The 72,089-nt window shown below is 37.8% G+C and overlaps 1 protein-coding gene across 1 annotated transcript; it reads right to left on the bottom strand.

The window, feature by feature from the left end:
* Positions 1–35,456: 35,456 nt before the first annotated feature.
* HPGD (15-hydroxyprostaglandin dehydrogenase) lies at positions 35,457–64,169 on the bottom strand. Its single transcript, XM_032855759.1, has 7 exons — positions 63,917–64,169; positions 63,512–63,635; positions 60,062–60,168; positions 52,004–52,100; positions 39,825–39,901; positions 37,341–37,504; positions 35,457–36,338 (listed from the first exon to the last, which is right to left on the bottom strand). Exons 1-7 carry the CDS (start codon positions 64,007–64,009, stop codon positions 36,200–36,202), a joined length of 801 nt encoding a protein of 266 aa, XP_032711650.1. The 5' UTR covers positions 64,010–64,169; the 3' UTR covers positions 35,457–36,199.
* Positions 64,170–72,089: the final 7,920 nt, after the last annotated feature.

Raw genomic sequence — 72,089 nt, 5'->3', positions numbered from 1 at the left:
AGGCAGTAATTTCAGATTCCACGAAAGAGACAAACTTAGAATTCATATAGGGTGAGGGCTTCAATTTATGTGTGCAAGGCACTAGTGAAGAAACAGAAAAAAGGCTACAGAATCTCGCATGTCAGTCCCCTTGAGCCTGTTGCTGAATCCTAAGCTATGCATAAATAGGATGAAACTCCCAAGAGGCCAGGCAAAGGACTCTCAAGGAGCTGATACATTTCTACAACTGACAGAGCAGAGTAGAGTAGAAAGAGTAAAGTAGAGTAGAAAGAGTAAAGTAGAGTAGAAAGACTGCATTAAGAAGATCAAGAGAGAGAAGGCACGAATTGCTAATATCAAGAATAAAAGAGAACTTATCACTCTAAGTCTTATTAACATTTTATTTATTTATTTATTTATTTATTTATTTATTTATTTATGAGAGAGAGTGCAAAAGCACAGGGTTAGGAGCAGAGGGAGAGGGAGAGAGAGAATCTTAAGCAGGCTATAGTCCTAGTGTGGAGTAGCCCAATGTGGGATTCAGTCTCACAACTCTGAGATCATGACCTGAGTCAAAGTCAAGTCAGATGCTCAACCAACTGAGCCAGGCAGACACCTTTAAGTCCTAGGAACAATGTGATACCAATACATATGGTAACTTTGATTCAATGGGCAAATTCCTTGAATGGAACAAACTACTGTCAACCAAGATAGAAGGTAAAGTGGGAAAAGAATAAGGATCTTTACTTGTGGTCTCAGAATTATAATTCAGGAAGCACAAATCCTAGCAGAAATCAGAAAAGTGTTTTGCCTGTGGGGTGAGAGCATGGGATTTTTATGAGAAAGACGGTGGGGGGGGCAGTTATATAACATGGATTAAAAAAGAAAAATAATTGTCAATTGGTACTAAGAGGCTGAACTGCTTTTGGTCACACATTGATTGACTATTCTATTGGTGTTAACAAATGAAAACTGTTCCTGGTATGCATTAGTTAACTATTCTGTCTTCAGGAAGTCCACAACTGATAGTCTTATGTAAATTAGGATGCCTGCTTTCCTGTTGACTTTTTACAGATAATTGCTTATAATACAGTTGTCACTTCAGGCCCAGCCAATGATTTTTTGCCCAGTTCAAGTTTATTAGCTCTTTTCTTTAAAAAGGAAAAGTGGAGCTTTTTTCAAAATGGAGTGTCTCAGGTCCACAAGGTTTATACAATTTCACATGACTAAAACTGACACCAGAGGAAGTAGAAAATCTGAATAGCTATAAAGCTACCCCATCTTGAGATGGCACTTCAGGCTTTCTATTCTTCCTGGTGTGGGATGTTTTGACCTAAGGTAGGATGGCTTTCCTTAACAAAGCTCAATGTAAAGACCATAGCAATTTATTCAGAAATATATAAAACAGAGTGTCTAGACATGAAGACACCAAGGTAGAGAATACGGAGAGATATTAATGCAAACAAAATCCCCTCAGAAATCTGTTAGTGAAGAATCAAAATGGTAAAGTAAATCTTGTGGGGGAGACTCTTCAGAGAACCTAAAACTGGTGTAGTGTCATAGCTTAGAATCAAGCCATTGGGAGGAATTCACTTGAGATTCAGGAGATGTTTCATCAGATAAAGATGGAGAAGAGTCAGGTGAAAATGAGATTCTCAGGACAGGTAAAATGGTTAGTTTTGAAAATAAGAGCAGGGTATTCCTTTGTGACACAGTCAAGTGGATAGGAGGAAATAAGGTAAATTTGTCAGATAAGAAAATAAGGAAGTCAATAAAATTTACTGTTAACGCCTTATATCTTTTCAGTGAAATATCCTCTGGGTTTGAGTGTAGGGTGTAGGATTCCACAAGAAGAATGTGGCAATTATTTAATCTGGCTTCTAGAGTAAATAGAAGAAAAAAGTTGCTAATTAGTTCAAACCTAGTTGGATTTACTTAGCATGCCCTTTGAATGAGAACAATCAGCAGTAGGTGGTATGAGAATAATGGAAACCATAGCATTAGCCCAGGATAAGGCACTTCCCTTGCTTGTAACACAAAATGTTAGGGGAACAAAGGATTCTAAGTTGATCTATGGACATCACTGAAATGACTTACCATAAAGTCTAGGCTGGGACAGTAAGAATAGCACTGAAATACAAAAGGACTTAAGAGCTTAGAGAGAAAGTTCTCTGAGATATACTACCTTCTCTCCCTGACAGAAGATGTTCTGGTTTAACTTCTTGTGCTATCATTTAATGTATGTTCCAGACATATAATCTTGTTGTTTTTAACTAAAAATGGACATTTGTTACTTTAGAATATTCTGTTGCCACACAAAAATATTTAGTCATGCTTAATACCTTCAAGAAAGTTAGCCAATTAAAGTAATTAAGATCCCTCATTCTCAGAGAGATACTCCTTATTGTAAATGTAAATTTTATAGGTACTTTATCTTAAAGGCTGAGCCCAAGTTTTTATTTAATGTTCTCAATGGACAGTTTGTGTAGAAGAGACCAATATTTCTCCTTTGGTGCATGTAGGATTTACTATGATAGATAGTAGAGAAATATGTAGTATAATAAAAAGGCCTACCAGTTGTTCAATCAATACTCAGCTTTCACTTTACCAAGATTAGTTATGTGGCTACAGCCACATAAAGGTTTTTAATACTCTCCTAACAATTTATTAAGTTGAATCATATGAAACTGCCATTTTTATAGGTCATAAATGGTTATGCATTCAGTTTCATCTGCTTCAAACTAGTACTTCAAATTTTATTTCTTTAACTTTGAAAATACTAGAAATCAATAGGGTCTGGATATTAGTGAGTGAAGAATTACAGTTTGCATGTGCCATAAAGTATTTCTGATATGAATTATTTTTCAATATTAAACTTTTAATAGCAGTATAATACTAGCATTACTGACTTTATTTTTATTTTATTTATATATTAATTAATTTATTTAACAGGGAGATAGAGCCAGAGAGCACAAGCAGGGGGAATGCAGAGGGAGAAGGAGAAGTGGACTCCCTGCTGAGTAGGGAGCCTGATGCAGGGCTCCATCCCAGGACCCTGGGATCATGACCTAAGCCAAAGGCAGATGCTTATTTGACTGAGCCACCCAGGTACTCCTGTGAATCAACTTTAAGATCAACTTTTCAAATCCTTTAAAATAATTAGTGTTTTCTTCCTTTTTTATCATGTAACATGTTTCTCTAATATCTTTCACAACAAATCTGAGGTGCATTACAGAAAAACAATTTTCTTTTCTCTTTTATATTGACTTTGTATTTATAAATCATGCTCTCAAGCATCATTTATGCCAGTGAAGTCAAAGACCATTTGGATTTCTTTTTGTTTATTTCCTATCTAATGTTAACTTATGAATGTGCAGTTATAGTTCCCTATTTCTGTTGTTAATTTTTCTACCTGTTTTTTTTTTTTGGAACAAATTTTTTTTTATGTTGAATAAAAATGATAGGTGAGCTCAGCTAAATTTTACTGATAACCTTCTGAGTACTTAGTAACTTATACGATCCCTTTCTATAATAAAGATGTCATTTGAAACATCAATTATAAAATTAATAAGGTTTCCCAGTTTAACAACATTTTATATCACTTGCTTTTGCATAGGTGGATAAAACAGAAAAGACATTAATTTTACACTTTTTTTGTATAGAAGGGATGAGTTTCTAATTTTTAATTTAGAATTAAATATCTTTAAGAATTTGATTTGTACAACTGATATTTGTCATTTTGATTTGCCATGTATATAATTCAATCATCTGGATATTGTGCAAACATCTCCAAAACTTGGCAAGAAAGCACTACTTTCCATATCCAACATGTTAGCCAAGTCCCTGAATTAGTCTTGTTTAGAAATATCTGTCTTCCCGAGACAACTTTAAAATAAAGTGTTTTGTGGTGAACAATTTTCCAAGCTTTAAGGCATCTGTGCACCCTGTTTGGTTCATCAAAAACAGTGACTCCAAGGATTTGGTGCTAGGGAAATGATTGTAAAACATCTAATTCATGCACTAAAACTTTTTTATTTTGAAGCAGCTACAGAAATGGCAGTTATCTCTGTGAGTGAACACTGAGTCTATTCCACCTGCCAAAGATATAAATATTTACCTCTTTGGAAATGGAAGAATGTGTAGGTTAAATAAATTTTAAATTATTCTTTATCTTGTAAGATCACTCACATAGCCCTGGGGAGGGTCTTCTCTTAAAGATGTTCTTGGGTTGTCTCTCACTATTTCCCTTGCTAGGTGACGAATCTCTCTCTGGTGTTTCCTGGATTTTCATTCTTCTGTGCCTCTACCTGGATGTTTAGATCTTGTCTCAGTCTTAAGGATGTGGGATGTATGTGTGTGTTGGGGAGTGGGGGTGGTAAAAATTCCAGTGGCAATCTTGTTTTGCAAATTGAATGCAATTGTCAATTCTATTGGGCTAAATATCTCTGAAATGTTATGATGACAAGTTACAGTTTCCTAAGAAACAAATTGATTTTATTCCACTAATTTTCTTAGGGAGTAATTAAATCTCTGCTGCTCAAGTTTTATATTATCATTCTTGGGGCGCATGGGTGGCTCAGTGGATTAAGCCGCTGCCTTTGGCTCAGGTCATGATCTCAGGGTTCTGGTATCGAGCCCCACATCGCGCTCTCTCCTCAGCAGGGAGCCTGCTTCCCCCTCTCTCTCTGCCTGACTCTGCCTGCTTGTGATCTCGCTCTCTGTCAAATAAATAAATAAATAATCTTTAAGTTTTATATGATCATTCCATGGAAAATTTGGCTTCTTTTTTCCAGTTGAAAATAAGAAATACTATGTTCCACTTAATTAAATCAGGTCATAATGGGAGAAGTGGAGATGTCCACCCTCAGCAAGGAATGGGGTGACCAGAAGTTGAGCAGATAGAGAGCTAAAATGATTTTTCCAGCTTTCTGACTCAGATCTCTATGGTCTACTTTTATTACTTTGAAATTCAAATTCTCAGAATGCCAGACACACCCATATTCCAATGAAAGTACAAAAACAAAATTAGGAGCCAACCGCAGTTGAGTTTTTCATTGTCTATCACTTTGATTGGTCTTGTTCCTTCCACCGCTCTTTCCACCCCAACCAACCTGAATAATCAAAAGTTGTCCCTGGTAAATAGGAAAAATTCCTGTCCTAAGAGACTAATTCACACAAAGAACTTTCTTCTGTAAACAGATACTCAATTGACCATGTGTAAGCCCCTTCCTCTTCTTGATGCTCTGAAAACTACCAGATATTATTGATGTGCTGTTGCTTGGTGGTATCGCTGACCTTTACTGGGAAATGTAATACAGAGAAGGACTTCCATATCCAGCCCCTATTGCTGTTGGGCCTGCTTTCGCTTCTCACACAAGATTAAGGGGTAGGCTTACTTGAGAGTCTATGTTCTGGCAAGCCTTGTTGCTGAACTTGGCAGGGGTATTAAAATATCTTTATTAGAAACCATGAATCAAGTTCCATCACAGAATTCATAACCTTCCAGACTTGGCTGCCTTCTTTTGTCAAACCTCACTGAAAGGTGTGGCTTAAAATAAAGTTTATTTTAAGGTGCAAAGATCCAATGATAATGGTAGATTTTCCTCTATTGCAAATATAGAAAATCTTCATTTAAAGTAAATGACATCAACTTGTGATTTTAAAATGTGCTACAGAGTTTTCAAATATAATCCAGAGAATTTTGCCAATAGAGAGGTCAGCTATAAAGAAATAATGATGAGTTTTGAAAAACACTAGTATTTTCTTTGAGCCTGATGAAAATCCATTGGCTTTGATACTTCGAAGATGTATATTGAAATCATTTATAATAGGAAATTGTTAGTACTTTCTTAAAGCAAAAGTATGAAATTGCTCTCTTAAAATTGCTTCCAAGTTCTGGAAGTCCAGTTTGAAGGAGTCTAAACTCTCAGAAATCTACAAGACTTAACCTGCCTGTCAGGCATTAGCCCATGATCAGGAAAAGCTATACATAATGAGAAAAGTTTTAAAATACTGGTGAGAGAAGAAAGGTTAGCCTGTGTATAGGCTCTCATAAATCTGAGTCTTTTTTTTTTCCCAGTATGAACTGCAGCCTGGAGGTCCCTCACCAGTGACAGGTGACATACAATAGACAAATCTGCAGAATGGGCCATAGGGAATCCCAAACACATCTTCAATCCAAGAAATAGTTGTTGGGGAAGGGCAAAGAAGAAGCCAGTCTCTTTACCAAGGTGGGAAAAGTTAGAACATCAGTCTACAGAGATTAATAAATGTAAGTTTGCATCTTTAAGAATTGCTTTGGTATGCCTGAAACTAATAATACCCTATTTAACTAACTTAAATTCAAATTAAAGAAAACAGAATTGCTTTGGTGTGTACTATCATTCTGTACGAGTGACAGGGGATAGACTAAAATAAACTATTTTTAAAGGTTTATTTGTTTGAGAAAGAGAGACAGCATAAGTGGGAGGGGCAGAGGGAGAGGGAGAGAGAATTTCAAGCAGACCTCATGCTGAGAATGGAGCCCAACACAGGGTTTGATCCCAGGATCTGAACTGAAACCAAGAGTTGGATGCTTAACCGGCTGAGCCACCCCTATAACCCTAGAATAAAAATTCTGAGTCAACTGTGTGAATAATAGAATTGTCCAGATTAATAGGGTTTAATGGCAGTTTAGGACTATTAAGTAGCTAAATCATTGTCTATGTATGCTACAGGTGTGGATGTGAATGCTTTCTTGACCTAGTGCTTTGGATAAAGTAAAACTATGATGTTTTATAAATTTTTAAATGTTGGGAGTTGGAGGCATTAGCTTTGTATCAAAAATGCTGTTTTTTAAAAATTTTTATGTGACGATTTCATAGAGAATAATTCTGTGTTAGAATAGAGAAGGAAAGGTGCTTCCTGTTGTAGTTCCTATTACTAATTCCTTGATACTTTGATAATTGAGCTGTGGATTTAGTGGACTAAACAATTAATGTATATTATGTCCCTTTAAGTCTCAGATTATCCAAGAATGCCTTTTTTTTTTTTTTCAGCTGTGTAATAGCAGCTGACTGAAGCTGGTTAGATCCTATTGTCTTCCCAGTGTCTATCCTACCACTTTTAATTGTTCAGAAGCATTATACCAGGGTGGGCCTCTGTTATTTTGAGAGGTTAAATTAGGAAATGGAATACCTTAGCTCTACTTGAATGCATTTTACGGGCTCCCTGGCCCATCTCACAGTCACTGTATGTTGTAAGTACTCCTTGTTTGTGAAGCCTTACAATACATAATTGACTGAATGGCTTTGGAAAGAACACACCACTGTTTTCCCTCTCAGTCGCCATCTGTGAAGAACATTTTGGCTTGGAAGCTTATGCTTCACTTCCTATGTATCTGGAGGCTCTGTCAAAAATTAAATGGAATTTGAGCAAATTTTCAAAGATCTGGGAGGTATTTGATGAAACTCTGGATGTTTTGTTTTGTTTGTTTTGTTTTGTTTTGTTGTTTTTTGTTTTTTGAGGTAATTGCTATGCCCTTCCTCCCTGCTACAGGCTGTCCTTCACAGAACTCCCCATAAATTAAACTTCTTTCCATGAGGTAGAGAGCTGGGGAAAGAATGCCTCTGTTTTAGTTTCCTCCATAGAATAATGCATATTTGCTTTATATCATGAGAAGTTGACAGCTTTAGAATCTGCTTCCAGATGTCCAGATGGTTTAATAAAGAAAAGGATAATAATACATGACATTTTCTTTCTCTGATCCAGAAAGAAACAGCTTCATGTCAAAATAACTTGGAAGTTTTAAGTTGAAGGAAACTGCTATGTAAATAAAGAAGACTGATAAAACAGAAGAAAACAGGGCAAGTAAAGACGCCCTGCCCAGGAAAAAACCAACAAGGCATATTATAAAAATTACTTTTTTAAACAAAGACTGAAATGTTTATCTGATTTATCCCAGTCTGAGTTATATGTAGCTCTAGCTCCTGAGGTAATCTTAAGTCCAATATATTTGCAAACAACCATGTCCTAAAGTCTTTACTGTACAATACAATAAAACCATGTTTCAAGTTAAAACTAAAATAAAAAAGAAACTATGAATAAGCAAGTTAAGACTATGAAAGCTTACCTAAGGCAGACATTCATCAACATCCAAACATGTGACTATTTGGAATAAACTTGACTTATATGTTTAAATATTAAACTCTACAACCCTTAAAAATTAAAACTTCTCTTTCCTATATGAAGTTTAGTATTTTTAAAGCCTCTTGACTTTATCTTTTCACAGAGGTATGGTTATGCAGTTCATAGAGTTGCTTTTTTGTTTTACAGTATTTACTTTAAGCAAGGTAGATTGAAAGAATTCTTAGTTAAAGATTTTGCAATTCCCTCTTGGCTGTATCAACAACTTAAAAATAACAAACCAGTATTTTGAGAAAAAAAAATGGAATGGAAAACTATTAAAGATATGGATTGTGGGGACACCTGGGTGGCTCAGTGGGTTAAAGCCTCAGCCTTCAGCTCAGGTCATGATCCCAGGGTCCTGGGATCGAGCCCCGCATAGGGCTCTCTGCTCAGTGGGAGCCTGCTTCCCCCTCTCTCTCTGCCAGCTGCTCTGCCTACTTGTGATCTCTCTGTGTCAAGTAAATAAATAAAATCTTAAAAAAAAAGATATGGATTGTGGAAGGAGGACTAAAAAGTTTATTATCATACACTGTACCTGTGTGTGAAGCCATATTTAGAACTGAAATACTGAAAGGAAATCCAGTTAACCCTTGGGAAAATGTCTTTCCTTTTATGATCATCTTCTGAGTGCAGTAATTTAAACACATTCATTATATATTATTACTGAACATTCTTAAAACTTGACAATTTAATTTAATTTATTTATTTGACAGAGATCACAAGTAGACAGAGAGGCAGGCAGAAAGAGAGGAAGGGAAGCAGGCTCCCTGTTGAGTAGAGAGCCCGATGTGGGGCTCGATCTCAGGACTCTGGAATCATGACCTGAGCCAAAGGCAGAGGCTTTAACCCAGTGAGCCACCCAGGCACCCCAAAACTTGACAATTTAATACATGAAGCTGTATTCCACATCTTTCACTGAATGTATGTACATATATATTATATACACATATTATTGATACATATATAATACATATGGCCATACATATGAATATATACATATATATTTACATAATGTTTAAACATCAGGAAATATTCTGAAAATCCAACTGAAAATTTTATAAGTGAGTTTTACAAAGTTTATATACACTTAAGGTTAAGGAATGACCAGGCTATTCAAATATTTTCAGCTTTGAGTAAATGTACTAAGATGATCAAAGTAATTCTGCTAAATATTCCTAATCATTTTTTGGGAAGGCTGAGATGGAGGTGAGACTAGAGGCCTATCCAGGCTGTCCTAGGGACTTGACTGGTGCTTATAGCTGGTTGATGTTTCTGAGCTCAACATCAGATGTGTTGGGACTATCGCTAATAGAGTATAGATAAAAATAAAATGCTACAAACTGAAAAAAAGAAGAATAGAGTATTTATGAAACACACACATTGTTCTATATGCAACACAAATACAGTTATGGGTAATATATTGTGTATATATATTATATATAATTATTATATATGTTATATTATGAACATGTGTAAGTTCTCTTTAAAACTCACAGCAATCCTGTGAAGTAGTTGCTCTTTTATTTTCCCAATTTATTAATTTATTAATGTATTGCCCCAGTTAAGAAGTACATTACTTATTGTCCCTGGAAATGCATGTATTCACCGTTATCCAGATCTGGCTTCCTGACTGCGATTTTGATAAGGTTCTCTCACGTGGCAGGCTCAGAGGCCATGAAGGCAAATGACTGGACCTAAATTTAAACTCAAAGGCAGCTCAGACAGTTCCTTCCTTAGGTAATTATTCTGCTGGAAAAAGCCAGGAGCTGATTTTAAAAATCAAAATTAGCTCTATCACAAAGCAACAGAGTTCACACACAGAGGAAAAGTAACTTTGATTGGTGTGACCCTCTGCTGTTATTCAGAGACCTTTAGCTCTGTTATTTAGATGGGTACCTCATGAATTGGTCAATACATAACCTAGTGGAATGAACTTTAGACGTGTGCGTGGAAGGCTTAGGTTCTAGTCTGAGATCTACCTATGAGTCAAGTGGTTTTAAGTATGTCAAGGGAACACTGGATAATGTATTAACAATAAAAACAAAAGCAATATGTCCAAATGGTTTAAGGGAAAGACATTTTAAATTCAAAATATTATTATTTTCACTACAATAAGAAAATAAATTCTATCACTATAGTCCTAAGATATTTCTTCTAGAGCTTACTTTTTCCAATGTTCAATGAATGTTTTGGTCCCTTTCCCTGAAAATGTGTCAGAGAGGCAGAGGAGAAACAGAAAGAGGTAGGACCATGGGTCATCAAAGAACTGCTCTCAGGGGCACCTGGGTGGCTCAGTGGGTTAAAGCTTCTGCCTTCGGCTTGGGTCATGATCCCAGGGTTTTGGGATCGAGCCCCGCATTGGGCTCTCTGCTCAGCAGGGAGCCTGCTTACCTTCCTCTCTCTCTCCCTGCCTGCCTTTCTGCCTACTTGTGATTTCTGTCAAATAAATAAATAAAATCTTGAAAAAAAAAAGAACTGCTCTGATGCAAAGCAGGAAAAGGAAAGATCATGTGTCTACTTCATTTCTCTTATACCGTATATTCAAAACCTAAAGTTTGAGGTCATGCTATGTATATTCTTCATAAAAGTTACTTAATTTTAGAAGTTGTTTACTGGTGTCTGAAAGATACAAATAAATAGAAATATACAAATAAAAACTATGATGGATACTTTAATGTTGAAAATTTTGACATTAAAAATATAAGTATATTCAGTATTTTTTTTCTGTATAGCATCTTGTGGTTTCTGTTGTTTTGTTTTTCTTCTTGGAAATACTGCAGGATACTGAAGGTTAGGAGTCATACTGAGGAATCTACTTTAAGGGTTTAGGAAACACTGTATTCTAATGCCATCATCTAGATAACCACAGCTGTCTTTGAGGTAGAGATTTTCAGAGGGAGATAAGAAATAAGATTCTTTCTGACAACTATTTCACATGTTTCCTAGACGTTGGATTCAGATTCTTTGATTATAAGAATGAAGTATAATTATCAACTGATCACAGGGGCCATTGTGGAAATGGTGTGCAAATAAACTTTCTCAGTTTTCATTTTTTGGCATCATACTCACGGATGTTTTATTAGCAATTTATAAACAAATTTAAATTGATCTTTCTTCTGAATCTAGGATTCTCGACTATACTCTATTCAATTTAGTAACTCCCATGTTCCTTTCTGGATTGTATTACTAATTTCTAGGGTGGAACTGGGTGTGTGGGATCCAGAGTAATGGGAAAAATTAAGACTTTGTAGATCCTGTGTCTTGCTAAACTTTGATATTCTACCAGGCTTCTCTACTTCTGCCAGAATCCCTATGGAGGAGGGTAAGCTGCGGGCAAATGAGCTGATGTGAAACCTAGATGCCTAAACAGTATAATTTTAAATATTTCCCGATTAAACAAAATAAAAGGTCAGAATCTCAAAAACAGCAGAATTTGGCATTAATCTACTGGCAAATCGGTACCAGGGTTCAAATGAGGTTTGAATGATGTTTTTTTCCTGAAAACAAACCATAAGCTAGACGTATAGAGCAGGATTTTTTCACTTAGAAAAAATTGTACAGAGTATTGGTTTTTCTTAATATTTTGATTTTACACACCAAAGAGTTTTCTTAATAATTTTTCTTTATAAAATATTAGCTCACTACCAAGTGGTCAAGTGGTAGTTTTACATCTTAATGACTCTCTCTTTCTTTCTCTTTCTCTCAGTTAGAAAGAAATCAAAACTTAATTTTAAGATATTTTCTTCTGTAGGAAGAACAAAAAAAATTTTTTTCCCGAAGTGGTTTTATAAAGATTTTTTTTTCAAGCTGTTCCATAAATATTTAGAAACCTCCCTCAAAACGAACATCTTATATTTAATGTGTTAGGGGGGAAAATGGCAGTTAAATATATAGTCGATAGCAGAATGGGAGGAAGAAGGACCCCATTTCTTTTGGAAAAGCAGAGCATTTGAACTAAGAGCTGAACCAGCTTCCGTTACATCTGGATGCCGTTCTGGGAGTTAATCATTGCTTTTTTCCAGTGAGACAAGTAGAAGTTTTTCACAAAATTGGTTCCATTCCAGGTTGGATAGAAAGTGGAGCGAAGTCATGCAAATATCTTATAAGCACAGATTGCCAGGAAAGTCATTGATTGGCACGATCTGGGAGAGTGAAGGGGGCTGGGGGAGGGAATACCAGGGCAAATTGTAAAGTCTGAAATGTGGCATCCATTCGGTTTGTTTTTTGCAGGCTTCTGGCTTGAACCACTTCTAGTTCTAGGACATGTTCTTACAACTTTGCCAATTGTTGGTGTCAGGGTTCATACTCATATAAATAAGTAGTCCAAACATTAAGATATAATTTATCAGCCTTCTCTACATAGACTGGCTCTGGAGGAAATTAAAGTGACGTTAGTTTTTAGAATAATATTTGTCACATTACTACTCCTTCCTTAACCCCACCTGTCCTTCGTCTGTAGGTAGAACTCTCTTCTTTCATGCCTTTCCTCTGCCTAATGAAATGTGTATTCCATATCCTGAGGGTTCTTATTTCTGCTGGAGAAAATCTGATAAACTAATGCCTGAAGAGTTAATAAAAAAGGATTGTTCTTATCCTGCCCATCTAAGATTATGACTTTGAATCTTAAGATCTTTCAAAGTCTTCTTTTGTAAGAATGACCAACTTGGGGTATTTTCTATAATTAGTAGAGAAAATTTTTAGACCAAGAAACCCCCAGATGACAAACTCCCCTTTTTGGACATATATTTCTAATAGGACTGAATCAGCTACTATCTATCTATCTATCTATCTATCTATCATCTATCTATCATCTCTCTATATTAAAAGGTGCTTGGTCTTGATTAACTTACAATTTTTTTTCATCTGATTTTTTTTTTATTAAAGATTTTATTTTTATTTTATTTATTTGACAGAGATCACAAGTAGGCAGAGAGGCAGGCAGAGAGAGAGGGAGAAGCAGGCTCCCCGCTGAGCAGAGAGCCAAACATGGGGCTCGATCCCAGGACCCTGGGACCATGACTTGAGCTGAAGGCAAAGGTTTTAACCCACTGAGTCACCCAGGCACCCCCCATCTGATACTCTTGAACCCATGAAATGCCACAGTGAATAAGAATAAATAGTGATGAATTTAACCTTCATTATGTCCTAGTATTCATTTTCTAGATAACTCTACCTTCCCAGATGCTTTAAAGATTAGTTGAGATGTTTTTAGTTATGAGTAACAGAACTCCAACTCAAATTAGCATAAATGATAAACCAGATTTATTGGCTCACGTATCTGAAAAGTCCAGGCATGTTTTGATTAATGCAGTCTCAGTTTTCTATGATTCTCTTGGCTGTGCCCTTGTCTGTATTCTGGCTCCATCCTCGGATTGGCTTCCATCATAGCCATAAAATGGCTGCCAATAGCAACCAGGGCAACATGTTATTTGATTCATATCCAAGGGGAGAGAGACTGTCACATTTTATAACCATTTAACAAAAGTCTTGAGATTCACTCTGATTGAGTCAATCACTGGGCCTAGGAAGAAACCAAATGTTGGTTTTTCTGGGCTTTGGTGACAGCCCCTGCTGAAACAGTTTTTTTTTTTTTTTTTTTTTAAGATTTTATTTATTTGACAGAAATCACAAGTAGGTGGAGAGGGAGGCAGAGAGAGAGAGAGAGAGAGGAGGAAGCAGACTTCCCACTGAGCAGGGAACCCAATGCGGGGCTCAGTCCCAGGACCCTGGGATCATGACCTGAGCCGAAGGCAGAGGCTATAATCCACTGAGCCACCCAGGCGCCCCTGAAACAATCTTTAAATGGGATTAAATAATATAGCTTGGCGCTGGGTTGGAGTCAATCCATCCAGAGTTCATGGCTCTAGCACAATGAGGGAAGGACATTTCCAAAGAAAAATCTGAGTGTGGTTAGTAAAGGTGGAATAAATTCCAAGTATGTAACTAAATATCATCCACCAAGCTCCTTCAAGTGGAGTCTCTGCTTTCAACCTTTGAAAAATGTACAGAAAAACAGAGGAAAAGACTTCATTGCCAAACAGAAAAATTGTATGTGACTCATATCTAGCTTGGGAGTTTTTTTACTCTAGAGTAACCAAAACTTTACTCATTTTTTAGAACTGGGTATAAACACTTAGCCATGTGAAAGATTTTAAGCACTATATGATTAAATAGCACTTGCCACCTCTAGCCACTTAGGGAAGTTCTGAGATGATACATGTAATTAATTTAAGAGGAAAAGGACCAAGATGATACCTAGCTAAAGTGATGAACTTCATGTGGTTTGGTGTAAGGTTTTCAGAGCTCACCCTGAGACTGAGAAGGCATGTATGAATACCCAACTTAAAAAAAAAAAAATGGAATTCTGAGAAAAGAACCCATTCAGTGCTTGAAGAATTATCTAGGGATTGTTTTCCTCTAGTTTCATCTCTATTCTTGATTCTGTTGCTACTATGTCTTTCAATAATCAATAATTAAGAGTTTTATTCTGATGTTCTTGTTTAAGCTCCTGCTTCATTATAGTGGTTTTCTTTAGGTGTTTTCCATTTTTTCCCTCTAGGTTCATTACGTTTAAATACTTAGAGACACCCCAAGTGGCAGAAAGCAGCAAATAACTCCTTTTCTGCTTGGTATTGACATATGGGCCTATAACCGCCATGCTCCAATTCCAACTGGATTACTATCAGAGTTGCTATATCCAAAAATATCTTTACCTTCCTCTGGTGCCTAGAATTCTTATCTATAGGACTATACCCTAGTTGCATTTAGACATCATGCTGGAAAGTTATTTTTTAGAATGCTTAAAATGGCTTACATATAACAACATACTGCTAATACACAAATTAAATCATTGTGTGAAGTTTAGAATGTGTAATAATTGGCCCTTGCTTTTCTGGCCCTGGCTGTGTGTCTTTTTCACCTACATGTTGCAAAATTCCAGTTTTGAAAAAGGAGAAACCATGTGAAGCTCTACTTGCTGCCTCCAAAGGGCAGGCCTGCATGAGACATTATGAGTATGTGGACATGAGAGTATAAGAGTGGCTCTTTTATTTTTAATTTAATTTAATTTAATTTAATTATTTTTGTGTATGTGTGTTCCAAAGTTCATTGTTTATGCACCACACCCAATGTTCCATGCAATGTGTCCTCCTTAATACTCACCACCAGCCTCACCTATCCCCCCACCCCCCTCCCCTCCAAAACCCTCAGTTTGTTTCTCAGAGTCCACAGTCTCTCGTGCTTTGTCTCCCACTCCGATTTCCCCCAACTCACTTCTCTTCTCCATCTCCCAATATCTTCCATGTTATTCCTTATGCTCCAAAAGTAAGTGAAACCATATGATAATTGACTCTCTCTGCCTGACTTATTTCCCTCAGCATAATCTCCTCCAGTCCCATCCATGTTGATACAAAAGTTGGGTATTCATCCTTTCTGATGGAGGTATAATACTCCATTGTATATATGGACCATATCTTCTTTATCCATTTGTCTGTTGAAGGGCATCTTGGTTCTTTCCACAGTTTGGTGATTGTGACCATTGCTGCTATGAACATTGGGGTACAAATGGCCACTCTTTTCACCACATCTGTATCTTTGGGGTAAATACTCAGTAGTGCAATTGCAGGGTCATAGGGTAGCTCTATTTTTAATTTCTTAAGGAATCTCCACACTGTTTTCCAAAGTGGTTGCACTGACTGGCATCCCCACCAGCAGTGTAAGAAGGTTCCCCTTTCTCCACATCCTCTCCAACACTGTTGTTTACTGTCTTCTTGATTTTGGCCATTCTAACTGGTGTAAGGTGGTATCTCAATGTGGTCTTGATTTGAATCTCCCTGATAGCTAATGATGATGAACATTTTTCCATGTGTCTGTTAGCCATTTGTGTGTCTTCTTTGGAGAAGTGTCGAAGTGTCTGTTCATATCTTCTGTCCATTTTTAAAATTTTTTAAAGATTTTATTTATTTATTTGATAGAGATCACAAGTAGGCAGAGAGGCAGTAGAGAGAGAGGAGGAAGCAGGCTCCCCGCTGAGCAGAGAGCCCGATGTGGGGCTCGATCCCAGGACCCTGAGATCATGACCTGAGCCAAAGGCAGAGGCTTTAACCCACTGAGCCACCCAGGCACCCCTGTCCGTTTTTTGATGTGATTATTTGTTTTGTGTGTGTTAAGTTTGAGGAGTTCTTTATAGATCTTGGATATCAGCCCTTTGTCTGTAGTGTCATTTGCAAATATCTTCTCCTATTCCATAGGTTGCCTCTTTGTTTTGTTAACTGTTTCCTTTGCTGTGCAGAAACTTTTGATCTTGGATTCCCTGGAGAATTCTATCAAACATTCAAAGAAGAAATAATAACTATTCTCCTGAAGCTGTTTCAAAAAATTGAAACAAGGAAAACTTCCAGAGTCTTTTTATGAAGCCAGCATTACCCTGATCCCCAAACCAGGCAAAGACCCCACCAAAAAGGAGAATTTCAGACCAATATCCCTGATGAATAGGATGCCAAGATTCTCAACAAGATCCTAGCTTAATAGGATCCAACAGTACATTAAAAAGATTATCCACCATGACCCGGTGGGATTTATCCATGGGATGTAAGTGGGGTTCAACATTCGCAAATCAATGTGATAGAACAAATCAATAAGAGAAGAGAGAAGAACCACATGGTCCTTTCAATTGATGCAGAAAAAGCATTTGACAAGATACAGCATCTGTTCCTGATTAAAATGATTCAGTGTATAGGGATAGACGGAACACTCCTCAACTCCATAAAATCTATCTATGAAAAACCCACATAGAGGCACCTGGGTGGCTCAGTGGGTTAAGCCTCTGACTTTGGCTCACGTCATGGTCTTGGAGTCCTGAGATTGAGTTCTGCATCAGGCTCTCTGCTCAGCAGGTAGCCCGCTTCCCTTTCTTCTTCTGCCTGCTTCTCTGCCTACTTGAGATCTCTCTCTCTCTCTCTCTCTCTCTGTCAAATAAATAAATAAATAAATAAAAATCTTTTTAAAAGATAAAAAAAAAAAATCACTGCAAATATCATCCTCAATGGGGAAAAGCTGACAGCCTTTCCTTTGAGATCAGGAACACGACAAGGATGTCCACTCTCACCGCTGTCATTCAACATAGAACTGGAAGATCTAGCAACAGCAATCAAACAACAAAAAGAAATAAAAGGTATTCATGTTGACAAAGAAGAAGTCAAACTCTCTTTCATCACAGATGACATGGTACTTTATATGGAAAACCCAAAAGACTCCACACCCAAACTACTAGAATTCATATAGCAATTCAGTAATGTGGCAGGATACAAAATCAATGTAGAGAAATCAGTTGTTATCTTATACACTAACAACGAAAATATAGAAAGGGAAATTAGAAAATCAATTCCATTTTACTATAGTACCAAGAACCATAAGATACCTGGGAATAAACCTAGCCAAAGAGGTAAAGGATCTGTACTCGAAGAACTACGGAACTCGTGAAAGAAATTGAAGAAGACCCAAAAAGATGGAAGACCATTTTATGCTCATGGATCGAAAGAATAAACATTGTTAAAATATCTATACTGCCTAGAGCAATGTATACTTTCAATGTCATCCCAATCAAAATTGCACCAGTGTTTTTCAAAGATCTGGAACAAACAATCCTAAAATTTGTATGGAATCAGAAGAGAGCCCAAATTGCTAAGGAAATATTGACAAAGAAAAACAAAACTGGGTGCATCACGTTGCCTGATTTCAAGCTTTACTACAAAGCTGTGATCACCAAGACAGCATGGTACTGGCACAAAAGCAGACACATAGACCAGTAGAACAGAATAGAGAGCCCAGATATGGATCCTCAACTCTATGGTCAAATAATCTTTGACAAAGCAGGAAAAAATATACAGTGGAAAAAAAGACAGTCTCTTCAATAAATGATGCTGGGAAAATTGGACAGCTATGTATAGATGTGAAGACCATTCTCTTACACCATTCACAAAGAGAAACTCGAAATGGATAAAAGACCTCAACGTGAGGCAGGAATCCATCAGAATCCTAGGGGAGAACATAGGCAGTAACCTCCTTGACATCAGCCACAGCAACATCTTTCAAGACATGTCCCCAAAGGCAAAGGAAACAAAAGCGCGAAAGAGTGGCTCGTGAGAAGTCCAGAAGGTAAGGAACTGGGAAGAGTGTGACTATGAAATCTCTCCTTTTTAGAGCTGAGCATGCAAATTTTTTGTTTATCAACTTAAAGCAATATACATCTAATATCATGAGTCTTAATGCCTATACACTGGAAATGGAGGGGATTGTCTGCCTAGCACCCCTCATTCTCATGGGTGCTATAGGGCCTTCTCTATAATCCCTCTCTCGTAAAACCGTCTGGTCTAGAGACAGACACCATATCTGGACTGAACCAACTGGAATCTTTATAGGAGTTTTAGATATGGAAACCAAGAAATTGAAGTCAATATCTTTTAGTATGAGAGGTACAAAGGTAGAAGTGTGGGAGCAATTAATAGCCATGTTTTCTACTCTGCAGACAGGAAAAGGCAGGGTGCACCCACTAGTGTGATATTTGAGTTAAACAAAGTTATGAAAAATATGCAAGCTCCAATATGCTATTTAAATCTAAAAGGAAACATAAAAAAAGAATAATTAAGTGATTTTTAAAAAAAGTTAGCTGAAGTGCTAGGTGGCAGAATTCCATTTATTTGACTGAGGTGGAAATATTCAATAAAAGAATGTTTTGAACCCTGTTGTCAGTGGCAGGATTGATGTTGATCTGTATGTCTACTGTTCCAGGTCTTTCATTCTGTCCCCAAATGACAGGTCAATAACAATTTTAACACACTGCAATGGTGATACCAATTCTTCTTTGAAGAATAAAATTGTTTCCTTGAGGAGGTTTAAAATTAAATACAGAGAATGTTCAGCACATCAAATTAATGTTTTAGTATTAGGATAAGAATGATATGTCCATATTTGGTGTTAAGTTTAATAATGTTTAATAAACATATTAATTATCTATTGATGCTATGATGATTGATTTATGTGTCAGCTTGGCTAGGTCATGGTGCCCAGTTTAGTCAAATGCCAGTCCAGTTATTGCTATGAAGGTAAGTTTTAGATGTGATTACTATTTACCGGTATATTTTGAATAAAGCAGATTACCTTCTATAGAGTGGATGGCCCTCACCCAAGCAGTTGAAAACCTTAAGAGAAAAGACTGAGGTTTCTCAAAGAGGAGTGAGTTCTGCCACTTCCCTCCCCCGCCCCCACGCCCACAGATTGTCTTTGGACTCAAGGTTGCAAAAACAACTCTTGCTGGAACTGACGGCCTGTCAGCCTACTCAGCAGATTTTGGACTTGCCAACTCTCCATTCTCTCTCTTTCTGTACACACACAACCCCACCCCCACACCCACACACATTGGTTTGTTTTTCTCGAGAATCCTGACTATACATACTTATGATAAATACTCCAAAAATTATTGACTTAAGGCAACAAACATTTATTATCTCACAGTGTCTGTACATCAGGAATCAAGGTGCAGCTTTGCTGAATGCTTCTGCCTTAATGTCTCTTCAAGGCTGTAATCAAGGTGTTGGAGATGCAGTCTCATCTGAAGGCCCAGGTGGGGGGTGGATCTGCTTCTACATTCACTCACCTGGTGGTTGGTAGGATGTTTTCTCATGGCTTGTTGAACTGAATGCCCCAGTTCCTCAATGGCTGTTTCCTAAAGGCTTCTCTCATTTCCTAGCCTCATGGGTCCTCCGTAGGAAAGCTCACGATGTGGAAGCTGGCTACATTAGAGCAAGCAACCAAGGGAGGAAGAGAGATCACCACAGACAGAAGTCAGGATTTTTACAATCTAATCTTAGAAATAAGAGAGTGTCATTTCTCATGGAAATTCACTGGAAGTCAAAAAACACCAGCCCTCCAAGGGGAGGGTATTAAATAAGAATGCGACTACCAGTGGCATCTGGGTGGGTCAGTCGATTAAGCATCTGCCTTCTGCTCAGGTCATGATCTCAGAGTCCTGCGATTGAGCCACATATTGGGCTCCCTGCTCAGCAGGGAGTCTGCTTTTCCCTTGCCCCTGTGTGCACTCCTTTGCGCATGCTCTCTCTCCTGCTCTCTCTCAAATAAAATCTTAAAAACAGATATAATTGAATGATTGATTTCAACTTGTAATTTAATTGAAAATCAGGAGAGAATTTTTCTAAGTTAGCAAACACTGCTAAATGCATGAGAGAACTTCATACTTGGCATATTTATGAATTTAATTTATGAGATTTACTAGAGCAATTTATAGCTGAGAAAGTACCTGAGAAAATTTTGCTTCTTATGTCAGGCCAGATCAGGCAAAAAATACGTTAATTATAAATGTGGTCTGTTAAAAGCAATTAAATTAACTAATTTGTAAGAAGGCTGATTGTTCAGTGAGTTCTGCAACCCGAGCTATTCAGACAGCAGCAACCAATCTGAAAGCAATAGTTAAATTTTACTAATTTGAAAATAGAATTACATGATATATATAAAATAAAGTTAAAAGCTTAAGGGAAACTTAATTCTAGAATTTTTTCACTTTACTAAACTGAATATTAATTTTAAAAAATCCCAGTAACTAAGATTTGTCCTCTCTGTGCAAAAAAAGAAAAAAAAAACCTGAGAAAAAATAAAATCTTACATTGACAAAAGGCAGTCTGTGGAGAGAGAAAAAGAAAATTCAAATAGGTGAGAAGAAAAGGGCAGTGATGATACTTTGGTGATCTTTCCAGCAGTCCCTCCATCCCTGTCCTTCAGTTCTTGGTGTGCTAAGAACTACTTTCACTTGAAACTAAGGGTGTCAACTCAGATATGTTTTTTCCTAGAATCCCTTCTGCAGAAATGTCATTCGTGAAATACAAACTGGACATAGTATCTTTTCCAGTAATAGTGACTTTCTGAGAGCCAGAAATGCTCTCCAGTGTGGGAACCCTGAGACCCAGAGCTCACTCCTGAGCTGCCATCATTTCTTTCCAGATCAATTTCCTGTTTATTAAAATAATGTGAATTTAATACTTGACTGCTGCCTCATATGACTATTGAGAAAATAAATAACAAACTTCGACATGTGTTGAAAAGAATATTTAAAGTTGCTGGCACTCCAGTTCCATGTCCGTGTGGTCTCCCCAAGGTAGTTTAAATTTCATGTGTTTTGTAATATTGGGATAATAATGGCATCTGTCTTAGAAGATTGTTACCAGGTTGGAAGTGCAGAGCTTGACATGACGTCTGGAACAGTGTAAGCCCTCAATAAATGCCACTGATGATGTTGATGCTGCTTTTTTAAACTTTGCACATGGCACACAGAAAATCTATCAGTAGCTCTCCCTCCTTCATTGCTCATTCTCCATGCAGCGTGGCCGATTCTGATCTGTGATTGTGCTCCTGTCTGTGCTTACCTCTTCATCTCCATTATTACTATATTTATTAAGGCCTCGTCATCTCTCCTATAGGATTTTGCAATCTTTTCCCATTTAGTTATCTGGACATCCAGAACAGCTTTTGTCTATTCCATTCTGAACACATCCCAAGAATATCTTTTCAAACACAACCTTTTTCATACTTTTCCTTATGAACATCCATGAAAGGTTCTTTATTGCCAACACAAAGCACAGACCTCTTAGAATGACACATGGGATGCTTTACACTAGCTTCCAGTCCTCAATTTTATGCTGAATTCACAGAGAACTGATTATAGTTTGCTAAACTAATTATGCAGTACGCCTCTCCCTAGAACATCTTCCACACAAATTCTTAAAACTCTTTTGAGGCTGGGCTCAAAATTTTCCTTTTTTATGAAGCTTCCTCTTCCCTGACTCACTCAGAGCAAAGTTTCCATTATAATTTTCCCATCAGCCTTCTGCATAAAGCCATTACAATCTTTATGTTTGTTTCCCAAACACAATTGAAGGCAGGTATGTGACTCACGTACTCAACCGTGGCTCCTTGATGTCTAGTACTATTCTTGAAGCAAGGTGATTATTCAGTAAATATATGTGAAATGGAAAGGTAGAACTATTGATATTCTTGAAATGTATAATATTAAATGTAATTTAAATTGAAAATTAAATTTAAAACTTCAGTAAGTAAATATCTGACTTAAGATATCTAAGAAAACTGTTTTTTTATGTTATTTGTTTTTTTTTATTTAGTGATTCATCACTTAACATATAACACCCAATGCTCATGACAAGTCCTCTCCTTAATGCCTGTCACCTTTCTAGCCCATCCCCCACCCACCTCCCTCTGTCGCCCCTCAGTTTGTTCTCTCTGGTTAAGAGTCTTTTATGGTTTGCTTCCCTCTCTCTCTGTCTCTTTTTTCTTCCCATAGGTTCATCTGTTTTGTTTCTTAAATTCTGCATAAGTAAGATAAGAAAATTATTTAACTTTCCCTCCTACTGGGGAAGACTGTTTAGACTATAATACAGAACTAAATTAGTAAAGCAAGTTTGTGGGACCCCTGGGTAGCTCAGTAGACTAAGCGCCTGCCTTTGGCTCGTCATGATCACATGTCATGGTCCTGGAATTGAGTTCCGCATCTGGCTCCTTGCTCAGCGGGGAGCCTGCTTCTCCTTCTACCTGCTGCTCTCCTAGCTCGCGCTCTCTTTCTCTCTGGCAAATAAATAAATAAATAAAATCTTTTAAAAAAATAAAGTAAATCAAGTTTGTCCCTTTCGGTAGTGGAAAAGGGAAGAACAGAAAAGTGTTTCATTCTTTGTTTTTGCATGCAGCTTAAGACACAGAGTAAGCTTTTCTTTTTCATGGTATGTTCTTCTTTGTTGTGTAATTTTACTTTATTTTATTTTTTCAGTGTTCCAATATTCATTGTTTATGCACCACACCCGGTGCTCCATGAACTACCTGCCCTCCTTAATACCCACCACCAGGCTCACGCATCTCCCCACCTCCCTCCCCTCCAAAACCCTCAGTTTGTTTCTCAGAGTTAAAGTAAGATTTGTCACAAACTGCAATACAACTGAGTTGATGGACTATATTTAAGTGAAACAAAAGGGAGCTTTAAGAATGGCTTACTGTTTATTTTTTGTTTCCCTGTTAACGGGGGCAACAGCAGAAGAGACGGATTCAGGGAAGCTTGTGACTGAGAATTCCTATGGGAATTCAGCCTCTTTTCTCCACACCAAAATGCTTAAGCAGCCAAGAAAAGGTGAGTGAAAAAAGACGCTAGCATTTGCCTTAGAAACCTTTAAAAATGAGTAGTTTTTTAAAAGAGAAAGTTTTATTGGAGATTGCCATTTCTATTCTTTCTGGCTTTCTAGACATCAAGTTGTGTTGTGTTTTGTGTGTGTTGTGTGTGTGGGGTGGGTGTGTGTGTGTGTGGGTGTGTGTGTGTGTGAGAAGATCTCCAAAAAGTGTTTTTCTGCTGATTTATTTATTTATGTCTCTTTACGTTTTGAATGTCTTATAGCAATGACAGAAAACAGGATTGTTTGGAGTTGGCAATTCCTCATTATGAACTCACCATAACTTGTAATAAGATGAACAAAGATAATGGGAAGAAGAGATCAATGCCTGCTCGCTTGTATTGCGCATGAAGTGATACGGAGAGCCAGCATCCCAGCAACCCTGGTGACTGACTTGTGGTGTGTTAGAACACATGAGAAAAGAATTGTCCGGGATGGAGTCCTGGGATGGACGAGGGGGTTTGGGATGCTGTCTCATACTCGCCCCGCCCCCTCCAAACCACTAAACAGTTCAAGTCAACTGGCTAATAGAAAGCACTTAACTTGAACCAGTGGGGTTTGGGGAGCCATGGAAAGGCCTGCTTTTTTCTTAGGTGCTACTATTACAATATGAAAAGCTTATTCATTTTTCAACTGAATCTGAGTCAACGCTGATTACAAACATCTGTATGCAGGCAATTAAATTCAGAAATCTATGCCTTATGCTTTTAAACCAGGCTAAATCTGAAAAACATATTTCTCTCTAGTTTACCTAAATCCCTTTCTAGTATCTTTAGCCTAAAACTCCCTTCACCCCCATCACCCATCCCCTCAATTTTAATTCTCTTCCATTTGCAGGAATCCTATGCTGACCATCCCCCTTGCACATAGTCCTTCGCCTTGTCTTATGGGACAGATTCAGAGAGAGGATAAAAGAGAAACAGGATAAGCAAAAGCCAGAGGTGGGGTTTGGGGAAGCCTGTAATTTGATAAGGATTAGCTCAGATAACGCAGGATTGGCAAATTGTGGTCTGATGGTGAAAGGTCTGGAATGTCTGGCTGGAGCTCCAGATTTCATGCCTTTGGAAGTAGGAGGCAGGAAGTTTTGAGTTGGGGAGTGACCTGGTTAGATTATACAAACACAATATTGAGGGTTAATTGACCAGGACAGACATGGGAAGCTTGAGAGTAATTATGAGAAAATTAAAAGTATATTAGCACATGTAAGATGTTACGAGAATCTGATCTTAGGCAGTAGAAGTGGGTCAGAGAAAAAAGGATAGGGAAAACAAAAAGACCTCAGGCTAGAAAGATCGAATTCTCTGTTTCAATTTTATAACAGCATCATGTTCACCATCATGAAACCCTAGGTGTCTGCTTGGGTAATCTCATAAATATATAACACCCCTTAACTGATAAGGTATGGGAAGAGGATACAACAACAAAAAAAATCAATTTAATCATATCATCTTAGTGACCCTCAGAAAAGAGGGATAAAATTCATTTGAGAAAACTGATGCTTAAACCATCCTCGTTGCCAAAGAAACCTCCCCAACCCTAACCCTCACTCCTACCCTGATGGGCAGGAAGAATGGAGCAGACTGTTAATCAACTAATATTTTTTAAGCCCTTTACAACAATTCTCAATAAAATAAGCATTGATTTCTCCAAAATTAGGTGGCCACAGTGATCCATTTAAAAAGGTCCTTGTTTTTATAAATGGATCACAAGGTAAGCTAGGAAGGCTAGGCAGGCTAGGAATTAAGGCTGCTCAGTTCTGGAAAGTCTCCTACCAAAATGCTTAGCTCTTAAATAGATATGAGAAAGTTAGACAGGAAGCAGAATAATGAAAGGTAACCATAGTTACCCTTTATGATTAAGAAAAGTGTGACCATAAATGGTATTAACTTTGTATAAACTTAATTGCAAAGACCATTATGTAGTACTATAGAATAGACCTGAAGTTCAAAGGAATTTAAAGCTCTTTTAGCCAACTTCTCATCTGTGCAGAGATGCCGTGTACAGGATCCCCAGCACATGCTTAGTATTAGACTTCGCCTATCTCCATGATCAACACATATTCTACTTTCAGGGCAAATGTATTTCACTTGGAGTATTCTCATTCCAATGGTACATTATACCACATCCCTTACACCTCTTCTTAGTCATAGCCCTATTCCCTGGAGAAAACTGGGTCTATTCTACCTTCCTCCAAACAACTCCAAGTATGGGAAGCTTTGTGCATTTCTCCTATTGCACTTAAGATAAAAAAGAAGAAATAAGAAATTAGAAAATAAAAATAGAATAATAAGAAATTAGAAAATAAGAAATAAGAATAAATAAGAAATAAGAAATAAGAAATAAGATCTAAACTCCAGATCTCCAAAGTCCTCCTAAAATGTGATACTTTGACTCCAACCCAGTATCCTAAAAGTCATCTGATCAAGGCAAAGAAGAGTGGAAATGTTAACTTCTGGTGTTTGGGAAACTTACATTTTTAAAGACAGTCTAGAATGCTTTAACCACTTAATAGACATTTCATTCTGCAATTCAATAATCTCTATTTGATGCACATCATATTCCATGTACTGTTTTTTTGCTGTTGTTGTTTTGTTTTGGTTTTTTGGTTTTTGGGGTTTTTTTAAGATTTTATTTGTTATTTATTCAGAGAGAGAGAGAGAGAGAGCATGAGTGGAAGGGGCAAAGGGAGAGGGAGAGAGAAAATCCAAAGCAGAGTCCTCGCTAAGCACAGAGCCTGTTGTGGGGCTCCATCTCACAACCCTGAGATCATGGTCTGAGCCAAAGTCAAGAGTCAGATACTGAACTGACTGCATCACTCAGGTGCCCCCCCATGCACTCTTTTCTATGCTGGGATTAGATGGAGAACAGAAACCGATAAAGTTCTTATTTCTGTAGAGGTTGTATTAGAGCAGAAAAGCCATAGCGATGCAAAAAAACAAATGACCAAGACAAACTCATTGACAATCAATGCTGTGAAGGTAAAAACTAAAACAAGTGTGATGCGATGGCCTAGGGTAGGAGAGCTAAACGGTTAAGTTAGAGTGATGCCCCTCTTAAACTGTGTTCTTCCCCACTTGTGATGCTGGTGCAAACAATGTTTAGTTTTCCAGTCTCTTAGCAGCCACTTTATATTAGCTTGTCTGCCTCTGAAACCAAGATGATTATGGTTTTTGAATGGCATGTGCTGAACCTGGCTCCCAGCTTTGGGCTTTCCTTTCTGTACTTCCTTTTTCTCTGTAATTCTGCTCTCTCAAATCCTTGTTACTTTGTTGTTGTCCTAAGCTCCAATATTTGTCCTGCCGCCATGTACCATTTTTAAAAACACTCTTTTTTAAAAGATGTATTTATTTACTTTACAGAGAAAGTGACTGAGTGAGAGAATAGGAGGAGGAGCAGAGCGAGAGGGGGTGAGAATCTCAAGCAGACTCCCCACCGAGTGTGGATCCTGATGTGGGGCTCAGTCTCATGACCCTGAGAATCGTTACCTGAGCTGAAATCACAACTGGACAGACACCCTTGCTTAATTGACTAAATTACCCAGCCGCCCCTGTGCAACATTTTACCTCTGTTCTATTTCATTTCTCTGCAACTTAGTAGCTGTGATCTACTGTTTTTCAGCACTCTTGAGGATTTAAACATTATCCAGTATCTCCAAGGAGAAGTAGTAAACACACCACACTTATTTCAGTGAGTTTCTATTCTCTCCAGCATCTTGGCCCCTCAAAATTCTGATTGCTTGGATAGCTTTCCTTTGCCATCAATGAGATGTGTTTTATTATTATCACTCAATCAACCTTTTTGTTTGTTTGTTTTTTTAAGAATTTATTTATTTGAGAGAGAGAAACAGAGAGAAAGCATGAGATGGGGGAGGGCTGGAGGAAGAAGTCGACTTGCCACTGAGTGGGTACCCCAAGTGGACTCCATCCTAAGACTCAGCATCTTGCCCTGAGCTGAAGGCAGACACTTAACCAACTGAGTCACCCAGGCACCCCATTAGTTTTCTTTTTCTTTATATCTCCCTTTCCTTCTTCCTTCTCTTCTCCCCTCCCTCTTCCCCCCCCTTTTTTTTTTCTCTTTCTTTGTCTCTCCCTCCCTTGCTTGCTTCCTTCCTTCCTTTCTTTCTTCCTTGAAGCCCATCAAGACCAGAGGCTACTTGGTAGTTTTTGTATTGAGCATACTGTAGCTTAAATATTTTTTTTCTGTTTTTAGATTTATCACATATTTTTCTATACCATCTTTGTTTTCAGAGCCTTCTTATACCAGTTAGCATTTTCCCCATAAAAAAGAACTCATACATTTGTGGATTAAAACAACAATTTATTTATCTCACAATTCTATGGGTTGGCAGTTTGGGCTGGGCTCAGCTGAGTGGTTCTGCTACATGAGTTAGGGTTGGCTAATCTGGGATGGTTCACTCACACATCTGCAGCAAGTTACTGAAGTGGCTGGGAACTGGCCCGTTAGCGTGGTTGGTTCTCCTCCATGTGGTCTCTCATGCATCAACAGGTTAATATCAAGCTTGTTCATTAGGAGACAGGATTCCATGCACAAAAGTAGAAGCAAGCAAAACCCTCATCAGATATCACACAGTATTGATTCTCCTGCACTGTTTTGACAAAGAAGGTCACAAGATCAGCCCATGCTGAGGTGCAGAAACAGACTCCAGCTGTTGTTGAAAAAGACTGCAAAGAATTGTGGCCATTTTTTTTTTTTTTACAGCCTACATGCTTGACAAATCATTAATTCTAATAATTTAAGTTTCTTGGACTTTTGTACATTGATAGCCACATTCACAGAAAATAATGACAGTTTATTTTTTCCTTTCCAATTTTTATACTGCCTTTTCATTGCCTGATTGTACTGGATAGATCATTCAATTTCAAATGAAAGCTGACATAGTGAACATTCTTGATTTGTTCCCAATTACAGAGGGAAAGACTTTTTAAAACATTTCACTGCTAATATCCTTTACTTTTTTGGTGGATGTTTTTCATGAGACTAAGAAATCACTCTTCCATTATTAGTTTTTTATACACATTGTTGTCATAATTAAGAAAAGACGTTGAATTTCATTTTTTCTGCATCTTTTAAGATAATCATATGATTTTCCTTTTTATTTTGTTAATATGTTCATTTTCACAGAATATATTTGAAAGTTGAACCAAATTCAATTACTATAACAACCCAACTTGTTTTCTGTTTTTTTTTAATTTTTTTTTAAGATTTTATTTATTTATTTGACAGAGATTACAAGTAGGCAGAGAGGCAGGCAGAGAGAGAGGAGGAAGCAGGCTCTCTGTGGAGCAGAGAGCCCGATGTGGAGCTCGATCCCAGGACTCTGAGATCATGACCTGAGCCGAAGGCAGAGGCTTTAACCCACTGAGCCACCCAGGCGCCCCTGTTTTCTGTTATTTTTTGATGTGGAAGAATTTTTTTTGTGTGTTAACTTTTAAGATTTTTATACTTATATTCATTATGGGAAAAGTGTGATTGGTCTATTTTTTTTTTAAATATTGTCTTTGGCAGGTCTCCAAGTCAAGGTTACAAATTGTGAATTGTCCACTTTTTCTGTACTCTGGGGGAGTGGATATAAAGTTGGAACCACTTCTTCTAACAATATTTGGATGGATTAACCAGTGAAGAAATCCAGGCAAAAATCTTTCTTCTTGGTCTATTGTCTTCCATTTTGTGGGGGAGGGGATTGATGGTACCAAATCTCCTGGGAAGTTGTGTCATTTTTACACATTCTGTCCTGTCAATCCAAGTTTCATAACCCAAAGTTTATTTTAAGTCTTAAACACTTAAAAGGTTTTTCAGTCTGATTTATAATTTCTTTAGCTGAGTAATTCTCTAAAAAATTAGTAGACTTTTGATCTATTTACTCTAGTCAATTTTGTTTACCTGAAAAAAGTCTCAAATACCTTTAATTGTGATGGTAGTCATAATTCTCGAGCCTGATATGTTTCTTTGCACCTCCTCCCCACATTCTTCTCTTCTTTCAACACAGTGGCAGCTGTGTTGAGATAAGGAAGCTTAGGTGGAGCTCTATACTCACAATTGTGCAGACTTACACTTTTTTTTAAGTTTTATTTTAATTCCAGTTAGTGTAATATTAGTAATATTTTAGTGTAATATTAGTAATATTAGTTTCAGGTGTACAATATAGTGGTTCAACAGTTACACAAAACACCCGGTGCTCAACACAGCAAGTGCCTCCTTAATCCCCATCTCCTATTTCTCCCGTCCCCACCCACCTCCCCGCTGGTGACCATCAGTGTGTTCTCTACAGTTAAGAGTCTGTTTCTTGGTTTGCCTCTCTTTTTATCTCTTTGCTCATTTGCTTTGTTTCTTAAATTCTACATATGAATGAAATCATGTGTCATGTCTTTCTCTGACTGACTGACTTTGTTTAGCATAATACTCTTTACTTCCATCAATGTAATTGCAAATGTCAAGATTTCATTCTTTTTATAGCTGAGCGATATTCTTTTGTGTACACATACCACATCTTTATTCACTCACAGTCAATAGACACTTGGGCTCTTTCCACAATTTGGGTGTTATAGATAATGCTGCTATAAATATGGGGGACAGACCTATACTTTAATGCATTTTTAATGCATCTTTAATGTAGAAAATATTTCTTAGTCTTACCTTTTTGTATTTGAAGTCTAAAGCCAGTTAAATTTTCCAACCCAAAAGCTACAAATTTCTGGATTCTTCACTCTCCTCCCCCTGCCATTTTTATCACAAACTAGCCAGTTCCAGCCTGAGCTCACCTCTGGTTTCTATACCTTGCAAATGTAACCAAAAAATACTCAAACACACTACTAGCATTCTGTCTTCTAACCTCTTCACCTAGAAATCATCCTCAGAAGGCACAGAAGCAATATCATTAGCAAACGTTTTATTTTGCTTTACATCATCCTCCATTTTTCTAGCCTCACTGCCCACTATCCACCTACTATGCCCACTATGCCACATAGGTAGGATTTGGTTGTTGTCTGGCAACATTCCATTTCTATAACAACTGTATTAGCTAAGGTAACGTCTAGTGCTATAGGAGATGCATCCCCAAATTGCAGAAACTTAACCATATAGAACTTACTTCTGTCAGACACAGAATTCAATGTAGGTGTACAGTGGGCAGCATTCCAAGACGGTGAGTTAAGGATTCAGGCTCCTTCTGTCTTGCAGTTCCACCATCCTTCAAATCCCCAGAGTTTACTCAGAGAGTGGAAAAGGAAATTCCTCACTTCCGGAAGAGAGACCTCACAATGCTTACTTGTAGGATTGCTACCACTGCTATTGACCAGTGATCCCGGCCTCCTCTTTTCCAAGAGAGATTTTATTGTAGATTTTCTCCCTCTGGTCATCATTACAAAGGTGTGTGTGAACAAGTTAGATAAATTTTCTTTTGAGTTCACAGGTCACTAGCTCATGAGAAGCCCATGTCCTGATGGAGAGGACTGTGAGTCTACCGGAGATCTGGATTTGAGTTGCATGTGGTAACTGCATGGGATATTAGGTTGTTTCCCTCGAGCAGGAGTGTGTGTATTCAGTGTGAGGAGCAAGGGCTTTATAGAGATTGCTAGGTGTGGCAAAAAATACACAAAGAATGCATTTGCTCATCAAAAATGCATGCTCCCTTTCTATTGTGTAGAGTTGTTTTGGGAAGCCTGTGTCTACAGATTCTACATTTCCCAGCATTGTTTGCATTTGGATAGGGTCATGGGACTAGATTTCACCAATGGGCTATGAGTAAAAATAATTTATGTCACCTGCAGGCTGAAATGTTTAAGAAGCAGTTTTCTTTCCCAGTGTACTGCTGAAAGTAAATTACCCCAAAGCCCTCGACAGTGGAGCTATAAGGCAGAGGATCCTGAACCACTTCTGGAAAGCTGCGCTCTGAATACCAGCATTGGATTGCTGTGGAAGCCAAGAAAAAAGTTTGATTATGTTAAGCCATGAATTTCCAGGTTTGTCTGAATCTTCTGCTACTCTTACTCAATGATTACAAAGTATACATAGTTCTAAAAATTCGTTTGTGATTACAGGAGCAAAACATTTGGAAGCCACAGTTCTATTCTAGTTCTTCCATTCTATCTATCTATCATCTATCTATCATCTATTTATCTATTTACCTATATCATCTATCTCTTCGTGTATATGAAACTTATGTATATATATATGCACATATATGAATTTAAAGGCAGATAAATAAAAATTTATTTACACTTACACATTGAAATTTTAGATAATGGTGTCTGATTAGCATGCAATTGCTTTAGGGCAACCTAAATCTGGGAATTTACCACCTCATTCTCTTACAATTTAAACTCAACCAGTTGAGCCCAAGCATGATAGGATTTACTATGATGATCAACATGTTTTAGTATCACCGAATCCTTTTTTAGCTTCTATGCAGTAATGGTGAGACAGTATTTCTTTTTTTATTTTTGCAACAGTATTTCTTAAGTACGTAGCTAAAGTCACAGCGTAAAACAAATAAGACAAATGATCTTAAGGATGAGTGATAGGAATTAGTAATAAATCTGCACATCTCAGTGCATAAGTGCATGGGCTGTTAGTTATCTGCAAGATGTCTGCAGGGTCATTAGCTACTGTGCAACCAAACCCCAGACCATGGCACCATTTTATTATGGAGTTAGAGTGCTATCTTTACTCATGGCTCTTAAAAAATAAGCTCTAGTGGGTGCTAAGTAGCAAGCTCAAATCTATGATTGCAGCAGGATAAATATCAAATGTATGTTGTGTCTGTCACTTGTCTATTTATTCTCAAATCCATTCCCTTCCATTATATTGCTCAGCCCTGTATCACAAGGGACAGATCCTGCAAACTCCATTTTCCTTCCTCAAGAACAGAACACTGAAGGGCAGGCAGATAGGAGATTTTAGGGTCATTTCCTCCCTCTCCTCTCTCCTAAGGCTGCATGTCTGGCAGTGGCTGCCTCCTGCAGGGTTCCAGCTCCCACCAGGCAGCTCCAGCCCTGTAATCCTAGCCTTGCTTGGTAACCTTCCCAGTTGCTTCCGGGTTCTGACACTATCTTGAGTCCCACCAAGATATGGAAGTGATCGGGCCTTCCTGCTGGTTGCTTTGTCATCCTATCTGTTTCCTTTGGCTCTTCAGTTCCTCTAATACCTTTGTATCTATTTCCCCATATTAGATTCCCCAGACTTGAATGCTCTTTGCCAGATCAGACCTTAATCAATGCATTAATATTTGCACTAATATCCACATAGAACACAATTTATTGAAATGTACATATAAATGTATCAACAAAGTAACTGGGAATTTTTTGTTGAATGAGAGAATTTATGTGTGAAAGTGTCACTTGAAATCTGGGCAAAAAATATATTTTAATGGTTTAAAATTAAACATAAAAATTTCTGTTAAAGGGGCAGCTGCGTGGCTCAGTCGGTGGAAGGTCTGACTTTGACTCAGGTCATGATCTCAGAGTCCTGGGATCCAGCCCTGCATCCGGCTCTGTACTCAGCAGGGAGTCTGCTTCTCCTTCTCCCTCTGCCCCTTCCCCTGCTTGTGCTCTCTCTCTCTCTGTCTTTAAAAAAAAAATCTATTAAAATTTAGTGTAACTATATGTTGATAATGAAATTTTAGTAAGAAACGAAAGTTGTGCTAAAACATTTGAATGGTGGGGCGCCTGGGTGGCTCAGTGGGTTAAAGCCTCTGCCTTGGGCTCAGGTCATGATCCCAGGGTCCTGGGATCAAGTCCCACATCTGGCTCTCCACTCCGCAGGGAGCCTGCTTCCTTCTCTGTCTGCCTGCCTTTCTGCCTACTTGTGATCTCTTGTCTGTCAAATATATAAATAAAATCTTTAAAAAAAAAACACATTTGAATGGAACCATTGGATTAAAATGGTAGTATAATTAGAAATTCAAAAAAATAGAATTAGAGGCAATGCTTACAGTCAATATTAAAACAAGTAGCTTTTGAACCTTTTTGAAACTGACTGTGATTCACAATAATAAAGATCTTAGATTGAGAATGTATACATTACATATCATGAGACAACTGCTGTGTTTTCTACTCATTTTCTTCCATTCTCTTTCACCATATCCTAGTCAATGTGACCCACAGAGTTTTGAAAACATGGTTCTAGGTGGTTCTAGGTGTGTTATAGGAACCATAACAGTCTTCACAGATTTATCCAAGAGATTAAGATATTACTAATCCTTGTTCACTCTGTCTTCCTCTATTGCTTTTGTTAGCTCAGCATGTTTTCCCACATTTTGGTAATGGCAGTATAATTTTCCACTTGGAATTATTCCTGCCCACCTCTCCTGTCCCCCAGTGCTCTTTTTTCACTACCTCTGGGAGAGGCATGTCATCTGGTTCTGGTCAAGCAGAATGATCTTTGACCACACGGACTGCCTCAGTACCCAGTACATAATCTACACAAGGCCAATGAGATCTGCTGTCAGAAACAAGTTCTTCTGCCAGACTGAGAGCTGGTGGAACTTCGGCTGTCGATCCTGAAGCCATCATATGGACAGAGCTGCCTGGGAGGGAAACTAACCAAAGGGAAGAGATGGAACAGTGACGCCAGCATTTGTGAGCCTATAGTCAGTCACTGTCCCCCCACAATGTGCATGAGTAAATTCACCTTTAGAAATTCAAATATGAGAAAGAAGCTCCCCTTCAGATGATATTTAGTATGTGAAATGACTGAATTTTATTAAAAATTTACATCCTCAGAACTCTTCAGTAGCCTCAACTTGTGAACAGATAGAACAAAAATAGAAATCATCACAGTCACTTAAACTTTAAATGGCACAGTAAGTATCTGAAATTATTTGGATACAAAAATTAAGTTTGTTGGACATTTCAATGCCATTATCAAGTCTTAATCTTATTTCATTGTCCACATATTTTTAGTTAGGCTGTTCTGGGAACCCCCCATTTATTAAGAAAAGTACATTTGAAAAAAAAATACATATTATTTACATTAGGATTTTCACTGAAAAAATACAATTAAAGAAATTAAGGTTTCCCCTCCCCAAAATTTAATTTTTTTCCCAACCAGTATGCAGAGATATTGTATAACAGTATATATTTATTTAAAAAGCTATTTATAGCAGATACATTTTAATGTAAAATAAACTTTTACAACATAACTCCCTTTTTTTTCAGTTCTACTCCGTATTTGATTTTAAAAGTCTGCAGAGTTCACTGATTTGAAACAAATTCCATTCAAAGCACAGAGTATACTAAAGGGTGCTCATACAAGAAAATCATCCATAAATGAGAAGTTTTAGCTACAGCGGTTAACGTTACAGTAGGAAAATATGTAAGGTAAGTGACATTTCCACATGCCTGTATTATTTCCTGATGAGTTACCACCACAATGTATGAACAAGCTTATGCACGATTATAACCCTTCTCTATCAGACATTCACGGATGCTCATCGTTTGTTGTTTTTCAAATACATTATGTGAAACTCTGGACAGGAATTATTCTTATTAAAATTACTCCTAAAAAGTGAAGGCAATATTTCCCTACGGCAGAATTAAAACAGAGCAAGTTATGGTAACACTCCGGTGTGTCTAGAAAATCCTCATGAGTCTCTCTCATGGAGGCCATTTGCTCCGAGATGGGAGCTTTGGACTTAACAGGCAGAGTGAACCATTTATACAATTTTCTATGAAAAAATGATTGGTTTGGAAATCTTGTGCTTTCACTATTTGTGGCATTAATTGCTTGCAAATTAATCAACTTGCAAAAAAGCAGTTGCATTTAATGATCCTTTCTGAAAATACTTGACTGGGAAAATAGCAAAACTTCACAGGCTATCTTTACCTCTTGTTATTATGACTTAGAGCACACAAAAACATTTACAACTGAGGCTGTGGCAAAATTGATTTCTTCTTCTCAATAGCTATATATAGAATACTAATTAAATTCTGGAGATTAGAAAAAGAAGAGAGTTCTATTAAAAATTAGGCGCTATGGAACTTGGTACAAATGAAGTAACCTGAAAAATGTTACATTTGTATTTTTTTTCTTTAATGAGGTGATCTTAAATATAATATCTTAGGAGCACTATCATTTTTGCTATAACTGTTAAATATTTCATTCCTGAGATTTCTGGAGGAAATTAAATTTCTTAAAGTAAGCAAACAGGAAAGAAATTGTTTTCCTAGCTGGGAGGCTGAACTGTGGATCAATATCTCAGCCAATTACTTTGTCATTTTCGCATACATCAGATTCCTCATTTGGGATATATTCACACTGTAGTTTACTCTTTAACTACTGGTCCCAAAATATGCCACATCTGTAAAGAGCTGAAATGTTCAGCCAAAAGATGGAATATAAGTAAAAGTTATTGTTACTAAAAATTTGCCATTGTAGGTAGCTTCTCTTTTTTCAAGTGAAAACGTAAAAACAAGTGAGATTTTTACATCTGGATTGATTAAATAACAATTCAAGTATCTCCTTTAAAATGATATTCTGAAAAACATTAATGTTTATGTACCACAAATTTAAATACATTTTCTGAAATGCAGAATATTCCTTGGATATTCTTTGTTTTAATCATTACATGGACTATAAAGATCAAGTTAGCTTTGGTTCACATCCTTATTTTTGATAGTTCCTGATTTTTATCCAAATACCTAACTGATCATCTAGAAATAAAGTTAATATCAAATGCATGGAAGAAAGCTTCAGACAATAACACAATTACATTTCATTTTAAAAGCTATATTCTAATGAAGATATAGTCTAATAGAAGTCATTTTGTTCTTATTTTCAGTTATGGCAGATATATAAGATGTTCACTGAGTTTTTGCATGAAATGGAGTCGTTTCATAGTCTTGAAAATGAATTCCCTTAGAAGTTGTGATCTTCATAATAGCGCCATTCAAACCATCATCTTCAATGAGTGTTATTAATCCACTTGCAATCATTGATGGGCTAAAAATAAAGGAAACATTGGTTTTTAAAAACTCAATATAAGGCATAATTATCACTACACTTTGAATTGTTTTTGAAAAAAAATATACCTTTAACATGTAATAGGGAAATGGATATCATGAAGCTATGGCTACCTCCATATTTTAGTCAGTTAGATAGATATCAACTAAATCAGATGATAAACTGAGTGGTAGATTTCCATGCCAAACCTTCTGCCATTCTGACAGGAAGAATTTATGAACTTATATTTATTGTTCAGAAAATGATTATTTTCTCATCTTTATCTTATAGTAGATCTTAGGCTTACCAGATAAAAATGGTATCAAAATAGAAATGTGAGGAATTATAGATAACATTAACTGAACATCTATTATCTACTTGTTGCTCTTTTAAAAACCTTCCACATATTAATATATTCACGGACTTTCCAAAAATGCTATTTTAGCATTTTTTTCTATTCTATAGGTGAGAAAATTGAGGTATCCATGGGTTGACAGATAAGTTTATGGTCAGGGGTGGAGGCACAATTTGATCCCAGGTGGTGGTCTGATTCCTTTGTCCTGACAGTTACGACTCTGTGTTGTGAAACCAACTGCTTGAACTCAGACACTGTTCACCAAATATGTGCGTTGAGAAACCATTTCTTAGGAAAACGGTCGAAGCTAGGGGGCCATATGAAATTTCATGAAAAGTAAATGTGAATATTGCTTGGAATTTAGTCAAATTAGGTATCACAACTTCCACAGGCAACTAAACACCATATTTTTTTTTTTAAATCTCATTATGGCCAACAGCATTATGATGCTCTGTTTCTTGGAATTCATGTGTAAACATTCTATTCAGACACCCAAAAAAATATTTTTTTAGTGTGTCTGCCAAACCAGCACTTTGAAGCACCCTTAGTTTCTCAGATTTAAGGGTTATTTTTTCCCATTTTATTGCTTATGTCCAGATAGTACTTTGCTCCATCATAAAAAGGAAGATTGGTATAGTTTTACTTACTCCAAAATTCCATAGAACTTCATCATATCCTTAATATGATCCTTATATTCTATATATTGTCCCATGTTTTCTTCTTTCTCAATGGATTCGAGAATGGGTGTATTAACAAAGCCTGGGCAAATGGCATTCAGTCTAACACCACTGTTCATGAGATTAGCTGCCATCTGTGGATCAGAAGTAGAAGGTTGCAGGTTTCAGTTGCTTTCTAAATGTATACCATGGGACACACGGATAATTAAAACCATTTCAAAGACTCTGATGTGAAAAATACCAGTCAGATACCCTTCTAGCGATCTAACAAAGACAATGTTAAGGTTGACTGGTAGCAGAAAATAAAAGAATACATACTTAAAGCGTTAAATTAATTCCTGAAAGCTTCAGATAATTAATTCTTTAAAAATCAATATTTCTGGGGAACTCCTGAAAATACTTGATTATCTAAGCTTCTCTTATCTACTGAACTCTGCAGGAAGCGAAACGTAAAAGGCCAAGGCTGAGAAATTAGTATCTCAGGTTTGCCTTCAAAGATTGTATAACAAGAGAATATTTCCTTAAAAAATACTGTTAGGGGTAAGTCTGGGACTCTGATTCTAAAGACACTCTTGATAATATGCACTATGCAGAAGACAGTTTAAGCATCTTCAGACTAGCATTTCTTGGTTCAAATTCAACCTATTGATTTTATTTGAACTATTTACAAAACAAACGGTAGTCAATTATTTTTGGATTCCATTTACTTACTTGCTAAAGTTTCTTTGTAACCCCTAAAATCAACAGTCATGGGGTGCTTGGGGTCGTTTATGGATAAGCACAGAGCAAATGTTCCAACTACGATAAAAATAATGCCCTTGTTTCAGCTCTTACACTATAAACAAACATCCTCTTTGTGATATATTCAGTCTATGTCTTTCCCATTTTTGTGCCTTTTGTTGGTGACTTTGCTACTTAAAACGCCTCCCAAGCATAGTGGTGAAGTGCTGTTCAGTGGTCCCAAGCGAGGGAAGGCTGTGATGCGCCTTACAGAGAAAGCTCATGTGTCAGATAAGGTTCCTTCAGGCATGAGGTATAAATACTGTTGCTCATGTTCATATGTTACTTAGTGAACACCATGCATATTAAATAACATGTCTTCACATAGAAATATATGTAAGACTAGGCTATGTATGGACTGATTGGTCAAGATGCTGTGAGCATAGGCTCGAAGGAACCCCACATTTCCCTGAGGAAGAACAGTTCAGTATTCTCTGATGCAGTGTTCATAAGTGATTTTATAGAGCTAACTACCACAAATAATGAGAATTGATGGTACGGATTTACGTTCTTGTCATTGTAAATAGGAAATTTCTGGTATTTAAAAATTGTTTTATTTTTTTAATTTAAATTCAATTAGCCAACATATGGTACATCATTAGTTTTTGGTGTAGAGTTCAGTAATTCACTAGTTGCATATAACACCCAGTGCTCATCAGTATTATTTTGTTTTGTAATACTTTTATGTGTTCATTAAAAGTTGAATTAAAGATTAAATCTATGCAAAGTAAATAAAAATTTCCAATAAATTTGAATTAAAATCATGAGAGCTGCTTATCTTCCCTTTTGACTGAACATTTACCATTCATGCATCTAGTTTCTCTAACCCCATCTCTTCTCCATCTCTGTCTGGGCCTTCTCTTGTCTCACCTAGATTAATCACAGCAGAGATTCCCCCAAACTATTCTATCCTCTTCTATACCTGTCCTAATACATTCTCTAAACAATAGCCAGAATGGTCTTCTGAAAATGGAAACCTGATCTTGTCACTCCTTTGCATAAAAGACTTGCTGATGGCTGCAGTTAGAATCCATCTGAGCTCATTCCTGTGGTCCATAAGCTGCTTTTTGCCTAGCTTCTGCTTCTGACTCTCCCCTTGCTCCTCAGGTTCCACTCAAAATGCCCCCTTTTCAGTTAATAAAAAGGCAAGCATTCTTACTTCATGCCACCAGTGCGTGTAGTCAATCAGGCCTAAGATATTTTTCTTAGCTCTATACACCTGTCACCTTAGGCCCCATGGAGATGTCATCCTTGACTACTCTCTCTGGTAAATTCCCGTCCCATACCTCTGTGCTAGCCTTTTTATCTCCAAGGATAAGTAATATCTAGAGCACAATACATATTCTATTCAAGAAGGCCTGAAGTTAACAATTTTTACATTTGGAGTCAATTTTAAAAATAAAGAGTGCCTTCCTTTTTTTGTTTTTAACCCTGAGGAAATTTTTCAATAACACATCTGTGTTTAGGGACTTCATTTTTAAGAGATCTCTTCTTCATTTGCTCCTTGATGGGATCTGAAAACCACCTTTATAATAACGATTATAGGATAATTTATTTTTCTCTCTTTAAACCAGATGCACTGAATTCTGAATTTATTCCTTCTGCTTTCTAGAACTCATGTTTCACATACGCACAGAAAGAGAACAAGAGATCGTGCGGTTGTTAGATCCTCACCGCTGCTGAGCGTGTGAATCCAATTATGCCGTGCTTTGAAGCACAATAAACAGGCTGTTGTGCCACAGGCATGAGCCCTGAAACAAACAAAACATTTAAAGAATTTCACTAAAAAATAAGCAGACAAAAATCCAATAATTGCTACACGATTGAGTAATTTGTCCCTGTTCCATTTGAAGCTTATTCTACAAAATACACGAAAATAATTACGAGACAATTTTCCTTCCATGATCTCTACTATACTGGCCAGAATTGATGGCGTGTAAGTTACAACCTAGGAATGAAGCCAAGAGTGATATGAAGTCCGTCTGTCTCCCTGACCCTTGGTTAAGACAAGTAAATGTTATCTGAAACATAAGCAGAATCACCTTTAAACCCAGTAATTACCACCAATTTTCAGTTTTTAAGACTTGATTTTTAAAAAGTATCTATTCTACATTTTGTAAAGCTTCCAAATGGCTAAAGTGTAAATTTCGGAAAAGAGACTTGGAGAGGACTTCTCTTTGCTATGAATTAGTAGACATTTCCCCCATCACTGACTGTACTGATGATCCCTCTAAAGTATTTAAGAAAAGTCAAAGTAACCACTTTTGATTCTGATCTGTAAAAGATGCCTAGTTCTTCTTGTCCATGACTCAGGTAAAGAAAGCCAGAAATTAAAAAAAAAAGAAAAGAAAAACAGAAATAAAGATGTATGATGCTATTTTGTTTCATTTCATAATCATGTGCTCTAACAGAATTCAAGCAATTTCAGAATTGGTTTAATTTTCCACACATACACAATAATAACTATTGGAATGTATGATTAAATTCCTGGCCTGCAGAAACAGTCATTGTAACACGCTTAGCATCTCTTCCCCCCTACGTCCTGCTCAACCCTCAAAAAGATACAAAACAATAGGCAAGACCTTTTACTAAAATGTTACTATCTAGTTTATTTCTCATCATTGTCAATTCCATGATCAACAGCAAGGCTTTAAATTAGAGCCATCTGTACATTTCAGTTTTTAACAAATATCCCCCATTAACTCATTTTAACATTTTTCCAGTTGGTGATTTCTGAGTCAAGAAACCGTGATCTCTGATTACTATAATGTTATTAATATCAAATGTCACGCTAATAAGACTAAATTATTCTGCTGAGACATGTTCATCTCCACCCAGCTAACCAGTCCCAGAGCACCACCAATCAGTTGTTGAGTGTGTTATGCCAAAGTTCAGCAATAAATGCAGACCTTAACCACTCCCTGGGTGCCTGCCAGGTCTCAATTTATAAAGTATGTTTGCTCAAGAGCACTTTAAATCACTGAGGATGGTAGATCACACACAAAGCGTCCACCCAGTGATCTCAAAGGACTGTACCGTATGGCTCTCTTGTTGTTGTTGTTTCTTAGGTTAAGTAAAATGTGTGAGTTAATTAAGTTCATCGATGTCAGTCAGCAAGAATTTATGATGCCTACATAGGGTACACAGGTGTGTTTGGGATTGTGGACAAAGGGAATAAAGTAGGAGCAGCCAGGCATTGGGGCTGCGTGCTCTTCTAAGTTCCTTGCTGTCTGCCTCTCCGTAAAACTTTACAAGACAAAGGCAGTTGGTTGAAGAATGGTGTTCACGGATGGCAGGAAATGCAGAATGACCTTCATCAGAGATAAGCTGACGCAGCCACCGAAACAAAACGCATAGGGACACCATTCATAAATGTTGTCAAAGATGAATTTGGGATGAATTTTTGTTACTTGTGTGAAGGTACTGAACTTCTGAACCCAAGCTAGTTCAAAGTGTCACAGAAGTGAAATAAATCAAATAAGGTGGTTCCATTTAAGAAGCAAGCACAAAACACAGACATTCCTCTAAAGGTACAATTGGAGAGGTGACCAGAATGTGAAAAGTTTGTTTGCATTTTTAAAGTGGCACTTGCCTTTATGAATCTTGTTAACATTATAATGACATTTTCACTGACATCCTGAAAAATGTCTACTTGTGCCTTGCTTTCCCTTTCTGATATTAGCTCAAAGGCTGTATAAGTCAGTATCAAACATTCAGAAATTGTGTCCATTTTAATTTTTTTACAGCTTTACTAAGGTATAACGGACACACAATAAACTCCATATATTTAAAGCATTCAGTCTGATAAATTCTGACATATATATACACTCATGAAACCATGATAATGGTTTCATGGAAATCAAGATAATGAACATATCCATCACCAAAAAGTCTTCTCTTGCCCCTGTGTCATCTTTTCCTTCTGCTTTCCCCCTCCCTCTAGGCAAACACTGTTCTGCTTTGTGTCACTGTAGTTTGCTTTTTCTAGAAGTTTATGCAAACGTAATCATATATTATAAAATCTTTTGGTCTGACTTCTTTCACTCGGGATAATTATTTGAAGTTTTATCTATGCTGTAGTGTATATTAATAGCTAATTTTTCCTTTTTTTTTTCTGAATAGTATTCCACTGTAAGGATATACCCATCAATTGCATATACATTCACCTGTTGATAGATATCTGGATTGTTTTTACTTTTAGGGTATTATAAGTTAAGAGAATTCTTTTTTTCAATTACTTAAGCAAGTCATAGTTAACTTAGTTAAATAGAGATTTTTTTTTTATCTTCCCATACATATAGATTTTCACTGTTGCTTCTTATGTTTCAAACAGGTAGGGTAGGTTAGTGATCTGCAGTATTTTACCCCCAGCTTGCCAATGGACAGTCCAGGTGGAGACTTACCATCTGTACCTCAGTTTGCTATTGTGAAAAGAAGACAAAATGGATAAAGAAAGTTTTTTTTTTAAGGTTTTGTTTTTATTTTTAACTATGATTTTTTCTGAATATTTCAGACATCCAACATTTTCTATTAGACCTCAAGAGCCACTTTTCTTTTACACACAATATTATTGCTATTGTGGTTTAGTTTCAGTATTGGTCAACTGTACTTCTGTTACTTACCTTCGCCCTACAATACTAATATATGTTGTTTCTATGTGCTTCAAATAAAAATACATTCTGAGGCTGGGACTCAGGGTCAGCACATAGAATTGTGCATGCAGGGTGTGCATGTTATGACTCTGGAAACACCATTAACTTGGTTGTGTAAATTGTGCCCTGCCTTAGCCCTCCCACCCCCTATGCTCCCACCCCTGCCAAATTTCTGCAGTTTATAACCTGCACAACTATACATGGCAGCCATCTCTGGTAGAAGAGGATGACTCAACAAAAGAGACTTGAAGAAAGAACCAGTGGAGGTAGGAAGAAAACAGGTTAGGTACCCTGTCATAGAAATTAAAGATAGTATTCTAAGAAGCCAAGAGTGGTCACTGTTATCAAGAGCAAAATCAAATGAGAGTCATGCCCCTTGAGATATGAACATGTCTCAAGATCACTTATCTATAAGTAACACCCATAGTCTCACATTTTCCTCCAGCTACAATTCTGTATCTCTTGACAACACAAAGTACTGAAAAGAGTTTCTCTACTCCTTGTTTCTACTCTCCTTGCTTCCCATTTGCTGCCCAACTCACTCTACTTGAATTTTCATTTCACCGCTCCCATCAAACAGATCTCATGACCAACATTTTCTTATACTATTTAATCACTCAAAAATGTCCTTTTAATCAAAGTTGTCGAGGGGGACTATAGCACAGTGGTTTGGACTTTGGGTGCTAGGCTGACTGAGTTAAGAAAAAAAAAACCTTTTTTTTCAGTGAGAACATTTTACTTTTAAGATTCTTTTTTTTAAATTTATTTGAGAGAAAGAATGCATGCAAGCACAAGCAGGGGGAGTGATAGACGGAGAGGGAGAAGCAGATTCCCCACTGAGCAGGGGAGCCGGATGTGGGACTGGATCTTAGGACCCTGGGATCATGACCTGAGTTGAAGGCAGATGCTTAACTGACTGAGCAGTCACCCAGGCGTCCCCAAATTCAAATTTTGAATCCATCACAATGAGCTATGTGACCTTTGAAGAAGTGAGGGCTACCAAGGTGTTTCTGTTCTGTAAACTAGAGCCATCATGGTAGCAGCTGAGTCCCAAATGAGCTAATTTACATAAAATTCTTTAAGCAGTGCCTGGCACATAATAAGCTGTACAATTTGCTATTATTTTATATAAATATTTTTCCTTGGGATGAAACATCTCCAGATCTTGTTTTATAGACTTACTTATCCACATTATATCTTTTTATCAGAATGTACATTTTGACATTTGAATTAAAATGCCACAAATCTGGTCCATGTCCTAACTTGCTTTGGTTTCTGAACCCTGGCAAACCATGGGCTGTTGTTAATCCTAATTCAAGATTTACAGAAGTACATTCATTTAAGATCTGTGTGTTTAGTAGCTTTCAAGTACAAGGCATAGGAAGTAGTCTTTAAAATATATTGAGGGGCACCTGGGTGGCTCAGTTGGTTGAGCCCCTGCCTTCAGCTCAAGTCATGATCTAGGGGTCCTGGGATCGAGTCCTGCATCGGGCTCCCTGCTCAGTGGGGAGTCTGCTTCTCCTTCTGCCTCTGCCCCTGCTCCTGTGCTCGCTCGCTCTCACTCTCTTTTTCTTTCTTTCAAATAAATAAAAAACGAAATACTCTATTGAAATATGTCAGACTAATGGGAAGACCCCTGGTGCAGGGTGGAGAGTAGACCTTCATTGGCTGAACTGCTAGATCGGTGCTGTTATCTGACTTCAAGGGACTTTTGCCAGGAGTAGAACTCCATGACCAGCTGCTGGAATTAATTTGGGTTTCTAACATCTTGCAAATTGATACCTATAGATACAGGCTCTTCATGTTAAAGGACCTAACAACAACAAAACAAGGGATTGTGGCAACAAGATGGCAGTCTCCAAAGAAATGACATTTTTAAAAAAATATTGTAAGACATTTTTATTTATATTTAAAAGGTCAAGAATAGAGTATTTATCTCTAAAACTCTCTCTCTAAACTCTCTGAAGCTTTTATCTTTAAAACTCTAGACCCAGAATGGGACAAAGTTCACTCTAGACCCAGAATGGTGCAAAGTTCACGTACGGAATCCCAAAACGACTCTCACCAAAATATAACATGTCTAATTAGTTATAGGATTGTTTATCATGACAATAGGTTTAGAAAAAAAAAATCAAAAGAAGGAGAAATTCTACCCACAAAATAGAGAAATAGTTTCTACAACCACTCAGGATAATAACACCAAATAGTCACTGACTGATGAGATAATTACGAAGAAAAATTTAAACACCTGAAAATTACATATGCAATTACAGGACATACACGGAAGTCATTTAGAAAAATATAATTTCCGTTTCCACATTAGTTCTTCCATCTTTAATATCCTTTCTGTCCATATTTACAACAGATACCTTTAATCCCTATGTCTCATAGAAGTTAAAAACTCAAAAAGATCTTGTGTAAAAAACTGAAATCTGCTCGGACAGGGCAATTGTACTGGACCTCCAAACAGATTTTCTTTTAAATGGGTAGAAGCCATATGAAACAGATTACACAGAAGTGCTAAAGAAATTCAGCTTAGGAAAATAAATTGAGAGTCTAAGGATACCAGTCTTTGCATGATAAATTGTAGCTCAGCAGCTATGCCAAAAAGCAGGAAACTGAGCCCCTCATGTTTTCTTTATAATCCAAAAGGAAACCATGTACCCACCTTTCTGTTTTTAACTATCACTTCTCTAAGACAAGGGAAAAGGGAGAACTGGTGAGAATCTGTTTATGTTCGTGCAGAAAGCTGACCAAAGTAATGGGGACACTTCCCCATTATGCGATGTTCCACATAACAGAACACATTATCTGATGCTGCTTTTTTTCTCTCAGTATATTGTCTGCCATTAACAAACCATGTTTTATTTATTTATTTGAGAGAGAGAGAGAGAGAGAGAGAGAGTGTGCACAAGCAGGCAGTGGGAGGGGCAGAGTGGGAGGGAGAAGGAGGGGAAAGAATTCCAAGCAGATTCCCTGCTGAGCATGAAGCCCTCCGAGGGACTCGATCTCACAACTTGGAGATCATGACCTGAGCTGAAATCAGGAATCAGATGCTTAACTGACTGAGACACCCAGGTGCCCCTAAATCATGTTTTAAAGTGTGACAGGACATAAAAAGTGGTCTAAACCTTCCTAAAACTACTACATCTTCTATAATAAAAATCTCTCCAGAAAGGTAATTTGTTTGTTAATAATTAACTTTATTAATTCTTGGAAAGTGGCTTCTAATGTTCCACCAAAATTCTCCTTCCTAGAAGTTCAGGCATTGCCTGTGCTGTGATCAGAGGAAACGGAGATGAACTTCTGTAGCCATTCCATGAATCTCTATAAACTGGAGGCTAGTTGCTCAAAGTGTGGCTAATCCTTGGACTAGCACCAGAATTTCATGACCTCTCCAAGACCTACTGAGTCAGAATTTACATCTGAACAAAATCCCTAGGTATCTAAGCATCTAGGTAATCATCTATGCATGTTAGTTCCAGAAGACTATTCATTGCCTAATCTGGCTAGGAAACCCTAAACATTTTTATCCATTCCTCAAAAGGCCAATTCATATATATTTCATCTTTCTTATTGATTCCTTCTAGTCTGTACCTTCTTAATCATTTTAAGCCATAAGACAGCACAATGGACACCATGAAGCACGTTGACTGTACTAAACAAGAAAGGTGGCTCGCAGGTTCTTAACAGTTGGCATCTGGCCAATAAAGATCAAGATAATGTAGGATCACCTACTCTATGGCATACACTTACAATAATGGCAAAATAAAATCTGCAGTTATTACTACTGCTAATTCTCATCACATTTTCCAAGTTATATACAGTTGTTTGGAATAAGTTGTAGGGAGTTGGTAAAAGGTAAAACTCATATAACCAAGAGTTTATCACAATGCCTGTGACTTGGCATTTCCTAAATATGTTAGGTCTTCTTTTTACTTTTGGCCTGGAGATGAAAGAAGGTGATGAGTATTTTAGCTCACCTGAAATTTCTGCTCTGTTTTAACATTCCAGTCCCACTACTGCTCTTCAGGCCATGGGAGACCCAGGGCCTTGAAATTCAGTATCCTGTTTCTGTTTAAAAAGTCTATGCCATGCTATCCATTTGGTTCCGCCATGCTCATAAGAGATACTGGTATATAGCTCTTCATGTAGAATATTTACCTAGTTACTCTCATATCCCCCTTCTCCTTTCTGTACATGCTTAATGTAGGTTTAAGTAGAAGCTGCTCCTTACAGAGGTATCTTAAGCACATTCACCTCAACACAAACGTCAAGCTAATTATATCAATTTAGATGAAACGTATAGCCAAGTAAGTAAAATACTGGGTTGGTATTTTAGAAATCAATGATTTTTCAAGTATTTTCTTGAGACTCTAAATGTTTTTAAGTTTTCTTACTTACTGTTTTCCATCTCAGGAAATGAGACCCTAATAGGATCTCTCACAAAATGCCCCTGAGTGGTTGTCCCAAAGGCACAGGGGATACCCCCAGAGCTCACTAGGACCTCCAAAGCTAAGTACATAGGCAAGTGGGAGAAGGATTAGCAGGCAGATTGCTTTTCCTGTGACAACTATTTCTTCCTTCCCACTGTCAGAAGCAATGAACTGTATAAGAAGCACACTTGACTCTCATGAGATGTCTTGTGCCAGACGATGGGTGTCAAACCCGACTTCAGGCTGATCTGTTGTTGATCCTCTCAACTTTTTTTTTTTTTTTAATAGTTAAGGATGACTATGTCAATATGAGCACAGCTTTACATACTGTGTTTATAGACAGAAACTCATAGAGGAGTCTAGGTGGTCAACAGTGCTCAGAACATCTTCTGGAGCTCCCACTGGCGCACACCCTTCCCTCAATACACAGTGGAATCACTCTCCATTTGACTCCTGTTTGTTAAACTTATTAATTGCATTTGATATTTGGTCTGCGTCAGTGGTCATTACTCATTAACTTCTCTGCCCAAACCAGTGTTTCAACTTAAGGTTTTACTGACAGCGTAAGAGACTGTGAGGAAAGACTGGTAGAGTTGAACAGCACCCACAGCTATTCCATTAGTGGACTGACCAGTGGGAGGGAAGTAGGAACAAATCTGAAGAAAGAAAGTTCAGAAAACACTTTTGGAAAACACATAGGAAGTAAGCATTAGAAATTTGGTCATTTATACCTCAATAAAGCTGAGGGGAAAAAATACTTTGACTCTGGCAACTCCTCAGACATTTTGGTCATCTGACCTCTCCCAACAGGCTATGACTTCAAGGGTATAAAACTCTTGGTAACACTTCTGAGGAAAATGTAAAGCCAGAGAGGTTCTCACTGATCTTTTTCTACTATTACAAAATCCTGAGTGTTTATCAAACTCATCTCACTGTGGGAAGAAGAGATGTTCTTGCTGATTGGATAGACTACAGGGCAATTTATCTTCATCCTCTTTGTGAGATTAAAGGACATTAATGCCAAAGCCCAGGTGGGAAGAAAGGTGGCAAAGCCTGTCCAGGTTGGCCAGTGACAAAAAAGAAACAGTATAAAGGCATCAGGTATGGAGGTCGGGCATTATTGAGGGAGGGTACGTCCCTACATAAGCATGAAGGCACCAAATTAAACACAATGGACAAAGATAAGCTATGCAACCATTATAAGCAGAGACACCCTGCTGGCGGGGAGGAATAGTAGGTGGAGAAGAAGTCTGGAATGCTATGATATTCATTAAATTGTAAGAGTGCCAGAAAGGTAATTTGAAACCAAAATGATCTTATTGCTGAATCTGTATTTATTCAGTTTCATCTGCATGACTAGAGAAAGATCCACACATGGTTCCCAATGTTGACTCTGAAACAGGTAAAAGCCAATGAACACCCAGAGGTGGGTAGTGTGATAAAGCAAGCTCTTCGCCAAGAGAGCAAAGTGGACGTCTAATTGTAATCCTTAAATTGCACTTGCCAAAGACGTGTTTTGACTTGTGCCTTTGGTAAGCTCCTCAGATGTTTTCAGGGCTTTACTCTGTGTGTCAAATGGGGCAAAAGCTTAAGATATCACTGAGGGTTAGTCATGTGGTCTTGAAATTAAAGCAGTGCCCAGAAGGCTTGAAGATAACTAGCACATTTCCCTGGTTTAATGGATTTAGACAAATTCAGTTTCTTTTACCTCAGAGTTGGGCTAAACTCATCATGGATAGAGAGCCAAATTAACAATCTCATGGACAGAAGAGTTAGATAACCCGGTGGTTAAGACAGAGGAGGTCCTGAATCAGGTTGCTCACGTGGGAATTCCAGCTTTACTACTTCCTTGCTGTGTAAGCTTGTGCAAGATACTCAAATTCTCCTACCTGGATTTCCTTCCCTACAAAAGGGAGATTACAGAATCCACTTTGTGGGGTGGTTGTATTAAATGAGGTAAGGCACACACAATGTTTAAAATAGTAGCATGTAAACAGTAAGTGTTCAATGAATGTTAAGTGTGATGACACCTTTAAATATTTTTATTGGCTAAAATACAGTACTGCATTGTACATCTTTATTCAAGCTCTGAGGCAAATAAGCCTCCTTTTTTTTTTTTTTAAGCCTCCTCTTATGGTACAGAATGTCTCGAATAGAGTTCTAAATTGATTCAGCCTTGAGGCTTCCAGACTTCCTGGGAATGAAAGAAGTACTTCCAGTGACAGAAGGGCAAGGGGCTCCCTGAACAGGATTCAAGCTTCTCCAGTCCTTGTTAGCCCTTTAGCTTTAAGAGACAACCCATGGGATTATCTCTTGATCACCACCCCAGGTTTTTGTACATTTCTATTTTTATTAAGATATCGAATACTTCTTATTAATTCTCTAATTGTTTATGTATTTTTCTTTATAATTTTATTTCAAAATAGTGCAGACATAGCCATGGCAATTTGACTCTAGGGTTTCAGACTCCCAGAATTTAAATGTGGCTCTCTCTTAGGCCAAATATCTAAGTCTTGCCCATGCTCTCACCTTTTACCACATCCTCAGAATTGAAATCTTATCATTTATAAGTAGATATTACATTAGGAAAAATAACCAATTTACCCTGAAAAACTTGTAGAATTCGTTCTATAATAACTTTAGGGATGTTATTTTGTTTTTAAGCAACCCAGAAACGGAAATGCTCGTTTGTTTTTTGAGAACTTCTCAAGAAGGAGATTTCTAAGCCTCCCTTGGTGGCAGTTTAAAGAGACTTAAGGACCATCTGACAATGACACCCAGAGGAAGGAGAAAGAACAATGCTGGGAAGCAGATCTCTGGTGTTGTCACAGGTGTCTCCACACCTGACCCCTGAAATACAACTAGAGCTGGGAGGTGGGGCACAGTGGGAGAGGCGGGGAACACCTGTTTTGAGCACCTGTTTTGAAATTACCACATGACTGAAACCAGATAATGTAAGGAAGTGTCCCTACTTTGGGACAGGCAGAGTTTAGACCACTCACTGTCAATACTGGTCAGACTTCTAAAACTTCAAATGAAATTATCATTTGAACTACTGAAAAAGCATTGGTGATTTTTCCCCCCTAGAATTTTAGAAGTCATATCATCTGGCTGAGTTGTTCCAAAGTTTCTGCCAAAGACTTAAAGCCACTATTGAGTAATATGGTATCAGGTGGAACTAAATCCTACTGTCCTGACTAAGACAGAGTTTGGATTGCACATTGTGGTAAAGATGGTTAGCCATGGACTGGAATCCGTTTCTTTCTTAGGCACAGAGCTAGACTAATTCTCAGGCCCTCTTGTAGTTAGATGAGCCATGAGATCAAATTCTGTTCTGGAATCTCAACAAGAGTGAGGTTTGCCATTACTGGGCTGGGGGTAAAAGGGTTTAGAAAAGCAGCTTTTCCCCCCTTTCCCTCAGTGTTCTCTATTTCTGCTGCAGAGAAAGGAGTCCCCCATCCCACGGCACCCCACCCCCATCAGCATAACTATGGAAGCTCCGTGTCAGAGACCTCAGCCAGCCAGTTTTCCCAATGACTACCTATAGAAGAGGGTCCCAGCAACAAGAATCTTGCCTGGGACTGATACATGAGTGAGAAATAAGCTTATCCTAAATTTAAGCCATTACATTTTTGGGTCTATGTATTACAGCTGTTTAGCATTGAAGGATGGCAGAATAATTCAACCCAAAATGTACCACTTTGGCATAAGGATTATTTAGAACTAAAGGCACTTGAAAAACAGCAGGTGTAAGTAAGATGGGCTTTCTGACCTCTCCTTTTGCTCCTGAAAGCAGGTGATGAAACTCCCATGTAAAATATGTCCTTCCTATACCAGTAGGAAAGAAACATTCTTATCATCAGAGATGGGGAGTCCAGGCCAGCGGAAATCTGTACAGACCTTCTTAAAATAATTCTCACCTTCCTTTAGGCCCCCTATATATTTTAGTGGCTTTCCCATAATTACCTCTCTTCGTTCACCCTTGTTTATAAATGCTTAGGCCTAGTCATTCTTGGGTCTTGGTTTTTCTATGGGGACACTCATGTACCTTTAAAAATCTATACACTTTTTTCTTGCTCATCTGTCTTACGTCAGTTTAATTCTCAGGCCTGGCCAGAGACCCTAAGAAACTACAGGTAAAGTCTGGCCTCCCCTACAACAGATTTCAATTACGATATACTCTTTCTAAAGTCACATGGGAGTAGAGATACCTTACTGGTTCTAGCACTCTTGTACTTTGTTAAAGATGTTTTCATATGCATTACTGCTCAGTGCCACAGTAAGTGAGCTTAAAAAGTCACAATTTAAAGTGACAGAAGTAAACCTATACTCCAAACTCCTGATATTATGCAACAGAAAAGTCCACAGAGCCAGTAAAAACAAAACCAAGTAATTAAACAAATTTTAAGTTCCCAAGTTGATAATAAATGTACTTTGATTATCTACTTCTGTGATCCAAATTATCAGTAGGAAGTTATTATTTATTTTTTTAAAAATTTTTTTATTTATTCATTTGACAGATAGAGATCACAAGTAGGCAGAGAGACAGGCAGCAAGAGAGGAGGAAGCAGGCTCGCCGCTGAGCAGAGAGCCCGATGCGGGGCTTGATCCCAGGACCCTGGGACCATGACCTGAGCCGAAGGCAGAGGCTTTAACCCACTGAGCCACCCAGGCGCCCCAGTAGGAAGTTATTATTAATGAAGATTTATTTTTGTGGTCCATATTACCAATAGGAAATTGTTATGAATGTCATACTTGTCCTTACCTGCTAAAGAGGACATATTGATAATGATGCCGCCTTCACCTCCGTTTTGCTTACTCATGTAATCCAAGCCAAGGTAGGTTCCGCTGATAACAGAAACCTAATCCAGAGACATAAAAGGGAATAGCAACATAGCCATTATGCTTTATTATATATCACAGACTGAAGTTTTTATGGTGATTGTAGACACCCAGGGAGATTTCTGCACATACTACCTCTGAAAAGCTTTCAAGTGGCTGTTTGCTTTTTTTTAAAAGCGAGTCATTGTGTAGCTTTTCTTTTGTTTGCCTACAGTTGCCGAGCTTCTCACATCTCCCCAAAAGTTCACTTAGTTGCCCAATCTGAGACTTTATGAAAAAAATTGTATTCCCATAGTGCTTTGTCACTTGACCTCAAATCTCAGAGCCTTCGAGAACTGTATATGCAGTATTCTTTTACTTCTCTAAATATTGGGCACAAAATTTATTTACCCTACTTAACATATCATTCTCAAATCCAGGTCTTTCACACACATACATCTGCTCTGTTTAATTCTCTTGGATTTTGGGATACATAATAGTGGAAACCCTTGATTTCCTACACCATTTTCATGTCATTTTAAAAAAAATTTTCTAATAAAAAGTCTATTTGGCATTTGTATCTACTTATTCCCCATGTAACACAGAGGAAGGTGATCTCCCCAGGTTTAGTGTGGTCACTGATTAATTTCATTCAGTTGCAGAAATCCCATTCTCTTTGCTAGTGACTGGCTTAAGAGCCCACAGGTGACCCATTTCTAGCCAGTGAGACCTGAGGAGCAGTCAGCAGGAGGAGGTCCAGGTCAAGAAAGGGCAGTGAGAGAGAATGTGGCTGAAAAGACTGTTGCTTTTAAGAAAACCAGAAAGATACGATTAGTCCTTTCCCACCCCTCTGTATGGGTGTGATGGCAGGAATACATAGTTACATTGCTAACATTCTTAAGATGAAACTCTGTGAAGAGAGGCAGACCAGAGAAATGAAAAGAAACTGCATTCTGGGATCACTGCATGGCAATATCAAGCACTCCTGACTTCTGTGTTGTGTGAGATCACATAACTCTTTCACTCCGTTTCAAGACCTTGACTTCTTGGTCAGTTGGACAAGGGGTCTTCTGTAATGTCCGCCACTTAAACTTGTTCATCACTCTTGCACTGGCTTTTTGAGAGTTTACTCTGATTGGTTACTCTCCTCCCCATGTAGGCAACCTTTTTGTTTTTTGCGTTTTTTTTTTTTTTTTAAGGTTTTGCTTATTTATTTGTCAGAGAGAGAGCGCGTGTGCATAAGCAGCGGGTAGTGGCAGGCAGAGGGAGAAGCTGAGCAAGGAGCCCAACTCGGGACTCGATTCCAGGACCCTGGGTTCATGAGTTGAGCCTAAGGCAGCCACTTAACCGATGGAGCTCCCCAGGCTTCCCTGTTGTATTCTAACATTGGAGAATTTACCACTACAAAAACAACTTGTGGTCCGAAACTTCTACTTGAAACCTCATTTTCCATTTTAGATTTAAGAACTCTTCCTTCCAATTTGACTTTGAGAAGGTGAACATTTTCCTTTGACATCTTAATTCCTACTTTTTGCATTCTTTACAATACCGCAAAGAAAATGACATGACAGTAATGAGTCTGGAACAGAGAGCATACAGTGGTGGTTACCTTCTTTTTATTTTAAAAAAAGTCCCTTTGGAGTTTTCCTGACACACATTCAATGTTGCCATTCTCCCTAATACTAGTTCTAGAACAAAAAAGTAAATTGAAGATTCTATTCACTTAAGCCATGTGTCAGTATGATATTAAGTAGGCTTAGGGAGAATGAGTAAAATCTCCACGAGTTCCTTTACAAAGAAAAAATACAAAACATTAAATGGTTTATATAAGAAGGAAAAAATGTACATGGCTGAAATAACTGAAGTCAGTTAGATTCTGGTCGTTTCTGCCTAAGTCTCTAGCATGTCTGGACAGAATTTCTGTGTTTACGCATATTGGCGCTATGCTTTTATTCTCAGGTATTTACGGCTTTGCTGACACCCTGCTTTTGTGTTTTCTAGATCTATTAGATGCAGCCAAATAAAAAATTTGGGAATACTTCAGCTTTAATTTTTTTTAAAAAGGAAGATTTATTTCTAGGTCTTTGGTGGAGGAGGATAAAGGATTATTTTCCCATCCATTATCAAGTTAAGAACTGGGTAACTTTTCAAATGAGAGTTTTCCTCTGAATATAACAGGGTTTAATTCTTTGGCTGGGGCATAGGTAATATTTTCACCTCCTCTCCTACAACAATCTCTTCCTTATTATCCCAGGCAGTATAATCAGGGAAATGTTAGGAAGCCACAGAATAAAATGTTTTTGTTAATATTCTAAATGTATTTCTTATTCCTTGGCAATATTTATATAGCACATAGATTGAGTCATTAAAATATCAAGCATCTAGGGGGGAAAAAAAGAGAAAATAAAAGTTACAGGCATGTTCTAGCTACAAACACAAAATAGCGGGGATCTATAGTATTATTTTAGTCTATCATAAAGGTACTCTCAATTTTGTATTTGACCTCCAAAAAATTGGGATTTGACTCTCAAAAAGAGAAAAAGAAAATTTTATGGTTAATTTCACATAGTGTGAATAAAAATTCACTTACTGACAAAATGATCTAATTAACACATGCTTACTCAAGTTTTGATTATGAATAATTTCTAAATATAATACCAAAATTATAACTGTGCTGTATTCCAAATCTTAAATTAGTTTTTCCCACAGATTTAAGTACCCTATAAATTAAAACCACTCATAAATTTCCCTGTACTGGGAATAATTATTAAGTAACAAAGACAAATGGATAAATGGTAATAGCATATTTGTTTAACTCTTACCAGGTGTCATGTCTTCTTAATATATATGGATATATATTAAATATATTCATATTAATATATTAATTATGTTATATTAATTATATTGCTAATATTAATTAACCACAATTAATTAATATTAATTAATTAAATCATGTATTATATGTGCAATGCAGTATATATTGTATATATAATACATAATATGCTATATATTATATATATATTTCCATAACCTATATACAAAAAACACATGTACATGTATTCACTGCTGAAATTTCCTAATATATCATTTTCCTTATCTTAGCTCCCTCCCTTCTGAGGTTCCTTTTAGTTTATTTCTGGTTCTTGTGCTACACTCTTAACTCTCATTTTAAAAATTCTGTCATCTAAATCATAAAATATTGCCTTTAAGGTTTCTTGTCTTTTCTTCAGCCCAGTTCTTGAAGAGTACTAATACAGGTGACCACTTTTTTTTTTCTCTGAAATCCTTCTTCAGCTTTTGTTTCTCTGTGTTCAGTCTTTTTTCATTTTTTTTAATATGAGAAATATTATTGTATTCCCCTTTGCAGAGCTACTTAAAATTTAGCAAGTTCTGCCTAACCATAATAGTTCCACTAGATCTTTAAACATTATGGAATAGGAGTAACAAAACAGAGAGCAGTTACTAATTTAATTTGTAATCAGCATCCTTTGGAGCCAAGAAACAGGAGTACATTTGACCACATTTCTCCCCATCTCCTCAACTCTTCCTTAGAGGCAGAGTACGACAGAGGAACCCACTTTGTATATAAATGAGATTGTGACAATGAAGAAAAGGTAAGGAGGAGAAATATAATTTATTGAGTGATGCTATGTAGTAGCCTGCTGGATACTTCATGTAAATTAGGGCTTACTTAAGCTTAACCATCCTTCCGGGTAAGGAAATTATCTTCATCCTTTTACAACTGGGAAATTGAAGACCAGAGACATGAAATAAAAGTTCATGAATTCTAAATTCAGAACTGTCATCTAGTTTTGATGGAGTCTAAATGCATACTCTTATTAGTACAAATCTTTTGTCAACCCTTATATTTCTGAAAAAAATAATCAATCACAATAAGCCATCTATTTTGTTTCGTTTTTATTTGAGTACACTAAGCGATTCAATAAGTTAGTTACATATCCAAATTAGATTATAAATCCCATATGAATGGGAATGAATTTATTCAGGCTTCTTAAAGATCAGAAAGTAAAGAAGTATATTACAGAATGGGCTTATCAATATTCAAAGTTAAATCTACCTCCACCCGCCCAATTGCCAGAGTAACCTTTGATAGTCAAAGATTCAGTCTTCCCTGAACATTCCTAATGAGCTCTGGGTAGCTATAAATAAAGCTACTGCAGTTGGCTTCAGATTAAGGAGGAAGCACCGAATAGCTTAATGAAAACAAAAGAATGGGAAGAGGTTTAATGTATCCCTTGTGTGGGAAGAGCGATGAGTTCTGCTAAGTTACGGATAAGGAAGTGGTAAGTTTGGTAAGTAGTAAAAGTAGAAGGACAAATGGTAGAGCTTGGCAACACTGATGCATTCGGAAATAAACCAAACATTGTATTAAAATACGAAAATGAATATCCATGTATGTAAAATATCATAGAATGGTAGTTTATGTCTCCAGTAAATATAAATTGAACATCTACTCTGTACACAAAACAAAAATTTTATGCCTTGAAAGAGCTTATAGCCTACTGGAATAAATTGCACAGGTATAAAAGTAATTCTAATAAAATTTTAAAATTTGTAAGCCCTATAGGTATCATTAGGGCATACAAGATTCCAGAAGAGGAAGAGATACGTAGTAAAGTCCTTTAACTAAGTGGTTACTCTAACAGAGACAAGAACATAGAGGAACATGCAACAGAACATGCCTGGTCTCGTGAAAGGAGGCAAGTTACATCCAGAGTCTAAAAAATATATAAACCAAACACAAATATTTGCATTATATAACAAGATAATCAAGTTGGAAGGATAATGATAGGTCAGACTCCAATCTAGTCTTGAACTGGGTGTTGCAGGTAGGAGGGGAAGTAACATGTTATATATAGGTAACAAAGGTTATATCTTGCTCTCTAGATGTAAATTAAATAAATGTCATTAGTTCCTGGAGTTAAGCTAAGGAGTGCCCTATGTCAGCAGAGTTCGAAGAAAAATAAAGGCCAGATAATTTCAATGAGGAAGGATCCAAGACAGTGAGTTGTAACCAAAGGAGTCAAATAAAATTCTCCTGGTCTTCTAGAATCTTCTATTTGCAGATATTATAAGAATTTCTAGCCTGCAGGAAGTGTTTATTCACTCAGGACATGTTAGAGCAAACATGCCCTCTCGGCCAGATGAAGATTGATAATTCTAATCCCATTTTCTTTGTGATAATGTCTTCATTATTTTCATGTTCTTTATATTAACTCAAATCATTGCAGTTTTCTGAGAGCTGATTTCTGTCTTTTTTTTTTAAGATTTTATTTGTTTATTTCAAAGACAGAGATAGCACAAGTGGGGAGAGGGGAGTGGGAGAGGGAGAAGCAGACTCCCACTAAGCCGGGAGCCTAATGAGGGACTCCATCCCAGGACCCCGGGATCAGGACCTAAGCCTAAGGCAGATGCTTAATCTTTTAACTGACAGGGCCACATAGACACCCTGACAACTGATTTCTTAAGGAAAAGACATAGTAGGTGTCCATTATGAATGCAACGAATATAGGAACTTCATAATGTAGTGATCTTTGTCTATGAAATATCTATAGATATTACAGATGAAACTATTAAAAATATCAGTAGTGAGAAAATTGTTGTGTGATTCATGCTTTTTCACTAGCAGAGCTTGATGCAAAGAAATTATTGTCACTTTATGTGGTTGTGGAAAGTGCCATTAAGTTTATAAAAATATACTTAAATATTCCTGAAGTTTTCAATTCATTTTTTTTTTTCCATCTGGCAACCAAAGGATGCAATGAAATATGGTTCATAATAAGTCAGGGACAACCACCAAAGATTAATAAAATGTGTAATTTTCAGGGTGCTTGGGTGTGTCAATCAGTTAAGCATCTGCCTTTGGTTCAAGTCATGATTCCAGGGTCCTGCGATCCAGCTCTGAGTCAGGCTCCCCGCTCCGTGGGGAATTTGCTTCTCCTTCTCTGTCTGCCCCTCCCCTCTCAACTCGTTTGCATGCACGCGCTCTCTCTCTCTCTCTCTCTCTCAAATAAATAAAATCTTAAAAAAATAAATAAAATAAAATGTTCAATTTTCTTATCAGCAGAAAAGAATTAATAGGTATCCAGTGGAATTTAAGAAAGGAATGGAAAAAGATCAAAAACAAAAAAAAGAGAACTTAGTAAATTCAAAATATGAACTGAAGAGATGCTTGGGTGGCTCAGTCGGTTAAGTATTCAACTCGTGATTTCAGCTCAGGTCATGATCTCACAGGTCTTGGGATTGAGCCCTACATCTTGCTCTGTACTCAGCAGGAAGTCTGTTTCTCTTTCTCTCTCCCTCTCTTGCTGCCCTTCCCCCTACTCATTCTCTTCTCTCCAAAATAAAGTCTTTAAAAGATTAATTTAAAAATAAAACATGAACAAAAGTGTAAGACATAAATCCCAATAAAGGGTGATAATAAGTATAAGTGGCTTCAATCCACAAATATAAAATGTAGATATGCTCAGATGTGACTTAAAAAAATAAGAGCTCATGCTATACTGTCAGCAAGAGACAAATTTAACATAAATGTTGACAGGTCAGGTCTCTAAACACACACACATATCCCAGAAAGACTTTGGGAGAAATTTGACACATAAATTTTAAGGTTATTCTGAAAACTGATGATATCTAGGAACACTGGACAAATTTTAAAAAGAGCTGGAAGGAGTACCTTTCATTCTCAATTAAAGAACTTCAGGTATCTGTCAAGTTTGGGGAGAAACTTTGTACCCTTATCAAAGTGGTTCAGCTCTTTCGTGAGGTAGTGTAATTTTCATTACTCCCATCAAGTTATTAGAGTTAAGAAATTATTCATGGGAATATAGATTCAAGACAAATATTTATTGACTAAGTACTATCTTCAAGATATTGTGTTGATTACTGAGAAAGAAAGAAAGAAAAAACATAACACATTCTGTTTTTAAGGAGCTTATCATGAAGTAGGGGGCCACTCCCTGTATGTTGATACACACACAGTGGTCCTTCTGTACTTGACACATACCTGCTTTGCAAGACTTGTAGAATGACCTTAGCAAGGGCAGGGTGACCCCTCCACACAGCCTAGCTCTTACAGCTTTCTTTGGCTAAGGCTTAAGTTTTACTGAACCCCAACATCTTATGTCAAGTGTGTTTATAAAATGGGATAACCAATCAACTTGTGATACAGAGGATAAAAGAGAAATTTTATTTTCTAATTCTACAGTTCTGTAATTTAAGAGCTAACTGATCATCAAACATTGTAGAAATTATACATAAACACACACACAAACACACACACACACACACACACCGACTTTCAGATAAAAATCCTAATAATTACAAAGTAACAGTCACTTTAATCTTGCTTTCTGTTACATTTCTGGAATTAAATTAAGACTTAGTTTTTAAACAAGTTAAGCCAGGATTGACAAACAATTTTTTGTAAGGGGCCAGATGGTAAATAGTTTAGTTAGTGCACATCATGGGGTCATTGTCACAGCTATTCAACTCTGCTGTTGCAGCAAAAAGTAGCCACAGACAATACATAGATGGATGACCAGAGCTGTGCTCCAAGAAAACTATAGATGCTGAAATTTGAGTTTCATATATTCATGTATTTCATATTACTTTTACATTTTTTCAACAATTAAAAAATGTAAGACCCATTTTTAGCTTTAAGTCATACAAAAACAGGTGGCAGGCTAGTTTCACCTATGGACCACAGTTTGCTCACATCTAAGTTATGCAGTAAACTACAGTTTTTTTATTTTTCATATTTCCTTTTAATATTTTAAAGACAGATTTATTTGCATAATTAGAAGCCTCAAATGTCTTCCCATTTGTAAAAGGAAATGCTTCTTTTCCAGCTTTCTGCAACTTCCCTTTTTCTATGTTGTAAGTCATTGTATTGATTCCATGAACGTAAGAACCTTTCCTTCTTTAGAAGCATTGTTTTATTACACAAGTTTAGACAATAAACATGGCGAAGATAGCTTACCAAATTAATCTGCACAGTTTTTTCCCAGTTTTTCTCATTATTCACACCAGCATTATTGACCAAAATATCCAATCTTCCAAAGTGGTCTACAACTTTTCTAAAGGTATCTAAGAAAAAAAAAAAAGAAAGAAAAAGACATTATAGATACGGTCTTGTGTTCCATATGTACATTTCAATCCCACCCTATGTCTTGAAATTAATTTTCATTTATCTACTTTTGTAATAAAAAATATGCTCTTAGACTGAGACTTAATGCCTTGCTTCCCGAAGCATGGTTTGTGAGCCAACAGTATTCACAGCATTACCTAGACACCTGTTAGAAGTGCATCATCTGGGGTGCCTGGGTGGCTTGGGTGGTTGAAAATCTGACCTGGGTTCAGGTTGAGTGAGGTTGAGCTCCGCTGGGGGCTCTGTGCTCAGTGGGAGTTTGCTTGAAGATTCTCTCCCTCCCCCCTACCCTGACTCATGTGCACTCACAGACTCTAAAATTCTTTTCTGAAGAAATTACCGAAGTTCTGTGGCTTAGACTATGACAAAAATCCTTTTTTTAATATTTGTTATATTAAACACAAGTCGTCTCATGTATTCAGATCCCTTATGATCATTTCAGAGAGTCCGATACCCCAGCTAGTAAAAGTATACTTTTCATCCAGTTGATTTGGATACTGTAACTTCAATATTGACTATTCATTCTTTTCTCTTTCTCACTATTATTGCTACTTTGTATTACTCATTTGTGTAAAATCTCCGTTAGACCTGGTGAAGTCTGCATAGATCCTCAGGCCAGAAGTTCATCCATTACATTGTCTAAAATCCACGTACCCAGTCCAGTCCTTGTAAACCTTCCTCAGCCATTTCATACTTGGCTTTACCACTTTTGTATCAGGAAACACATTATTTCTCAAAGCAGGCTTTGACAAGAGTTCTATAGATTTAAACACTTTTGTTGGGCCTTTTACCATTGGTTCTAGCTCTATTACCTGAGGCTTTAGATAACAATCATGGCTGTTCTTCCAAATACCAGAATGTATTCTCTGGTCTTAGGGCCCATCTATGAGTTCCTCGAAAACAGTAAATCCACACAAACTTTATTTTGATTGAATAAAATTTAGAATTATTAACAACTGCCACACATACTGAAGAGGGCATGGATTCATCAGTTCCCAAATAGATAAATTACTAGGCAAGTTAATTGTCAAAAATATTGCAAAGGGCATTATATACAGTATTGTACCACACTGGAATAGAAAACAACAAAATAAAAACTGTTTACTTTTTCATGGAATTTTTAAACTGCTTGAAATCTCAAATTGATTCCAGAAAGGCCCTCTAGCAGAAAACATCTAAGGAATACTTTTTTTTTTTTTTTTGGCATTCCACCTGAAGCATGTTCTACTCTTCAAAAATCACATCCATCTTATAGAAAATTAGATTGTTAAGTTCATAAATCTAATTGCTTCCTTAATTTTCTTTCTCATTCTGGTCTCTATTGCATTCCTTATACTCTGCCCTTACCAATATCTAATTCATCATCTTCTCTCTGGCATACCACAGAATTTTGGGCTCAGACAATTTACAATTCAGCTCTTGTTGACATTTAGAAGCTTGGGAGACTCTATAATTTACTTACACTCTCAACATTGTATTATTTTCATTTGTAATATGAGTTATATCCAGATCATCTCCAAGAAACTTTTCACTTCTGTATTTGTGTGATTTCAAAGAAGTCTCCCTTGGCCACAGCCTAAACAGTTTCAAAAGCTATAGATAGCATTATATCCTAAAATTGTTTGATTCAAGGCCATGTCTTCCTTACATGCAAATAAATGCTGATGTTCAGACAACATGTGGATTTCTCATGACCAACATGCCTTCTCCTGGTCACTCATGATGTGTCTGAGTTTCCTCCTCCACAATCACTTACCTTAAGGAATGTGTTTACAGTCAAGATACTAATTTTAAATACTGGGAAGCAAAACAAGTAGGGTTAAATGTCACATGTGAAACTACATAAATTCAGGCAGAAATAGCTTTCAGATGATCTATACTGTTTCCTATTTCATCAGCATGGGTGTTGGAATTTGGCATGACTTTATCCTTGATCCAAAATATCATGCACAATCAACAAAACTTTATCCTCTGGCAAAATATATTCCACTAGCACTGTGGTTCACAGATATCTTCTAGTTGTGCTTGTAATTCAAGTTATAGGTCTTTATTAGCGTTTTCAGATTTAATTACATAATTTCCTTTAAAGCAATTACCTTTAGCTATAGGGGACATTCCCTTCTAAGGTACCTCTTCATTTTCATCCTCATACAGAATATCCCAACATTTCAAAGAAATTCACATGTCAGTGTTTATTTAAGGATGGGGTGCTAGAATGACTTTTATGGAAAATTTTTGGCCCCTTGATTAATGAAGTGCCTAACAAATTAATCTTTCTTTTTTTTTTTTTTAGATTTTATTTATTTATTTGACAGACAGAGATCACAAGTAGGCAGAGAGGCAGGCAGAGAGAGAGAGAGGAAGGGAAGCAGGCTCCCCGCTGAGCAGAGAGCCCGATGCAGGGCTCGATCCCAGAACCCTGGGATCATGACCTGAGCCGAAGGCAGAGGCTTTAACCCACTGAGCCACCCAGGTGCCCCCAATTTATTCTTTCAAATAAACTTTGTGAAATACATATATTTTATTTTTCTACTTTTTTTTCCAGAAAATTTTTTTTCATACAAATCTATCAGGGCTCCATATGACCAAATCTCTTTATCGTGCACACCAATATTGTCCTTGATATCTCACAAGCAGATTGTTCTATTTTAAGGGAGGAGACCAGAAACAGGAAAGCATTGAGGAAAGTCTGACAGAAACTTTTCTTCTGCAATTCTAACACTGCAGTACAGCTATTATTATTCTTAAAGTACCATATCAGAGGGGGAAACCAGAGAGAACATTGGGTTGGAAATATCTAGCACGTCTGTGATTACGATCCTTGAACTTGCATTCTAGTATGTTTAAAAGGAAACATTGCCACATTTGGTTGTCATTGAACTTTGCATCTTCCAGCTTTCTGGGAGTTGTTTGCCACAGTTCCTTAGCCTATTTCAACTTTCCAAGTTCCATCTGCAATTTCAGTCTTTCAGTCATCACTGCAGCAGCACTTGGTCTTTGACTATATAAAGGAATTTTGATTACATCATGTGCTGCCAAATGACTAAAATAAAAGATTTCTCAAGCCGTCTTGGTTTTCCCCCCTTAGTTTTTATGGCTATCGGGATGTCAGTAGGAAACATAACAGTCCAGGCTAACTAGTGGAGTTCAGAAGTGGCTGCTCTCCAGGAGGCAGCCGATCTGCCTGCACCGAGCGAGGCTGGCTCTCTGGCCCGGGCTGCCTTCAGGTCGTTGCTTGTTCAAGGCGTGTTCGGTGTTGATGGATTGATTCCCCTCTCTTACCTCTCAGTTGTTCCTGGTCAGCCACATCGCACTGAATGAAGAGAGTCTTCTGAGGTTCAAACTGCTCATCCAAGGCAGCTTTACATTTTACACCTGCTTCAAGATTCCAATCGACCAGCGCTACCTACGGACGAGAGGAGAGGGAGGCATCGAGGTCATCGCAGCTAGTGAAACAGAAGAACAGTAAATAAACCCCAGGACGCTCCCCCTCTTGGACCGCAGATTCTGCAGTTAAAGTTCGGAGTCTCTCCCTAGCCGCTTTGGAGACCGTCAGCCTTGGCAGCTTTTGAAAGCGGCACGGTGGGCAGCCCGGGAGGGGCCCCCTGTCTCCCGCGGGAGTCCTTCGGTTGGTGCGCGAGTCTCGGGGTGGGAGGACAAGTTTCCGCGGCCGGGCGCCACGCTTACCTTAGCGCCCTTGTGCAGGAGCGCCTCCGCAAAGGCTCTGCCGATGCCCTGCGCCGCGCCGGTCACCAGCGCCACTTTGCCGTTCACGTGCATGGTGCGGCCGGGGCTCCGGGGCGGTGGGCGAGCTCCGCGTCTCCGCGCCGCCGCGGCTTTTATGGCCCCCTGCGCGCGCGTGCAGCCCTGCCGGGCGCTCTCCTGCGAGTGGGCGGGGATGAAACTGTCAAGCCCGCGCCGGGGAACCCACGGCTGTGTCACCTGGCCAAGCTTCGCGATCTTTGCCCTCCTGACTCGCAGCTCGGGTCAGAGCCTCCCCTTGGACTCTGGCCGAGTGGCTGGCAGGACGCTGAGAGGAAAAACAGAAAGGTTATTTCTAAAAAAAAAAAAAAAAGCTTCAGTCGGCAAAGACCACCCTGAGAAGAGGAGGGCAGAGGAGGGAGAGGAGGGGCTCAGGAGCTTGGTTTCCTCCTCCTACCCTAACGTCTTCCCCTCTCTCACAACCCCTTCCTCAAAATAAAAATAAAAATAAAATAAAATAAAATAAAAAACAAGCAAACAGAGCAAAATCTTAGGGGTGTTGCTTTTTGTCTCAATCTAAGTTTATGTCTGAAATCCCAGGTCTTGGAGACTGGAGTGTCAGTTGTGTGTCATCTTGAGAGGGCTCCCCAAGGGGGGTAATCATTTACATGCACAGGACCTTCCAGAGTCGCTGTTAGCCTGGTGAACTGTTGGCTCAATGGAATGCTTACTCATTGAATCATACCAGCTTTGAAGGCTCAGAGTCGCCAGAATGGAAAGAGGTTCTCAGTCCTCCAGGAACTTGAGTACAAGCTGTGTATCCAAGATGGGCTGTTCTTCTGACCTAACCACTCCTTTTCTTGTTATCATCTGCAGGCTTCAATTTTAATTCCGTAAGCTTAATACCTGGTTGGCATGTATTATGAACAAAGAAACCTAAGCATTTGGGGACATGAAAGTCAGGCAAAAGGCTTAACTAAGAGCAGAATGAATCCTTTGTGTACATCTTTGCTGTTTACTGGAGATATGGTTGAAGGTTACTGGGTCAGCAGCGAAGGTGTTTTGGAGGGCTGTGTGAGATACGTGTTGTCAGTAAGCTGCAGAAGAAAGACTTCCAAGTTGATCTGAAACTGGGTCTTCAAAAAATGTTGAGAAGTTAAGACAGGAAAAGAGATTTACATTCTATCATGATAATGAATAGTCACAATGTGAAGAGTACGTTGAAGGATCATATTGAAAGGGAACAGCAGAGGAAAAAAAAAAAGGAAACAAAACAAAAACCCAATACCTCTAGTGGCATGCACAGAACAGAGAAGAAAAGGGACAAGCTCCTCAGCAGGAAGGAACCAATCACAGAAGGAACCACTAGAAGAACATTGGACCATGCCGGGGGGAACAATGTGTTGCAGTACATATGGGGAAAAATAGCTTCAAGAAGAAAGGAGTGGTTAATTATACAGACTAAGGAGCAAAAGGGAAAAACAGATGGAGGAATGCTTTGAATTTTTCAAGAAAAGAATCAGTGTGAATAAATTTACAAGGACCAAATGGCTGAAATTTAAAGAGAACATGGCTGGGGAGAAGATGGGTATCGCAGGAGTTCAAGACATTAAGTGGAAAGAAATAGATTGGACAGCAGTCGGAAGGATGAGAGAGAAGGACAGGAGGACTGATTCAGCTTAAAAGGCAAGCAGTCCGTGAGAGGCAGAGGAACCCGAAGCCGCTGCAGGTGCAGGAGAACGTCTGCTTCAGACTCACACAGTGTGGATTTGGCTCTTACCTCTGTTTCTGACCAGCAGTGTGACCTTGGGCAAGTGGCTTCAACTCTCTGTGCCCCAGACTTCTTCTTAGTAGAGTAGAAGTTTCTGTAAGAATTTGGTGAAAATTAAGCTGGGTAATACCTATAAAGCACTCTTCCAGTTTCTGGCACAAAGTCATGCAATAAATATCTGTTCTAAATAATTACTTCTGGATCATTCGTAAATAATACATGTGAGATAGAAAAGGAAACGTGAGAACGAGTTGGTTGGTTGGTTGGTTTGGGTATTTATTTATTTATTTATGTATTTATAGTACATGGGAAGAATTGGGATCTAGGGCAGCGAGAACCTTTCAGGCCCTTTTCTCTCAGCTTCCATTGTCACCATCTTTGTTCAGACCCTTAACTTTCTCCTGTGATAGCCATAGTAGTTAACATCCTAAATTACTTTGCCCACAAATTTCCTAAATCCAATTTAGCTTCCACACTGCTCCCAGGAAACATTGTAACTGATAGATCTAGTCATGTCTGGACATTCTCATTTTCAAAATCTGTAAACTATCCAAACTCTAGGGCACTGCATAGGAGGGGGCACAGCCTAGCTTTCCATGCCCCATGTCCTTCTTACAGCCCCTCTTTAGAGTCTAGGAAGTGAAATCAGTTAAAAACTACCCCACTCTCCAAACCTCAGACCGCTGCCATTTTCTGTCTTCTCACCTCAGGATGATTCCCTTCCTAGTTTCTTCACTTGTCTTCCAACTCAGCTATGAAAATTTTGCAGTGGAAACACCAATCTCTCTATTCTAATGACTATCTCTATCTCTGTCTCTCCAGCTTCCCTTAAAGGGAGAACTGAGTCTTTTTTTCTGGATATCGCCACCATCCAGCATAGGGCCACCTGAAGTGTGTGCTTGTACATGTTGAATGAAGAAAAGTACAGATAAATAGAGATATGTGTTTGAGAGAAGATGGAAAATTTGAACTAGATGGTGAGATTCCCCCCTCTATTGTGATTACCTTTTTATACAACTTACAAGTTAAAACTGGAAAAAATACATTAGTATGGTATTTTTTGAAGCAGAGTGTCTTGATAGTTTTTCATATTTTGTGTCAAATGTACATTTTGACTTAAAAATACCTGCAGGACACTATATATGTATATTCTAAAACCAAACTAAGTCCTCCTTACCCAGTAAACACATCCCCCTGTGGTTTCTGATATACATTTCTCAGCTTATGTGCTGATAACATTATTCAGTTTCATTGACACTAACTATACAATTTTATCATCAATGTAATTTGTGTAAATAAAAAAAATAATTCTTAGGTGAGACTAAGTTAAATCTGGGACAAACCATCATTCATGTAATTTTGTGAAGCATTCCTATTTACTGTTATACTTTATTAGTAACTGAACAAAATTCTTTTTAAAAATTAAATAACAGATTAAAAGAGATGGTTCTTCTCTCAATACAATTCCAAGTATTGGGTACTGAACATTTACTCATCTCATAAAAGCTAAAATCATAGCCTCAGGAATCAAACTGCCTGGCTCTGAATTCAGCTCTGCTACCTCCTAGCTGTGTGACCATGAATAAATTACTCAACTTCTCTGAATCTCAGCTTTTACATCAGTTAAATGAGGATGAAATAATATTTATTTCACAAAGTTGTTGTAAAGACTATATTGAGATAAATAAATTCAAATGAAGTGCTTGGTCCAGTGACTGGCATATAGCAAATGCTCTGAAAATGTTATTGTCACTAAACACTGCACATATATAGTTGCATTTATTATTTACAACCAAACAGTGACATAGTTGTTATTGTGGTCATTTCACAGATGAGGAAAATAGGGTTAAGGACGCTAGGGAATTTGGCCAAGGTCACTGATCTAGAAAATGGAAGGAGGCGGTTTTGAGTCAAGGTGTGATACTGAGTGGTACTTCTTCTTCTTCTTTTTTTTTTTTTGTAATTAAACTTTTAAGATAATTATAGCTGAGCAGTAGTTTTAGCCATGATTGAATAGTGATTTCCTTAAGAAAGGCAAGGTAAAAATAGACTTAAATTCAAGTCAGAATTCCTAATCACATATATGTTTTCAAACACACACTTGTCTCTGTTGGCTCAGTTCTGACCCGCTAAAACAAACCACTCTTAACTTGATTCTCCTTCAACCCATGCCCGGGGTGTGCATAGACATTCCAAGATGCAACTCATCATGGGACAAGTTAAAGACAGAGACAAATCAGTCACCTGCTAGCGATCAGCTTGTTTAATTTTTAAATGACCGCATATAAATCAATATAGCAGACTTTTTTTTTTTTAAATAAAACCAAAAGCTCTGCTGAAATAGGCAGTTTCTACAAATGTTGGGATCAAGGATTCTTGTTCTGGCTTTGCCTGCGTGAACTAGAACAAAGGACCTCTCTATGCTTGAATCTATACTATGTTCTTAGTCTTTCGTGTGTTACCACATTTAGTCCTACAAGATACATAGTATTATCCTCATTCTACAGTTGAAGACACTGAGACTCATGGAAGGCAAGTGACCTGCCCAAAGTCACAATCTGTCATTTAGCAACAAACCCGAGTTCAAACCCAAGTCATGTAACTCCCAGAGCCTTTGCTGTTTCTGTTCTACTCAGCTGTCTTAGGTGTATGCTCAAATGCAGTCTCTTCTTCTTTGCTAATCTTATGATCTTGGGCCAATTATGATTACTCAATCTCTGTAGTCCTGAGTCCCTGAGCTGTGAGATGGAGAAAATTTTGACAGACCACAGAGCTCCTGACAGTGCCTGGCACATATTTGGTGACCCATGAATTATTACTATTAGATTTTTCTTCCTTAATGTTCATATTTCTTTCTGGACTTAGATATAAAGACTTCATTCAAAATGGGAAAACAGTGGTGTTAAAGGTAGAGTTTCAGCTCCAAGATACAGGTACAAAGTGTTAAACTTTCATAGTGTATTAGTCTACAGGGGTTCCCATAACAAAATACCACAGTCTCTGCAACTTAAATGAGAGAAATTTGGTTTCTCAATGGTCTGGAGGCTGGAAGTCCAAGATCAAGGTGTCAGCATGTTTGGTTCCCCCTGAAATCTCTCTCTAGGGCTTGCAGATGGCTGCCTTCTCCCTGCGTCTTTCCCCGGTCTTCCCTCTGTGCACGAGCTCCTGGTGTCTCCCTGCCTATTCAGATTCTTCTTCAGACAAGGATACAAGTCAGATTGTATTAGGGACACCCTTAAAGGCCTCCTTTAATGTAAGCACATTTAATGTAACCCCGTCACATTCTAAGGTACTGGGGGTTTCAACAGATGCCTTTAGGAGGCAGGTGGTGACACAATTCAGCCCACAACAGATGGGTTTTCTGGTTTGGAAATGGAAGTCTACTTATTGACTAAGCTCTATTGGCGGGGGAGGGGGTGGCGCTCCTGGGTGGCTCAGTCATTAGGCGTCTGCCTTCGGCTCAGGTCATGATCCCAGGGTCCTTGGATCGAGTCCCACATCGGGCTCCCGGCTCAGTGGGAAACCTGCTTCTCCCTCTTCCACTCCCCTTGCTGTGTTCTCTCTCTCTCTCTGTTAAAGAAATATATAAACTCTTTAAAAAAAAAATAAACTCTATTGGAGAGCCCTATAGATGTAGTAAGGATTGAGCCTGTTTTGTAGCATGTGATCACCAAGGCATCACACATTCCTGTGACTGGAAAGAACTGGGAGGCCAGAGACATGGGAGGAGAGTGGTCAAGATTACACTCGTGTCGGTAAACTGGGCCAAGGAGGGAGAGAGAAAGAAATTCCTCTTTTGCCAGTGATCTGAGGATTGAGAGAAAAGAATCTGAATAATTGCTGTACCCAGTACCAGCTGGAATCAGTTGTAAACGATGGCTCAGAGTTAAATTCTACTTACTATGCTATGCTTATACAGTTTGTATGATTTACTCAACAAATGTGTCCTAGGCACCAAAGGTATGTCCTGCACTAGGACACAAGGACGTGCCGTCAATAAAACACATGATCCTACCCTTCATAGAGCTTGTAACCTAACCTGGCTGGGGAGGCAGACACTCATTGGGACACAGGCAGGTGTGTGGGAGCAGGGGTCAGAGAAGCTTAACCTAGAAGGTGCGACTGGGGAGAGGCAAGTCTTCCAGAGAAAGTGCTAGTTCTCCTGAAACCACTCCTTCTCAGAGAGCAGGAGAAAGTGTAGATCTGAAGATTCTAGGACCTCGAAGGAAGGGGAGGTCTAGGTATTCAAACAGTCAGGAGAAAGATAAGAGTTTGGGATGATGGTGGGCATGCAGAAGATGTGGCTGGAGAAAAACGCAAGAGTCAGACCATGGAGAACCTTTGAAGGCATGAAATAAGCTTCAGATTTCACTCTCAGATGATAGCAAGTCACTGGATGGCTTTAAAAACCTGAGAGACCTCTCAGATTTGGGTGTTTGAAAGATTATCTTAGGCTGTACTTGGAGAATGAGCTGTAGTCAGGGGCAAGAGGAGCAGATCAACCGTATTTATCCTGTTTTACGTTAACAGAATTTAGGGGTTTGGGAAGAACAGGGGAATTAGCGCACCGGTAAGACTCCAATATGATGCCGACCACAAAAATCAACCTGACAGGACAGAATCAAGTGGAAGAATATCAGTGAAACCTCTGGGGACAGTCACCCATTCACATTTCCATTGGACTGTTTTCTATTTTGAGTTGGCAGTAATCTGTATAACAATGAAAAAAAATGTTGTATATAATTCTGGATGTCAGCGCTTGTACATTTGGATCTTAAATTTGGGGAAGGAAATTTTTTGTATTTGGCTGAGCTGTTCCCCATGTGGGAGGGTATTTATTCTTGCTGAATTTTGGGGTAGAATTCTAGAAAATCTTTTAGGACTGGCCCTTTGGCAATTTAACAATCTTGGTCAGAGAAGAGTAATCACATTTCACAGTATGATGAGGAGAATGAAATTCAAGTTTCCCACATGTAAGGGATTCCTTATCATTTTTAGATCTTCCTAAACAGAGGGGAGAGAACAACTTCTTCTATTTTTGTGGTTGTGTAATAGGAGGTCTTATTAGACATGGAGACTTCTGAAAAGTACCAGCACAACTGACCTAAGTCACAATACCCTCAAATACACAACCAGAGTCCTCTGTGGAGGGAAGATTTGGAGTCTAGAATGTGCACATGTTGCAATCTGCCTTTAGCCATGAGAATATTTTTCGGGAGATGCCACCACAGGTCCTGGTCTTCAGTATCTGGTAACAATATGGGGCACATTTCAGAAGCTCATTGCCTAAACTTTTTTTAATAAGTGATTTCCTATGTTTTGTAAATTCTTAGAGATTTTAAGGTGGTAAACCTAAGAGACTTCATAGAGTAAGGTGAAGACACAATCAGTGAATCCATTTTTGGTATCGAGGGATAGATATATCATAGAAATCTAGCCTTGGAAACTTGTAGGATTTGTGACTTGGAAGTCAAGCGAATTTGCCCTCGTGTGGGCTGATGTGAATAAGCTGCCTGCACATTTGCAGATCAAATGCTCAGTGTTCTCATCTGTAATATCATGGCTTGGGTAAAGTGGAGACCATAGGCTGCAGCGGTTCACATCTGTCCATCCCACTTAGCACATGCTCTCTGCTCTTGAACTATTGCTAAAGAGTGGTAATACTTTATAACAACATAATTAAAATCACTAGAAAGAAAATAATATGGAGGCTAGATATACCACTTACTGATACTATGAAATTTACAATGTAGGTCTCTGCTATACTGGATCTAATAACACAAACTGCAACAAATCATATATGTTAGGTTGTAGAATTCAAACTGGCCATCTTTATGTCAGAAGCCTACAAATATTTATTTATTTATTTATTTATTTATTTATTATTATTTTTTTTATTTCAACTCTCCCTTTCATTTTCATTTGAGATTGGAAACAACATAGTGCAGAACTTGTCAGACATCAAGGGATTTTTAAATAATAAATAGGAGACACATTTGTTTCAAATGGGGACAAATACATTAACTTTTAGGTTGAAAAAATATTATACTCAAGTTATGTAACTCAATAACTCAAGTTATTGTCAGATACTGGGGCTGTCTTATGTTTATGAACTGACCTCATCAAGATAATCTAAAATGAGCAAGTAGCAATAGTGAAGCGCCTTTACAATTTACTGAGTACATTTCATGAACATTTTCTAGGTGATCAGGGAACATGCTAGAACTTCTGGAGCTATAGCTGATTAAAGCAGCCTTTCACATTTCATCTGCTCCATGTCTCACAAAAGACCACAAACAATAAAGGAAGTCAGGACAAGTGTATATTCTTCCAGATACTCCTTTTAAAAAATGTTATAGTTTGTTTCATTTTGGTTTAAAATGTATT

This window comes from Lontra canadensis, unplaced genomic scaffold (genome assembly GCF_010015895.1).
Source record: "Lontra canadensis isolate GAN:19392208 unplaced genomic scaffold, GSC_riverotter_1.0 scaffold10, whole genome shotgun sequence".
In the NCBI taxonomy this organism is placed as follows: domain Eukaryota; kingdom Metazoa; phylum Chordata; class Mammalia; order Carnivora; family Mustelidae; genus Lontra; species Lontra canadensis.
This window is presented reverse-complemented; position numbering and strand designations above follow the sequence as displayed.

Bases quoted from the DNA above. Each gene is read 5' to 3' on its own strand.
- HPGD (XM_032855759.1), bottom strand. From the start codon at position 64,009: ATGCACGTGAACGGCAAAGTGGCGCTGGTGACCGGCGCGGCGCAGGGC. The intron at 60,169-63,511 runs GTAAGAGAGGGG...TTTTTTTCTTAG, and splicing joins TGACCAGGAACAACTGAGAG to ATACCTTTAGAAAAGTTGTA. The intron at 36,339-37,340 runs GTAAGTAAAACT...CTTTATTTTTAG, and splicing joins AAGTTCTATGGAATTTTGGA to CCCATCAATGATTGCAAGTG.